General features: G+C 32.8%; 9 protein-coding genes across 9 annotated transcripts; 3 read left to right on the top strand and 6 right to left on the bottom strand.

Annotated features, from left to right (window-relative positions):
* Positions 1-7,825: 7,825 nt before the first annotated feature.
* LOC146957654 (uncharacterized) lies at positions 7,826-10,702 on the top strand. Its single transcript, XM_085737877.1, has 3 exons — positions 7,826-9,540; positions 9,738-10,134; positions 10,216-10,702. The coding sequence occupies exons 1-3, from the start codon at positions 8,123-8,125 to the stop codon at positions 10,594-10,596; spliced, it is 2,196 nt and encodes a 731-aa protein (XP_085594003.1). The 5' UTR covers positions 7,826-8,122; the 3' UTR covers positions 10,597-10,702.
* A 760-nt stretch (positions 10,703-11,462) lies between these two features.
* On the bottom strand, positions 11,463-12,149 carry LOC146957653 (glutaredoxin-C11-like). The gene has a single exon (XM_085737893.1). The coding sequence runs from the start codon at positions 12,064-12,066 to the stop codon at positions 11,758-11,760; it is 309 nt and encodes a 102-aa protein (XP_085594019.1). The 5' UTR covers positions 12,067-12,149; the 3' UTR covers positions 11,463-11,757.
* A 19,194-nt stretch (positions 12,150-31,343) lies between these two features.
* On the top strand, positions 31,344-31,884 carry LOC146957652 (monothiol glutaredoxin-S6-like). The gene has a single exon (XM_085726847.1). It carries the CDS (start codon positions 31,402-31,404, stop codon positions 31,708-31,710), a length of 309 nt encoding a protein of 102 aa, XP_085582973.1. The 5' UTR covers positions 31,344-31,401; the 3' UTR covers positions 31,711-31,884.
* Positions 31,885-41,859: 9,975 nt separating this feature from the next.
* Positions 41,860-43,165, bottom strand: LOC146957651 (uncharacterized). Its single transcript, XM_085750971.1, has 2 exons — positions 43,091-43,165; positions 41,860-42,564 (listed from the first exon to the last, which is right to left on the bottom strand). The coding sequence occupies exons 1-2, from the start codon at positions 43,163-43,165 to the stop codon at positions 41,860-41,862; spliced, it is 780 nt and encodes a 259-aa protein (XP_085607097.1).
* Positions 43,166-53,882: 10,717 nt separating this feature from the next.
* On the top strand, positions 53,883-55,073 carry LOC146957650 (monothiol glutaredoxin-S6-like). Its single transcript, XM_085726764.1, has one exon. The coding sequence runs from the start codon at positions 53,941-53,943 to the stop codon at positions 54,247-54,249; it is 309 nt and encodes a 102-aa protein (XP_085582890.1). The 5' UTR covers positions 53,883-53,940; the 3' UTR covers positions 54,250-55,073.
* A 7,563-nt stretch (positions 55,074-62,636) lies between these two features.
* Positions 62,637-64,159, bottom strand: LOC146957649 (uncharacterized). Its single transcript, XM_085750967.1, has 2 exons — positions 64,141-64,159; positions 62,637-63,034 (listed from the first exon to the last, which is right to left on the bottom strand). Exons 1-2 carry the CDS (start codon positions 64,157-64,159, stop codon positions 62,637-62,639), a joined length of 417 nt encoding a protein of 138 aa, XP_085607093.1.
* Positions 64,160-64,487: 328 nt separating this feature from the next.
* On the bottom strand, positions 64,488-66,010 carry LOC146957648 (uncharacterized). The gene is made up of 2 exons (XM_085750959.1): positions 65,992-66,010; positions 64,488-64,885 (listed from the first exon to the last, which is right to left on the bottom strand). Exons 1-2 carry the CDS (start codon positions 66,008-66,010, stop codon positions 64,488-64,490), a joined length of 417 nt encoding a protein of 138 aa, XP_085607085.1.
* A 329-nt stretch (positions 66,011-66,339) lies between these two features.
* LOC146957647 (uncharacterized) lies at positions 66,340-67,862 on the bottom strand. Its single transcript, XM_085750953.1, has 2 exons — positions 67,844-67,862; positions 66,340-66,737 (listed from the first exon to the last, which is right to left on the bottom strand). Exons 1-2 carry the CDS (start codon positions 67,860-67,862, stop codon positions 66,340-66,342), a joined length of 417 nt encoding a protein of 138 aa, XP_085607079.1.
* A 2,178-nt stretch (positions 67,863-70,040) lies between these two features.
* LOC146957646 (uncharacterized) lies at positions 70,041-71,564 on the bottom strand. Its single transcript, XM_085750935.1, has 2 exons — positions 71,546-71,564; positions 70,041-70,438 (listed from the first exon to the last, which is right to left on the bottom strand). The coding sequence occupies exons 1-2, from the start codon at positions 71,562-71,564 to the stop codon at positions 70,041-70,043; spliced, it is 417 nt and encodes a 138-aa protein (XP_085607061.1).
* Positions 71,565-72,089: the final 525 nt, after the last annotated feature.

The following is a 72,089-nucleotide window of genomic DNA, read 5'->3' as shown; positions in this document are numbered from 1 at the left end:
AATTATATCTCGTCCTACTTAGTGGCTTAATTGTGGACTGACAAGTTGGCAAGTCTGTATGTCAAACAAAACCAATATATTTTTTTATGCATTTTTTGACATTTTGTTGTTACAAAGTATAACGTTATTTAAAAAAATGGTAGCAAATTAAATTGTGATAAAAACAAGCTTATGAGACAAATTCAACATCATCAACATAATTAAGAAATACAACATCACAATTAATAGCAGCAATGTCATCATTATAAATTAAACGACATTAAACAAGTCTCAACATAAAACAAATCTCAAAATTAATCCAACAGCCAAGGGGATGGAGCAGCAGCAACAACTAACCCTAGAAAGCACAACGGTAACCGTGCACTCTTCTCTGTCTCAATAATAGAGTTTTTTTCTCAGTGTCTCAACTCTCTCGATAGATATATTATTGTTAAAAAATCCTAAATTTAATTAAGTAATAGTTATTTTTTATCGCATTGGATTATGATGGGTTATTGGGTCACTCCACTTTAACTTTTGTCTAACTCATTGCATAAAAAAAAATTGCAGAGTGAGCCAACCAGAAGAAACGAGTTAGAAACTTTGACACAACCTTCCAAAAATAGCAGCCTAAATGGATCGGGGCAACAAGATGTTCATAGGATTCTCATTAAAAGAAATAAAGATTATATTGAAAAGAGCATTTCTACATTTTAAACGATTGTAAAAAAATAAAAAAATTAATTGCACAAGTTTTTTTTTGTCTAGTAGCCTAGTGGTTAGAGCTCACACGATTAAATGTGGAGAAGTGGGATGTCCGGGGTTCGAACCCCGGCCCCTGCATAAATTATGCAATGTCCCTACCAACTGAGCTATGCTCACGGGGACAACTGCACGAGTTTTAATGATTGCAAAAAAAAAAATCAACTACACAAGTTTTAATATGATTTTACTTTATTTGATTTCTTAACAAATGTCACAGAAACACTTGTTAACATTTTCTTAAAATTTTTTACCCTTTGATATCGTAAGATAAAAATTGAACATATCTACCCTAAGGTAAATTCTATGGTACACCCAAAATATTTGAGTGTACCAATACACTAAATTTTTAAATTAATAGTTAAATGTTTTTTTTTGAAGAAAAATATTATTTTTTTTATCAATTATAATTATGATAACTAAATTTTATTCACCAGAAGCGTCAACGAACTAAAATTAAATTTTTCTAAATTTTTATTACTTATAATAGAGAACACTGATTATTTTTTACGATAATATGTAAATAATTTACTAAGATTCTTTTAAACAATAAAATGATGTTTTCTAAAATATAAATGTCGACAAACAGTTCTTTATTTCATAAAAATGATAGTTAATTTATAGATTTAAAAATCAAAAGTACTGGTATACTTCAATTTACGAGTGCACCGTATAAGTTTCCCGATTCTTTAAAAAAAAAAAAAAGTTTCACGATATAATGACTACAAATATCTCTGTCCATTCTAACATGTAAAATTGAGAACCCTTGGAGCTGACACGTGTAATATTGATAGAGTGAAAAACCTTTTCCCTTTGAGAAGGAAGATGGAATATTAAAATCCTTTAACAAGCCAAGTAGCCAACAAAATTAATGACACTCAAAGCAAGCAAGAGGGAATATTGAATTCCCATCCCTTAGCAAACCAAGTAGCACACAAACAAAATTCCATCTTTCATTCATGGCCACTGTAATTAGCTGCACATACCATACAACAGTACCAAATAATGTCGATCGCATATATATGTCTCTAAAAAGAAAAGGAGAAATGATATTTGTACAACCACTTTGTGACAACCTTTTGACAATTTTCTTTCTCATACTCACATTATTTTCTTATTCTCTCTCTTCCTTTTTCTCTCTCCATTGTCACATAAGTTGTTTAAAATGAGTTGTTCAAATATCACTACTCAAAGAAAAAACTTAACATCATCTAGTATATATACCGACGAATATTATTATATTTTAATTTTATGAGTATAGTGTATTTCTTTTTTTTTTTTTTACAGAGTGAATAAATTGGTCGATCGCTATAAATATGCAAAAATTGTTATATAAAGTTTGAGGCCAAGATTAATATTTACCATGCTAATGCAGATGAGTTGGTAATATTACAATACAACACCATATTTTTTAGATGAAACAACTCTTAATCAATTTTATACTTAACTACGATCGAACTTCAGATTATCAGAATTATTCTCTTGAAAACAAGAAGGTTAAAAAAAAAAAAATACAGCGCAGAGCAAAGAAAAATTATCACGCTTTGTGGATTTGGAGGAATAATAGGGAGACATAACCAGTGCTAGTAAACGCCATGCACAATAGGTCTAGGTGACCAAATTGAGTGGTTAGGAATAAGCACCCAATTATCTTTTTATAAACACTTGGAATAATTGTGATCATGATATATTATCCCTGTATATTAATTGGGGATTATTCCTTTACATTAAGTGGGTAGTGTTTATTTTTTATGTGACAAATAAAGTTTAGGATGCAGACAGATGCTCTGTTTCGAAGTTATGCAAACCATTAATTGTTTACAAATCATAAGATCAACGAAATGAAGATTAATAATGAAGATTGATCTGAGAAATAAGTTTGAGAGTTTTGATACAAAAGAGAAAGAAAATAGAATTCATATTGATTTTTTTTTAAAAACAAGCCAAAATGAATTATATAAACCACGAAATAAGTTTTGATTTTTTTTTTTTTTGCATATCTTGTGCTAAGGGGAATTCATATTGATCTGAGAAATAAGTTTGAGAGTTTTGATAAAAAAGCAAATGAAAATAGTTTTGATTTTTTTGGCATATCTTTAAAGTGATTCCCCTTAGCACAAGATATGCAAAAAAAAAAAAAAACAAAGAGTTTTACAAACTTTCACAAACAAAAGAAACCCAAGGAAACTTCACAATTATGTTGTAACCATTAAATGGTAAGTACATGAAAAACTAGAAAGTCATCGCAACGACATCATATCCTGGGTTACTTGGCTAAGTGAAGATAAACGGATGGTTTTGCCGAGTTGGTTGATAGTGTGTTGAGCAAGTTTGGACAAGATGATATAGGTAATGGACCAGAGTATTTTTTAAGAAAAAGACAAAAAGATGGGGCCTAACGTCAAACAATGCCTTAGTAAGGTTGCATTTTTACATTTTGTTGCACTTTTTTACAAATCAAGTCAATTTATGTTCTTTATCTATTTACCTTCAGTGAATTATATGAGGTGTAATACTTGAGATTTAATCCCCTATATATATAATATATTTTGTCATTAAAAAAAAATATTGTCTTTAACCTTCATGTGCTCAGTTTTTGGTCCTTTGTTTGTTCTTTAATATTCACCACCAAACTCACACTTTTTGAACCACCAAAAACACCTCATAAAAATGCTCACACATGCACGTAAAGTCACACAGGTTACCAATTAACCCGTCCAAGATTCTATGATTGCACTTATTAAACATTTGTTATCGATTTGGTACACTTCATAATCAACCAAAAATCACCATAAACAACCTAGAATGCCCGGTGGGACGGGTTAGTGTAACTTACATGTGTAAATTATTTCTCCCCATGTGGTAACACACAACACAATCATTGATAGTTTATGCAAAGATAAATTTGTAATTGATGTATGTGAGTAATGTTCTGTAATTGTTGCAAAGAAAATTTATCTCAATGTTGTCCCTTTCAATGCTTTAATTTTTGGATTTTGCATTGTTGATCCATTGAAAGAAGTTTAGTTTGATCCATCAAAAATTGTATTGAAAAACATCAACGGTGTTTATATTCTTACTATATTGGTCGATGCTATTTGTAATGAAAGAAAGTTGAAAAAATCTATGGATGTGTTGGCTGTGATGAAAGGTGTAAAACAAGGTGCTGTTACTTATAATGAGGCTTTAATAGATGGAAATTGATTAGTTATTCAAGTGAACAAAGCCCTAGATATATTCTATACTCCGGCTCTCGAAGGAGAGTGATTCCTAAATGTTCGTTCGTATAATACCATGATGAATGACTTATATAAGAGTAAAATGGTGGACGAAGTCAACAATCTCTTCAAAGAAATGCATAGCAACAATATTATTCATCCATGATATCATAACTTACAATTCCCTTGCGGATAGTTTTTGCAAAATGGGAAGAACCTCTTATGCTTGTGAGCTTATTTATGAGATGCATGGTAAATGTCAATATGTTTATGCGATAATTTACAATTCACTATTACACATTGGTTCATAGTAGACTTTGGATTGACCCAAACCTAACACCACTTCCTTCACGCTATATAAGCCTCACACTGTCACCTATCAAGACATGTCTCATCCTAATTCTCTCATCCACCTCAATTATATGGTGACTTGATCGTCTGAGTATTTGCAGATACACTTTTACTGTAGGGCAGGATTTCCTCTGTGGATTTTGGCCAAAACCCTCGTCAACAAAGCATATCTTCCATCAAACTACCATCATTTTAAGATATGTTACCTTTTCTTGTATAGGAATTATTATTAGAAGCTGCGTCTTCATGGATGTGTAATAAATTTGTTTCTTTAGAAGCCTATTCTGTAAGTTGGGCACATAACTTAGTTTCTAGCTATTTAAGAATGTGCTTAGTATTAAATTTATGGCTTAATTACACTTTTGGCCCCCTAAGAACCTCAAAGTTGTGATTTTGGTTCCCTAAAAAAAATAACTCTTTCCAGGCCCCCTAAGTTTACTTTATGTTGCAATTTTGGCCCCCTAGCCCAATTTTGACCTAGTCAATGCTGACGTGGATGCATTTTTGTATATATTTAAAGAAAGTTTCGAAATTTCGAAAAATACTAATGAAAATTTCAAAAATTTCATTATTTTAAAAATGATTAATCTTTTTAATTTTTTTTAAATATTTTCAGAATTTTTATTTTTCATTAAAATTTTAATTAGAATTTTTCCAGAATTTTAATTAAAATTTCGAAAATTTCATTTTTCCAGAATTTTAATTTTTTTAGAAAATTTCGAAATTTTATTTTTTTCAGAATTTTTTAGATTATTTTATTTTTTTAATCATTTTTTTTATTAATTTTTCAATTTTCCAGAAATTTTTTATATTTTTTTCAATTTTTTATTAATTTTTCAATTTTCCAGAATTTTATAATATTTTTTTATTAATTTTTCAATTTTCCATAATTTTTTAATATTTTCAGAATTTTTTTTCAATTTTTTTATTAATTTTCAGATTTTTTTTTCAAATTTTTTTGTAATTAAAAAAAACATTTTTATTTTTGTAATAAAAAAAACATTTTTTTAATTACAATTTTTTTTTTATTTTTTATAAATTAAAAAAAAAAAAAAATTTACACACGTGGCGCCCACTTGTCTGTTGACTGGGTCAAAATTGGCGTGGGGGGCCAAAATTGCAACAGAAAGTAAACTTAAGGGACCTGAAAAGAGTTATTTTTTTTAGGGGGCCAAAATCACAACTTTGAGAAACTTAGGGGGGCAAAAGTGTAATTAAGCCTAAATTTATATACCTATCTATAAATATGAATTCACACACTCTATAAATAGTTTTTTATGATAATTGATGTTTACAAGTTTTCATATTTTATGTAGAGAAATTCTCTTCAAAGGTTCTTTTGAACTATTGTCGATTTTATCTTTTTCGTGAATGTGTGATCATTGTTCTCCATGATTATATTCTAGTCTATTCCATTTTGTAAGTTACAATTCTTCTTGTTCTTGATTGTTTTTATTGTATCCTAGGAATATAAGCTTAGAAAAATCGAAGGGTAGAGTTGAAACTTTAAAATTATGTAGGGGTGGAGGATCAGGTTTGGGGTAGATATAAATCACTCAAGGCAAATATGATGCAAAGAATACTACAATAGAAAGTGGCCCAAAACGTGTTGAAACAATATCTTCAGCCCTGAAACGACGTCAAATTATGCAAAACTATTAATGTCCGGTTATTTAGAATTCCGCTCTTCTCTCAACAGAAAACGCTTGCGCCCAACTGACTTCCCAAAATATCCATGCGTGATTTGTCCCTTTATTTTCAGATAGTACAAATGAGTGAAACTAAAAAGTTAAAAGTAAAAGAGTATATCAAAGTCTATAAATATTTATAGGTATCAAAGTCTATGGTCAACACTTCAATAGATTGTCCAAATTTTGTTAATTCATTTTAATTTTAATTTAGCATATTCAACGGTTAACGAGAATGTTGACATGTTTCGCTTACATGCATGCGTTGGTGACCAGAAGACACAGTTTGATGACATGTTAGCTGCTGTGTTTTTTGAAGAAAAAAGTTGTGCTTGATTAAACTTTTGGTTCCTCTAATAAATGTACTGTCCTAACATAAGTTTCCTCAACATAAGAAACTGACTGTTGTTAATGACTATGATTATGAAATGTATTGACAAACCACTGATGAGCAACACTTGCTTGAGTACTCAATTAATTATTAAAAGAATTTACATTATTTAGCCATTCTTCTCTTAATTTTGTCACTTTTGTGTGTGCTCAAATCATTTTGATTTGGGGTTGTGTTTAAACACGTTTTGCTCACCGAAAACATATTGATTTTTGAAAAGCATATGTCAAGTGTCAAACAAGGTACCATAAGGTTGAGAAGATATCTTCCAAACCAAGTGACCTCTCGTGGAAGTGGCACCGAAGATGTATTGATGATAAGTTATGAAATACAAATACGTTGATATGATGGGGTTTGGTCCGAACTCAAAGATTCATCACTTTTTCACATTTAAGGTGTGTGAATCTTGATTCGTGACATACACTACTTAAAAAAAAAAAAACAAATTAAACAAGTTTTAACTCCATGTAATGGTAATCATGTACATCTTCAACTATATCTCACAACCTTGTCTTACCTTTCCTATATTCTTCCTCTTTCATAGAATGCATATATGCCTGTGTCTTTGACACATCTCATTCATAAGCAGTATAATATTTTAAAATATATATAAATTAAAAGAAATTATATTTGTACAATTTTTTTAACAACTTTTGTGATAACTTTCTCTTTCATACTTATATTATATTTTTACTTTTTCTCACTATTGTTTTGGTTTTTGTGTCAATGTTTCCTTTTCTTTATAAATCCAAAGATGTCTCATAAATTATCATATAAATGATTATTCAAATAACACAACTCAAAGTAAACTTAATTTGGATACTTTTAAGATACATATCCGCATAGTATCAACATCTAATATGTTCAATAAAGACAGTTCTTTAATTTTTGAGTATCTCAATCACATAGATTAACACACATATATATCATTTTTGACCCCCTAACTTTTCACTAATTGCAATTTTGGCCTCTATTAAAAAAACACATTACAGCCCCCTAAGTTTCTCCCTTTTTGCAACTTTCAATTTTGATCATTTAAAGTTAATCATTCAAGAGAGTAAAAACAAGTGGGGTGTTTTGTTGAGCAAGTTTCATATTTATAGGGAAAAGAATATGGTTTGGGACTGGTTTCTTGATCTTTTACTATCTTGAGCATGGTTGTCAAAATCGCGATCTAACACCCAAGATCGTACGATTTTGCGATTCCGACAGCCATCACCGATCTGGAGCGGTTAAGAGATCGGAAACGACGGCGGAGCGGCCGGCGCGCCGAGGAAAAGCGAAAGATCGCAGAATCGGCGCTTTTCTGCGTTTTCTGCAATTGATTTTGACCCGGTTCAAAGGTTGATGACCCGACCCGACCCGGGTTTGACCCGGCACCGTCCAGCATGGAATCGACCCGTTTCGGTTCAATTTCGACCCGTTTTCACTTGATAAGGTCAGAATATACCATTAATTTCGTTTTTTGGGAGTTGTTGATGTTTTATTGAATCATTAGGTTAGGGAATTGGGTATTTCTCTAAAATTGTGAATTTTTCTCCTCTTTTTCTCTGAAATAGTAATTGATTCAATTATTCATTCAATGAATCCATTCCCTCTCATCCTTCATTTGTTCTATAAATTTCGACCCATTCTCTCTCAGTTCTCATATCACAGTTTGCTCATCAAAACAAAAAAAAGGAAAAAAGCAAAACAACCCAGTTTCACGTTTATTTTTTTTCCCTAACCCAAATATGTCTTCATCAATACCTGTTGTTGGTGCTTCCTCATCTGCTCCCCCTAGAGTTCAAAAAAATTCCAGAAATGATATTGGTTGGAAGCATGGAGTTTCTGTGGATGGAGGAACAAGAAAGATCAAATGCAATTACTGTGGAAAAATAGTAATTGGAGGAGTGTACAGGCTCAAACATCATTTGGCTTGTACACAGTTAAATGTTGAAGGCTGCAAGTCTGTACCTGATGAAGTGAAGGTGCAGATGTGGGAGATTGTTAAAACCTTGCAAGCCAATCTGCTAAAAAAATTAGAAGCAGATGATACTGATGGTGAAAAAGTAAGAGGAAAAAGGCCTGCGGAGGATGATGGAAATGATACACCTGCCAATCTTTTCAAGAAGAGAGGGGTGAGCAGTCAGGCCACCATCAACAGCATCTTCAAAAAGAATTTGAGGGAAGATGCTTGTTTAGAAATTGCTTCCTTTTTCTACAATAATGCCATTGCATTTAACGTAGCAAAGAGTGAAGAGTTCAGCAGAATGTTGGAAAAGGTTTCCAGGCATGGTCTTGGATTCAAACCACCGTCCTATGATGAAATTCGAACAAAGTATCTGAAACAAAAAATGGAGGAGACAGCAAATGCCATGGAAGAACACAAGATGATTTGGAAGAAAACAGGATGCACAATCATGAGTGATGGGTGGACGGACAAAAGAAGAAGGACGATATTGAACTTCTTAGTGAACAGCCCCAAAGGTACTGTATTTTTAAAGTCCATAGATGCATCACACATTACAAAAACTGCTGATAAAATTTTTAGCATGCTTGATCAAATAGTAGAGGAAGTAGGAGAAGAAAACGTAGTTCAGGTTGTAACTGACAATGCGGCAAATTATAAAGCTGCTGGGGCAATGTTAATGGAAAAAAGAAAGAAACTATATTGGACACCATGTGCAGCGCATTGCATCGATTTGATGTTGGAGGATTTTGAAAAAAAAACAACAATCCATCGTGAAACCATTTCTAAGGGTAAGAAGCTCACACAATATATTTACTCTAAAGCTTCCCTAATTTCTTTGTTGCAACATTTTACCAAGGGAAAAGATTTGGTGAGACCAGCGGTTACCCGATTTGCTACCTCTTATTTAACTTTAGGGTGTTTAAATGAAAACAAAGGGGCGTTGGTTAGGATGTTCACATCTAATGAGTGGATATCTAGTAAGTTTGCAAAAACAGAAGAAGGGAAAAAAATTGAAGAAGTGGTTATGGATAAGGACTTTTGGAAAGACATTGTTACTTGTTGTAAAGGTGCTTTTCCATTAATCAAAGTACTCCGTTTAGTGGATTCGGATGAACAACCAGCGATGGGATTGATTTATGAAGCAATGGATCAAGCAAAGGAGAAAATTCAATCCAACTTAAATGGGGTCCAAAGAAGGTAAATATGCAATTCTGCCATTATGTTCTATGTGTCCTATTTCTTTAACTTTTAAATTCCTATAATTCTGAAGTTCTGCCATTATGTTCTATTTCTGCAACTTTTACAGTTCATATTTCAGCATACATACGTATTATTTATTAATACCACAGTTCTGCCATTCATCTCATTTTTTTCATTTCTTTTATAATTTTTAGTTTCAAGCCTTTATGGGATATCATTGATGAGAGGTGGGATAGACAGCTGCATAGGCCTTTGCATGCTGCCGGTTATTACCTAAATCCTCAATTGCATTACGGTGTTGATTTTAAAGCCGACTTTGAAGTGAAACGTGGACTATATGATTGTTTGGAAAGGATGGTTGGAGATGTTCAAGAAATTAGTAAGATAGACTCCCAACTTGAAGATTTTAAGAGGAAAGAAAAGTTTTTTGGTAGTCCAATAGCAATGGCTGCTCTTAAAACCAAAACTCCGGCACAATGGTGGGAGTCATATGGAGATGAGCATCCGGAACTACAAAGATTTGCAATCCGTGTTCTAAGCTTAACTTGTAGCTCATCCGGATGTGAAAGGAATTGGAGTGCGTTTGAAATGGTGAGTTTCTTTCAAATTTAAGTTGTGATAATATTCTACCAAATTGGTATATAGTATTCTAATGTAGTTTGTGTCTATTAGGTGCATACAAAGAGAAGAAATAGGCTGAAGCAGAAAACCATGAACGATGTTGTGTTTGTGATGACCAATTCCAAATTGGCAAAGAAGAAGAAAGCTAGGAAGATGGTAGACTATAGCCTTGATGACATTGATTCCGATGATGAGTGGATTGTGAACAATGATGAATGTTCACTCGAAAATGAAATTTGGGATTTAACAATAGAAGGTGAAGATTTGGAGGGAGGAACCCCAAATGAAGAAGATAATGGAGTTGGAGCTGCTGCCTCTGCTTTAAATGACTTGGAGATCCACAACCTTGATGAAGAATTTGAAGGACTTGGAGATGAAGTTATGGAAGATGTTGGACTTGATCAAAATGTCTTGAATGACTTGTTGAACTAGTTTTTTTTTTCATGTTTAAGAAATTGATGTTTTGTTATTTTTATGAAGTTTCTAAATGATGCTCAAGTAATATGAGAATGCTGATTAATAAAAAGTTTTTTTTTTTTATGGAAGGTTATTTTTTTTTAGTATCTTTTATTATTATTTTGTCTATTAGGTGGGATCTTACGATCCTTGTTACGATCCTACGATCTACGCTCTTTCTATGCCCCAACGATCTTTAGTAGGATCCCGATTTTGACAACCATGATCTTGAGTAGTTGATTTTGAATGATTAAAATTGAAAGTTGCAAAAGGGGGGAAACTTAGGGGGTTGGAATGTGGTTTTTTTAATAAGAGGCTAAAATTGCAACAAGTGCAAAGTCGGGGGGTCAAAACTGCGTTTAGGTCAATATTATTCTGATTTTGTGGTCAAGTTCATATTTATGCTTTTGTTGATGCAACTCCAAAAACTGAGGTGAATTTTCCAAAACACTCTGAAAGGCAACATGCTTCACCTTGCAACCATTAGCATTGATGCAAATGGAGAATCAAACAAACCAAGTGGGTTGAGATTTTAATGGAAAAATTCTGTTACTATCAATACAATACGTGATACTCAGCTGAGACAATATTATTCTGTTGCAAAAATATGCTTCTAGTCGATTTAATTGAATATTTAGCATCCCATTAGAAGTAGGGGGAATTATGTCACAGCATAAGATAAAGAGTGAACTTGAAGCATGTTTTCTTGTAAAGATTTTTTTGGTCGGAATAATCTTTAACAAAATTTTACTTACCCTCTAGTCGAACTTCGGATTACTAACATCTCATTCCCTCGATGGGTTAAGAACAAAAAAAATATTAGTTAAAAAAATGACAAAATATTCCCAGAAAGTTTAAAGCTGCATTAACAAGAATAGAGAAGTTTTTTCTCTATTATCCAAGTTCGATAGAACTTTGATTTACATCAGCCATAGTAAGCTGGTATTTTGGAAAATTAAAAAGAAGAAAGAAAAAAAACAAGACTATGTTTACATACACTTAGTTTCAACTAAAGAGGACACTCAACAAAAAGAAGGGGTGTCCCTAACTTAGTCAAATTAGAGCTCCATCATATACACTATTAGATTTATAGTATATATGGGTCTAGCTCTTTGGAGTTTTATTAATTAGTTAGTACTAGAACCAAATGGCCCTAGCAGCCATGAGCATTTGTTTGAGTGAGCCATCAACATGAAGAGATATCACATCCTTTGATGACCCTACAAATTTTCCACCAATGAACACTGCTGGCACTGAAGGGTTACATCCAAGACTCCTCAAAGCCCTTTCCATTTCCCTACCATAGGGTTCATTGTCAAGCTCATGCACAGCAGGACTTGCTCCTAGCTCATAGAACAATTGTGTTATGCTGTGACACATGTAGCATGAACTCTTTGTGAATATAACTGCAGCTTTCTTTGATGCCAAATCCTTCACTCTATCCATTACTTGAAAAATTAACTTCCTTGATAAAATGTCACAAAAGTAGGAAAGCTTTGTGTAATTAGTTGTTTTTTGTTTTCCTTGGTGGAATTTGAGATTTCATCAACTCTTATTTATAGTGGTTGGTGAAGATATTGGATTGCATTATATTGTATATTCTAGAAAAAAGTAGAAAAAAATAAATTATACTTTTTTTTTGAAAGAAAAAAAAAGTTACATAAGATATTTGTTTGGATAAGGGAAATTCAAATTCCCTTGATCCTTTGATGACTCTGAATTACATGAACAAGCATCTAGAATCACAATCACACTGTTTAAGTGATATAATTGAAATCACTAGGAGTGGGCATGAGAGAGCAATCAGCGAAAGGAATAAGAACAATATATTGTGTATATATTAATTTATTAATTAATCTTTCGGCCTTGGTTCGCAGTATCAATCAAATTTTTATTCTAGCTAATGTTGATTTATGCAAACTTCTTCTCTAAGGCAGATGGCACAAAACATGGTTGCGTTGTCGATTCAAGATGTCAAAAGAATGGAATCTTATATCCAATTAGAATTAGCTTTGTTATTGATGCAAAAGTCAGAGGCCATGAATGAGTTACAAGTGGCATATATGTCTGGTTATTCACAACGCAACCATACATCCAAGGCATGGCAAAGCTCACCATGAACTAGAGTAGTCAACTCGGCATGGCATAGGTGGGGAGTATCAAGATATAAATGTTTTTTTTTTTAAGAAATCAAGATATAAATGTCAACTCAGCATGGCATTTGGAATGACGCTCATCATACTTCAACGAACATTGGGACGATAACACTAGATGTATGGCAGCAATGGCAAGAGGTTCATAAAATGCTCTCACCATCGATTGTGCAACGCGGGCAGAATAGAGTGCAAGATAACAACTCAGTTTGGGAGAAACCGAGCGATACGTGGTTGAAGTGCAATGTGGATGTCGCGTTCCACGACCGTAACCATATTATATCTTTTGCATATTGTGTTAGAGACTCCCGCGGGCAATTTATTCGGGCTCAAACAAAATGATAGTGGGCAAATATGACAATTTTGGAGGGTGAGGCAGTAGCCTTACTCGAGGCCCTTCACTTTGCTGATGCGAACAGATGGGACCGGGTTGTCTTCGAGTCCGACTCATGCAAACTATATCATCTTCGAGCTATGGTGATTCAGAATTCTATGTTATTGTTTCTAGTATTATTTATCAGTTATCTTTACCTTTCAACTTCAAGGTGAAGTTTGTTAGGAGACAAGCGAACATGGTTGCTCATACTTTAGCTGGGGCAACTTGTTCTTCTAGTCGCTGTATTTTTTATTTTATCCTTCTTGTATTAAATATTAGTTGATTAATGATAATAGTTAACTTTGGGTTCGGTCAAAAAAAGATATAAATGTTTGTTTTTTGTTCTTCTCATTGGCTATCTATATAAGTTTAGTGCATCCCATGTAATTCAATTCACTTTCACTTGTGATTTTCTCATATTCAAATATTATTTTTATTTTCTCTACTTTTCTCTTATCAATGACTTTTATTGAGAATAGTAATAAGTATTCCTCTATATACTCTTCATCATCACATTTCAAAATGTTAGCATTCTCTCTCTTTTGGCCATCACCCCTCATGTCATCGTTCCCGCGGGAAAAATAACCCTACATGCGGGGCCAAAATAAGGCAGTCTGTGTGGGATCCTCACTTGCGTTTTCGGAAAATTGTCATCCCTATCTTAAACATATTAATTTTATCTAAAAAGAAAGATAAGAAGAAATGAAAAATGCTAAAAAAAAAAAAAAAAAAAAGAAGAAAATCAAGATTAATTGATTCCACTCTCCTATAGAGGTGATGTGTCGTTATCATCTCTAATTACCTTCTTATGTAATATGATGTGTTTTAGTCTCTTTGATTCTAAGCTGTGAGGATGATGTGGAGAAAGATAAGTGTCTATCCAATTCCTTTCCACTTTCTCACGTTGGTCCTAGAATCAGATTCATGGGAATAAAAAACAGTGTCAAGGTCGACAATCCTATATGTGTATACATGCCCCCTTGGGGTATAGAAGGGATCCTTAACTACAACCCTAGGCACAAGGCTTTTGAAAAAAAAGTTCCATAATAGAGATCTAGGCCACAATATCAATATGAACCCGCAACTATGGATCACTATTATGATCACAACTGAAACTTTGGTTACCACCATTAAAGATGAATTCACTTAACAGAGATTAAAGATTATCTTCACAAAAAACCGTCCAACTGAAAATACAAGTCACACACTTTTTAAAGTCATAACCGTACAATTTTCAATGCAAAAATTGCTACTTTTAGATGATTAAACAATGCCCTTAGGACACTTGTTAGCATTTTCCTTATAATATATAGGAATATTATCTTCACATTTTAACGATTTTTTTGCCTATAAAATGTTTATTTTAATGGATTTCAGGATCTCGTCATTATTATTATATAAGAAAAGGGGGTCTCATCAAAATCCCAACCCTATTTAAAATGTTCGATTTAATCAATAATTTCAACTTCTAGGGGTATAAATTCCTTGGCTGACTGTTCCCGTTGAATGTTGATCATGTTTACTTCTATTCTAGAGAATCCTTCTTCCATATTCAATAAAATTAGAATTCTACCTGATCAGTATTCACTTCTGACACCTTGCTAATTCAAGTTGATTTTGGTGATATATGATAAAATTCTCCCAATATTCTTTCTACCATTTACCATAGACATTATTTGTTAATAGTAAAGGCGTGTTTGCTTCATAAGTTGTGGACTCATATTGACGAGAAATTTTGAAATCAGACTTTTTTCTACTCATCAGATTAGGAATATGACACTTGATACTTTCATATTTAGTGTGTTAAAACTTTCCAAAGATACGTATGGACAGTGTTATTTCTTCTTCTTCTGGTAATCTACGTATCGACAACGTAAATTTTTAATATAAAAAGGATATGCAATATCAATAATATAAACAAGCAGATGCAGTTGCTTATGCGCTTGCAGGAGAGACTACATTTCTAGTTAGTTTTGTCATTTATTTCTTATCCCATTTTGTATTGAATATATTATTATTAATGAAATGCAATGAAAATTGTTTTATGTATGATCAGGGTTGCTGGACTCAAAACTATCAAATTAGGGCTGACGAAAGAAATTAATCTATATGCATAGACGGTATATTTTTCTTTCATATGCATCCAATCAAATCACATAATAATATCACTTTATTATATTAGTTTCTAAAATATTTCCACAAATATTTATATTGTATGATTTGATTGGATATATGTGTAAAAAAAAATAGAGTATCCTTTTATACAAATTAATACATCTGTATTGCATACAATTTTAATGGTGATGATCAAATTATGCACATATGTACAAATATTATGTATAACTTAATAAGAAGATGTGTGTGTGTCACGTCAAAAAAAAATAAAAAACAAGAAGAAGATGTGTGTAGGATTGCATTATATATGTAGGGATCAGGAATTCAACTCCGAATTCCCCACTTATTCTTTTTAAGAGGTAAATTTCTAACTACTAGACTACTTGATAAAAAAATGTGTATTGAGGGGGTAGGGATGTACAAAACCCAGTGTTTTCAAACCGTCTCGACCCGAACGCAATAGGTTGGGTTTGACCCGATCAAAAGATAAAAAGGGACAAAATGAGAGAAGTCAACCACTACAAAAGAGTTGAAAGGATATCTAAATTGTTGTGAAGTTCAATTGTAAACTGAAATTTGATCTCAATTGGAAAGGAATTATTTGATTTTTTTTCTTTTCATCTCTAGAGGACTTGGCACAATTTAGTCGGTTGGTGCGTAGAATCTCAAAATTTGAAGAATTTTGCTCTCCACCCAGCAACTTTTACTCGCACCCTGCACTGCTTCCAAATATACCCTTGCGTTAGTTAAGTCACGCAGCGTGACTTAACTAACGCACGTTGTAAGCCATGCGCGACTTAAGTCACACAAGTTGTAAGCAATGCGTGACTTAAGTCACGCACCAGGCCTATGCGCGAGTTAACTCACGCACGTTGGCCGGTGGTCAGAACTGAAGAACAAACGTTTTTTTGGTCTGTGGTCAATGTTTCAACATTCAATCCACAAGTTTTCTACCAAATTTTACACGTTTTTTGACCACATTAATGATATTTACCACCTATACTACCATTCCCACCTATAAATACCCCTCCATACTTCCCTAATTCCTCACACCATACTACTTTCTCCCCCTCATCACTCTCTCCCTCTATTTCTCTTCTTTCTTTTTTTTCTTTTCAATATTCTCTTTGGGGTAAAAGGTGATCAATTTTCGTCGGGGTAAAGTAGTGAGTAGCAGACTTGGGGAAATGATCGACCCTTGGGATAATTTTAAACCTGTTTTTTTAACCGCAGAAACTTTTTACCGTGGGTAAAAAGAACTTCGTGTGGTAAAAAAAACAGTTTTAAATTTAGCCCAAGGGTTGATGATGTATTTTCCCCAAGAAGGCTGCTCACTATTTTACCCCACGAAGATTGATTACTTTTTACCCCAAGGAGAAAATAAGTAGATTTAGTGAATAAGTAGATTACTTTTTATCATATGAATTATTGTAATGTAATTTATGAATTATTAATAAAATGAGAGATTATTTATGCCTCAATTTTGTTCCTTTGTTTTATATTTGTTGTATTTAACTTTATTTATATTTGTATTGTATTTACTTTTATTTATATTTGTATTAATTTAAAGAATAATATCGAATTAATAATTTAGAATAAAATTAAGAAAATAATTTAGATTAATGTAAACAAAATAATTTCAAAATAAAGTTAATAAAATAATTTTGAATAAAGTTAAGAAAAAAACATAATTTGAATGAAGTTAATATAAACAAAATAATTTTGAATAAGTTAATAAAAATAATTTGAAAAAGTATCGTTGCGCCACTTAACTTGCGCCACGTGAGTTAACTTGTGCAGTAACTTACACTTGCGCAAGTTAACTAACGCATGAACATTTTCGGCATGGCTGCAGGGTGCGAGTAAAAGTTGCTGGGTGGAGAGCAAACATCAAATTTGAATCATGTGTTTGTCTAAATGGGTCTAGACTTTTGTGTTGGTGTCTAGAAACAAACAAATGATCAAGTATGGATATGTCTTACCCGTCTTACCAATCTTCCTTGAGATATTTGAGACCTAAAATATTATTTGAGATTGCTTGTGGTATTGGAATGTCTATCTCTTTATAATACAACTAGAAACGGAATGTTAGGTGAATTTGCAAGAATTCATGTAGATGTTGATCTATTGAAAAGGCTACACGGTTATGTTAAGTTGAGAGGAAAAGTTATTCTTTTCATGTTGGAATAGTTTATGAAAAAATAGCTCATGATTTTGAAACCACCATCAAACCATTAGGCACGATGTTTCTAATTGTTGTTAAAAGTTCAAAGATTATATCACTTCTGTCTTTTTTACAAGAAAATAACACTTCTAATCACAGGTCCCGAAGAAGTAGTCTTAGGGTTGTTTGTTTTAAGTTTACCAATTTTATTCTTAGGAATAACATTCTTTGGAATATAAAGATGAGAATTTTATTCCAAAGTATTTAGAAAAAATATGTTTGGTTAACCTTATAATATTCCTAAGAACCATAAAAATAGGAATTATAATATGTAACTACATATGAAATTATTCTCATCTCCATGGGAACTTCTTTATTCTCACCAATTTCTTTGAGAAAAATTTTCTATTCCCAAAAACATTTTATACCGGAGAATAAAATTTAGTAAACTTGTAACAAACATAAATATATATATTTCTATCATTTTATTCCTAAGAATCAACAAATATAACTTGAAACAAACACACCATTATAGTATGAATAAGAACTCCCACAAATATATTGTGTAAGAGGCAGGGGCGGATCCAGACATTTCATATTAGTGTGGCAAAATTTTCAAAGAAACTATAATACAAATTATACTAAAAATAATATATAACATTGTTTGATAATAAGAAAATATAATAGAGTAAATAAATAGTATTCATTCTTCACACTATTGAAAATTAAACTTCACTCAAAATTTAAGAAATCATATAAAACTAAAAATAATAATGGCAAATATATAAAAATATACTTACTAAAAATTAAATATATTTGAATTAATAAGTATAATGTTTAGTTTCTATCTACCTATCCTTTTATAAAACCTTACTAAGAAGTATGATATAGCAATAAGCATGTAGGATAAACAATAAGTGTCGTGGGCATTTGGGCCGTAATAATATACACTAGGTCCAATCTTAAATATAACCCTAATCCTTTAAGAATTTTGCTCTCCACCCAGCACATTTTGCTCGCACCCTGCAGCCCTTCCATATTTACCGTTGCGCATGTTAACTAACGCAAGTGTAAATGTATGCGTTAGTTAACATACGTTGCGCAACTTAAGTAACGCAAGTGTTAAACACTGCGTCAGTTAACTTGCGCAGCCAGTAGCACATGCGTTAACACTGCGTGAGTTAACTCACGCAGCCATTAGCACATGCGTGAACACTGCGTGAGTTAACTCACGCAGCCAGTAGCACATGCGTGACTTAACTCACGCACACTCTGTGCATACAACCAGAAGAGGCAGAAACCTCTATTTTCCTTATTTTTTTCAATCCTTCTTTCATACATTCATTCAAGAACAGAATTTCCATCATTCATTCAAGCATTCATTCAATCAAGCATTAACTCATAATTATATTACGAAAAAATAACATAATAAAACAACGGAATAAAATAACGCATAATGTCATAAAAACGCTAAAAAGCGCAAGTGTGATAGGATTACACCCAAATCCAACAAAATGTCAAACAAAAAAAAAACTACACAAGTCATAAAAGCTACACAAGTCATGCTGGTCCATCCCGTGGGCTCCTACTCTTCCTCCGCGGAGTCGGCACCTACTCCAGCATGATCCACTCAGACTGTTTGCCCTACATGATGCGAAGAACCTCTGGATTACCAAACACATCTGGATGCCCAATTGCATTGTCCACTCTAGCTCTGATGTTGCTGATGATCTGGTATGGGTCGGGAGGATGTCTGGCCCATTGCTGCTCAACAAGAACCTCCTCATAAGGAGGGACAGGACGAGGAGGGGCATCAACTACGTAGTCATGAATGGCCGCAGGGGGGTTCACAATAGGATGTGATACTCTAACGAACCATCTCATTTACCCCTTAGTATGAGCCCACGGTTGGTTATCCGGAACCGGATCACGCCTATGTTGATGGCCGAGGACATGTAGAGCAAACTCCGTGAAGGCCTGGGCCACGTCATCTGCCGCAAGAAGCTCAATGTCTGTAGGAGGCCTGGGAATTCTCTGGACATACCCGTACTGTCTAAGAACCTGCTCTGGCAAGTGACGGACCATCCTGTCGCTGCCGACCATGATCCATCCGGAGTCCCAGCATATATCCTGAAAGGGCGCGATGTGTCGTCGTCTCTCGTACGGCCTCCAGGTGACATGAGAAAGGTCCATCGAATCGATGGCAGCTCGGTAGTGCCCCGGATCAGTAAAGCCCCTGGGAGGTTTCCATTTACTCACAAGCGGGGAAACTAGGGATGTCAATGGGTACCCGCGGGTACGGGTAGTATGATATCCGTCCCCGCCCCGTTGGATAAATATGGTACCCGTACCCGTCCCCATACCCGTACGGGTATCTCTATACGGGTAATCCACGGGTATTTAGATACAAACGGATATCCGCGGGTACCCATGAATTTTTGATTTTTTTTTCCAGAAAATTTCAACTTTTAATTATCTACTAATTCAACTTTTTTTTCAATTTCATTAGGAGTTGAATTAGTTTCTGCATTTGGAAGAATCGGAACATTTGAAGCAACAACATTAGACCCATCCACGAGCACCGGATGCGCTTGTGCATCTGTCACTACCATAGGAGGACTAGGACTGAAGGTTCCTTGACTTTCTTCAAAAGACATTCTACAAAGGAATAACAGGAATAATTAGAAACTTAAAACAAAAAATATAATCAATCTTCTTGTTATGCTAAAACCAACAAACTTATAGTAGTACATTATATAATTAAAAACACTAAAAAAAAACCATTAAAATACAGCCACCGAAATAGACAAAAAATTCAAATAATCATACAAACATTTTTACCAAGAATGATATGTGGTTCTAAGTAGTGGCCAGATAAAAAAGAAACAAAAAATTATGCAAAATTTGAGACAGAATCGTAAACAAGTAAAAAGATGATTAAGGTCATTAGTTGTATACACCAGTCAAAATAGAAAGCCCTAAATTAGTTTATTACTCTCAAATTAGAAAGCCCTAAATTCTAAAATCATAAACAAGTAATCATGCTAAGGAGAAGAAGGAAGAAAAAAAAGAAAAGAGATGAAGGAGAAGAAGCAAACCTGGCCGCAAAGGTAGAGGAGATGAATGATTTTTGAGAGAAAGAACAGAGAAAGAATGTTGAGCGCCGCACATAAACTAGGGTTTTTTATCTTTGACACCAAAGTCCAAACTCTTATATATATATACACATGGGCATTTTAGTAATTTACTTAATATACTAACGGGTACGGATACCCGCGGGCACGGGTATCATCAAATCCGTGTCCGTGCCCATAAAGTAACGGGTGGTAAAATATCCGTTTATTTTACCCGCGGGTACCCGTTTAGCTACCCGCCCCGTGCCCATGACGGATTTTATCCGCGGATACCCGCGGGCACGGATTTTTTTGCCACCCCTAGGGGAAACAGTAGGGTCGTAGGCATCATCATCAATCCTCGGAATGATGTTCGAGAAGTGCGCCAAAATCCATCCCTGCAAACACAAAGAAACAAATATTTATATCACCACAAGAATTATACAAACAACTAAACATTTACGATCCAATAAGTAAAAAAGAAGAAAAACAAATATTACCACAAGCAATGTCATGTAACCACCAATGGAGGCCACAGATGAGTCGGAGGTAAGAGATAGTTGCTCATATAGGAAAGCAAGTCTCATCCCACCCCATGACCAGCTGTCTAACTCGTTCATATCTTGCAGCGCAAGCAGCCAAAGAAGATTAATGTTTTTGATGTTCTTGGCCGAAAAAATGGTCCAGCCAAGCAAGAGCAATAGAAACGCCTTAACGCAGGCCAACCTAACTACAGCTCGCTCGTTTTGCTCTTCAACTGTGTCAATCTCAAGAAGCTGATTACACATATTCAAGAGCTCCTCGTATCGCCTCTTCAGTACACTAAAACTGATGTGAGAACCACCCTGTTTTGTCAGCTCCTTAGCGGCATCCTCCTCTGTAAACAGTAGGTCCGCCTGCATCATCTCTAGCCCCTCCTCATGGGTTAACTCTCTATCAGGAAGGAGTCTCCCAGTGATGGTCATCTCTCCAACAGGTAGATGGAAGCTGCTGGTCTCCTCATGCCATCTCTCTGTCATCGCACAAACGAACCCGTGAGATATGTTCTCGTACCCACTAGTCAGGAGGGGAGTCAGACCGGACATATTCACTTCATTCCAAAACCACTCATTTTGTTCCCCTGGAATAAGCAATGCCAAATTTTTAACGCTCAGCTTCTTCCCGTGCATATTCCTTTCACCCTATGTTTTCTTCGAAACTGAAATACAAAAACAAAACACAACAAACAACACCGTTAAATAAATAACAAGTAAAACAAACATTAAATATATGCTAACATAAATGTTAAGTCTAACATTAAATAAGTAAAATAATAATTAGAATAAGTTGTATAAATAGTAAAAGAAGTAAAATAAACACTGAGTAAGAATAGCAGACATTTAACAACAACATTAATTACTTTAATTGAATTTCAAAACAAAAAAGAAGTAAAATAAACATTAAATTATACTTACATCGGCATCAACCCATATCCTGCATGCTATATGTCCACCAAAGTTAGGTAAAAGCGTGAGATCAGAAGGTCCCCCTGCATAGCCGTCCGGGCCGGCCTCGTACACCACCCTCGGCACCCCCTGAAAACGAGGCGCAGGCCGCTCATGCTGCTCAGGCTGCTCAGGCTCATCATTCTGCCGAGGCTCCTCAATAACGTGCGGCTCCTCAACAGCAGGCTCCTCAATAACAAACTGATACTAGTGAGGCTGAGGCTCCTGAAAATGATAGGCCTGATCATGCGCCTGCTTATACACCTGATAATCCTTGTGATACTGTGTCGGGTTCACCATCTGGGATGGACCCGTCTGCGACGTTGACCCCCCTGCAGCATCAACTCTAGCAAGTCTTGTTCCCTCACCTCTCCCTCGACCAGTCATAGGAGGGCGTAATGCTTCTTTCTCCCTCCGTGCACTACCAGTAGGGGCCATCCTCCCTGCCCTAAGTCTATCACTCCTATCCTGAGGCGGCTCAGGCGGTCTCTGAGACGTATTCCTCCGAGGCATATCTGCACAACATTTAACAAAACACAAATTCAATATACATTTTCACACGCACATTGTGTCATTTCCAACAATTCAACAACAACACTAAAATTCCAACAATGACATTTGAATCCGTAAACTACCACATTGCAGTCAAACATGTTATAATCAAAATTAACAAACCATATGCTAACTAATTTGATAAGTCACAATCCAAAAAAACAAAATAATTACCATTGAGACATTTTACCAAACACATGGTGTGCAATTTTTAAACAACTACCTTAATCTAACAATTTGTAGACCCTAAACTACCACATTCTACTCTAAACAACTTCTAAACAACAATTCCTAAGTTAATTCGTCACTAATAATCATCAAAACTAACATGCAAGCCAAATTTATAAAAACCTAAAAATATCATATTTCTTCAAAAAAAAACTAAAATTTCTACAAGTTAAATGCAATTAAGTAGGGTAATCATCACTTACTTGATAATGTAGGAGAAATTGGCTTTGAATGGCGCAAGAATGATGAAAATCGGATATCGGGGGAAAATTTCGAAGTTGGGAAGTTGGAGAAATGAGGGAAATGTGTTTCTGTGTTGCTGATATATGACTTAACTAACGCTGCGCATGTTAACTCACGCAGCGCATGTTAAGTCACGCATAATATATAACTTGCGCTAGTTAAGGTGCGCAGCGTGACTTAACTTGCGCAGGGGTAAAAATGACAACGCTGCAGGGTGCGAGTGATTTGTGTTGGGTGGATAGCAAAAATCATCCTTTAATATAGAGTGTTGACACTTGACCATCTCATCAGTGTATGCGCCGTCGACTCTCTCATCTTCCTCATCTCTTCTTTCAGTTATGTTTGTGCTGCATCTTCTTCTAAATTGATCTTCCATCAACATATTTGTAAAGAATAAGAAGAAAATGATAATTTATTGCTTATTTCGCTGCTACTGTATAACATCAATGTCGTTTTCCTCCTTTCAGATGTGTTATGCGTAATATTAAAAAAAAAGTTGTGATCTGGGTGTGGCAACTGCCACACCATGCCTCATGGTGGATCTGCCCCTGGTAAGAGGTTTTGGGTTAGAGTCATTCTACTAATATTTTTCCTTCTCTTTACAAATTAACCATTAGGATATTCGTGTTACAGTTTGGTTCGGTTTTTAGATTAAAAGTCATATGAATCGCAATCTGAATCGCAAGATAAACAACATACGGTTTGGTTTGGTTCTGTTTACTTTTAAAATAAAACCCAAACTAAACCAATGCGGTTTGGGTTAGATAGGTTGGTGCGGTTTTTTCAAGACAATATAATTTTTTGTTTCTAACATTAAAATCGAGTTAAAAACCTAAAACATAACATATTTCCACCAAAGAAACAATGTTTTAAATTTCATCCGACATTACAATTTCATTTTCACCAAATAACACAAACCAAATTAAAAACATGGAGAAAAGGTAATTTTATTATGTAAGAAATGTAAAAGACTAAGATGTTATGATTCTCTAAATGAGTATTGGTCTATATGACATAGGTTTGATTAAAATTTTCTTATGTTGCGGTTTGATTTGGTTTGGTTGGTAAAATAAATACCACAAATTGAACCAAACCATCCAGTTGAGTAGAAAAATGATTCAAATACATTCAAACCAAATGCGGTTTTTTGTGGTTTTAGTTTAGGTTAGTTCGGTTTGCAATTTTTCTATTAGATTGGTTCGGTTTTGAACACCTCTACTGACCACTAGCATTTTTGTTTATAAAAAAATTTCTAATGACAATATTTAACGTAATCATATTCTTTAAAAATTAACCATTAGGATGTTCGTGGTACAGTTTGGTTCGGTTTTTAGATTAAAAGTCATCTGAATCGCAATCTGAATCGCAAGATAAACAACATACGGTTTGGTTTGGTTCTGTTTACTTTTAAAATAAAACCCAAACTAAACCAATGCGGTTTGGGTTAGATAGGTTGGTGCGGTTTTTTCAAGACAATATAATTTTTTGTTTCTAACATTAAAATCGAGTTAAAAAACTAAAACATAACATATTTCCACCAAAGTGACAATGTTTTAAATTTCATCCGACATTACAATTTCATTTTCACCAAATAACACAAACCAAATTAAAAACATGGAGAAAAGGTAATTTTATTATGTAAGAAATGTAAAAGACTAAGATTTTATGATTCTCTAAATGAGTATTGGTCTATATGACATAGGTTTGATTAAAGTTTTCTTATGTTGCGGTTTGATTTGGTTTGGTTGGTAAAATAAATACCACAAATTGAACCAAACCATCCAGTTGAGTAGAAAAATGATTCAAATACATTCAAACCAAATGCGGTTTTTTTGTGGTTTTAGTTTAAGTTAGTTCGGTTTGCAATTTTTCTATTAGATTGGTTCGGTTTTGAACACCTCTATTGACCACTAGCATTTTTATTTATTAAAAAAAAATTTCTAATCACAATATTTAACGTAATCATATTCTTTAAAAATTAACCATTAGGATGTTCGTGGTACAGTTTGGTTCGGTTTTTAGATTAAAAGTCATCTGAATCGTAATCTGAATCGCAAGATAAACAACATACGGTTTGGTTTGGTTCTGTTTACTTTTAAAATAAAACCCAAACTAAACCAATGCGGTTTGGGTTAGATAGGTTGGTGCGGTTTTTTCAAGACAATATAATTTTTTGTTTCTAACATTAAAATCGAGTTAAAAAACTAAAACATAACATATTTTCACCAAACTGAGAATGTTTTAAATTTCATTCGACATTACAATTTCATTTTCACCAAATAACACAAACCAAATTAAAAACATAAGATTTTATTCTCTAAATGAGTATTGGTCTATATGACATAGGTTTGATTAAAGTTTTCTTATGTTGCGGTTTGATTTGGTTTGGTTGGTAAAATAAATACCACAAATTGAACCAAACCATCCAGTTGAGTAGAAAAATGATTCAAATACATTCAAACCAAATGCGGTTTTTTGTGGTTTTAGTTTAGGTTAGTTCGGTTTGCAATTTTTCTATTAGATTGGTTCGGTTTTGAACACCTCTACTGACCACTAGCATTTTTGTTTATAAAAAAAATTTCTAATCACAATATTTAACGTAATCATATTCTTTAAAACAATTGTATTCCAAAAGGAATAAAATGACAACTTGAAAGAAAGAATCCATAGAATGTTACGTTTTAAGAATATGGTAAGATTAAATGGACCCGTTTTCAATGTTTAGTTAGTTGAGTGAAATGGGAATAAACTATCATTCACAATAGGTATAGGGATTCTATGATGAAAGTTATGGAATTTCTCCTGCATCTAACTAAGGTCTGTTTATTAAAAGATTAAAATAAAAAGTCTATTATTTTTAGAGATTTTTAAGAGAAATATTATTTTTAGAGATGTTTATTTTTATTTTTTTAAAGAAAGAATTTTTGGAGATGTTTATGTGAAGTAGAAGTTAATTTTTATTTATTTATTTGGAACGGTGAAAAATCACTCTTTGGTTTTCGCTTTCATGTAGCACACACACAATATTTTTATTTTAGAAACTACTAAAATAGTATCTCAAATTTTTTTTTTTTAAATAAAAAATTGATTCTCATAGTTCAAGTTGTAAGTTCCACCACAAGGTTAGTTAAATGAAGAGTTGTAGTTCATATTGCCTTGCCATTCGAAATCAAGGCTAGATTTATTATTGGTTATATGTAACTTAAGTTATTTTTCTCTTCATATTTCCATTAATTTGATGCTAGTTACCGGAAATACAATGTGTGTGGTTACAGTTTGCAAAACTATAAATGTAATTTAGATTTGTGTCAGAATTCTATATTATTTTGTTATTTTAAGGCCCAATACTATGTAAATAATATCTATATTAAATATTGTTTTCAACATATATCAGTAATTAAAGTAATTTAAAAAAAAAAACAAGTTCTTGCACTAATGGAGTTAAGTCTGGCCGACGAGATCAGATTCTGACAATGTGAAGAACTAAAATTAAAGAGATATTCATATTTATATTTGGCTCACCTCGAATAAAATTACTTTCAATCGAAAAAACCTATAAAAAAATCTTAATTTTTATATTAGTCTCTCTTAATATAACCTAAATTTAAAACTCGTTTTAAGCCCACAAATGTATTGGGCCGACCCTGACACAACTACCTAGCTATTTCATCTATGAAAAATAAAAAATAACAATCTTATAGTCGAAATTCAAATGTGGGTCGCATTATTTATATAGGATAGTCTTTAGAAATATTCTAGTTCATATAAAACTATTTTGACTAACAATTGAAAATTTTGAATTCCTTCAAAAGAAAAATTTGAAGAACATTTTAAAATCGAGAAATGATCATCTCTATTTGTCAAAATAAATGGAGTATGTCCTCGTGAGCTTAGCTTAGCTGGTATGGACAATGCATAAAATATGCAAGGTCCGGGGTTCGAATCCCGGCCGCCGCCAAAAAATTTGGAGTAAGATAGCCACAAAAAATAGATAGTGGATCCTACCATTAAGTCTCACCATCATTAATTATTTTATGCTTTCTTCAAATTTTTTTGTCTTTTAAATAGATAGTGGATCCTACCATTAAGTCTCACCATCATTAATTATTTTATGCTTTCTTCAAATTTTTTTGTCTTTTAAATGGAAGAAATGGAGAGGAATATAAATGTAGAGGATCCTAACCCATTAAAATCATTCATTACATAGAGATAAAATAAACTTCAGTGTTTATTCTCAAGACTAGTTTAAGCTTTTAAATGAAATATTAAAATCTTACTATAAATTGAGTGAAAATAGTCTATCATTTTGACATAGTAGAAAATAAAGAAAGGAAAAAGAGGGTATGATGTCAAAGTGTAGAGATTCAAGAGAGCAAATAGAGTGAGATAAAGCTTGAGAGAATTTGAAAGAGAGCGAGCATTACATGATTTCTTTTTATTGGACACAAGGATACATTTTATTTAGTATATAAGTCAAAATATTATATATGTGGAGCAATTCTTACTTTTTCTTTTTTAATGAAATGAAGCAATTCTTATATAGTCACAACCCTAAAACAAAAATATTTAGACAACATACAAATGAAGAAAAAAAATATTAGTCGTATATTTTTTACTTCTATCTTTAACTGTTTCTTATCTATGTGTATATAACTAACTAGTTTTTATTTATCTTTGTGCCAAACTAAGACTGATTTTCATTGCTTAAATCACCATATATATAATATTTTGATTTGAGTTGGACTTCTCATATCTGAAATCTGCTCGGGTCGTTCTGTTTGTTTTTCTATTTGTGTTTTTGTTTTGTTTAAAGATTGGTCGGTATTTGTGCGATGGTTGGAATCATAAAGCCGAAAGGGTTTGGTTCTATAACTTGAAAGGGTGGTTTGGTTACTAACGTGTTAAACTAATCCTCAAGATGAGTTCAAACGTGTTTGGTTCTGATAATTCGAAAGGGATTGGTCACTAACGTACTTGATTCATCCATCGGTCTGAATTTTTACGCGTCTGTTTGAAACATGTTGAGTTTGGTGGCCTGACTTCTTCGACTCTCTGATGTTTCTATATCTGTTGAGATCTGCAGGTTTCAAGACGTCTTGTCTGCCTACACTCTGGTGTTTCATGCTCGAAAGAGATTTTGTGCTTGATGATTTGTTCAGGAAATTGTTGGCACTTGGATTTTGCTACCATGTTGGTGGTCGATCCATTCGCCGAGTTTAAATCCTAATTGTTCTTCGCAGATGTTCATTTTTCATATTTTTTGTAATCTGGTTTCACGCTTGTACATAGGTTCTCTAGGTTGCGCCCGTGATTAGTGAATCTTTGTTAGAGTAGGTTAGGGATGGTCCACTTGATCTAAGTTATCATAATGTATTCCCATTTAGGTTGTACCTGGGTCAGGTCTAATGTTCCCCTAGCATTTGTATCTCTTTATTTTTATTGATTTTTCCTTTTGACTACAAAAATCTTATATATGTCAGTGCATGTGTGTAAGGGTGACAAAGAGCTAGTACAAAATATTTGGCATTGAATTAATTGTGTTAATACTTACGCCTCAGAGGAGAGAGACTAATATAAAAAAAAAAAAGTTCATTAGTTGAGAGAATTTTATGTCCAAAAGTTTTACATTGAACACTTTTATCCATTCAATGTGAAACTTCTAACATCGATGTTCTTAAAAGATGGCATCCACAACGATTTTTCTATTGACATTGATTTAATAGGAGTATTTTTCTTTGACGACTTCACTCATCGGCGATTTTTTTATCGTGTAATTCAGAAGAATTCAGGAGACTTACAGGCTTTAGTAGCCCAATGAATACAAAGTTCAAAGCCCGGCCCAATACTAAATCTGATATTCTATCATCTATTGGAAGTCATGTCATGGGTAAAGGAATATTTACTCTTACTCCTTAATTTGTACTCCTACCCCATTTTGTTTTTTAAATTCTTGTTTTTCCCTTTTCGTTTTAAAAAAAAAAAAATTTGTTTGAAAAATTAAAAAATCCATAACATTAATTATGCTAATGCCCATATAGATTGTTGCTTAATTTGCTCTTGAAATTAACTGATCATTGATTTCTATTTTGGATAATAACTCTTTTTTACATATAATTTTTTGGAATGATCGATTGTAATGCTATAATATGTCGTGTATCCACGTGAGCTTATCTCAGTTGATAGAAATAATGCATAATATATGCAAGGTCCAGATTCAAATCTCGACCATCCAAAAAAAAATATATGTCCGTGTATTTTCTTAAGATTTATCCTACTTGTATCCAAGGCTTCAGCAATCGAAAATTAATAATGCTCAATAATCAATGACATTTTGAAAGCAATATATAGTTTTTTTTTTACTTTAAGTTGAAGAACTTATAAAGAAATATAACTGATTGTCAGATTCAGCACTGAGATTTTAACTTGAACTTTTCACGTACATGAAGATTAAATTCTGAGATTCCACTTCTCACAAAATCCACTGACATATTTTGATTTAAAAGTGTGTATCGAGTACCGACCATAATCTAATTAAGTTGTGACTGACAGCCAGATATATTTCCACATGTTTAAACGTAAATGTTAAGCCAATGTAAGTCATAATACGTTGATCTGGAAATTAAGGCATAATCTAAATCGCAAATCATGTTGTCTTTAGCTTCTGATTAGTATTGTCCTTGACAGTTGACACGCTCTTCTTGTTCTAGTACTTTTTCCGTATATATATTCCCATTATTTTCTTTTCTTTTTCTTTTTCTATCTCTTCCTTACTGCTTTAATTTTAGCATATGCTCTTATCAAATAATCATAGTAGGGCCGCCCAATATATTGCACTTTAATAATGTATGAAATGATTTTAGTTTTGTTTTAAAATTTATATAGCGGATCCGTATGATATAAACGTTATTAAGCTGTGTAACATTTATGTAACTTTAAATTTGGTGTATTTTGATATCTCCTCTCTTTAAATATGACAAATACATCAATGTTAGAAAGGGGCGTTTGTAGAACACCAAATATACTTCTTTTGTGAATCGGTATCATCTGCGCGTAATTGCAGAGATTAATCCTTCGAGGTAGGTAAGATCGCAATAGATGACATTTTTTTGTGTGAATTAGTATCATCTGCAACAGAGACTAATCCTTCGAGATTGATAGGATCGCAATGGATGGCAAATGATTTAACATCATTGCATTCCCAAAACTGGATTTGAACCCAAAACCTCTGGTTAACACCAAATACACTTAATTAATCTCAAGTGTCTATGCTACATATAAACAATTAAGAAGTTCGTTGACCTTCATCCAAGGAAGTGTCTCAAGCCTTAAGATATGATTTTGTTTCTTAATTTAAATTTGTCATGTTATCAAATACAACTGCATAAAAATGGAATGTGGTAACATTCATGTGGAGTTGAAAAACATTTAGACCTGCGGAGCTTTATGCCTACTCTGTAATTTGCATGCAATATACTCCTTCCGGTTCTATTTACAAGAGAAAGTTGACTTTTTAGATACATTGAATAATGTATGTATCTAGTCAAGAACCTAAACCAAATACATAAATTATTTAATGTATCTAAAAAGTAAATTGTCTCTTGTAAATAGGACCGGAGGGAGTATAATATAACTGCTAAGTAGTACTCCTTCCGTCCTTTTTCTGAAGGATACTCCTTCCGTCGTAATCTTTTTTTTAAAAATATTGTTTTAAAATAACAGATCAATTTCACTTTTCAATCCAATATTAATTTTTTTCTTTCAATTATAACTTTAATTAATATCACTTTCATCATTCCCAATTCAATATATTTCACTCTGCATTTATGATAATGGAAAATGTACCAATAGTTGACAAGAACGCTTAAAAGCATTTTTCTTTTTCCTTCACTTATACATTTTTCTTAATAAGTGTGAAATGAACAAATGATTCACTAAATATGTAGTGTTTCAAACCATATTATGGTGATAATATGTATGTAGTTAATTAGATTGCCGGATATATGGATAAAAAAAATGCCTTATGTACGAGCAAGAATCTTATATCTTCAAGAAAATCTTGGATTCATTATATTTACCTCCACATGTATAAGAATAATTATGCAATTTGTTATGAATAGAAACACACATGCAGAACAGAAACAATCTCGGGAATCCTCTAAAATTTTCTCTTAAGATCTTATTCTTTTACTATATTGACATCTCATGCAAACAATATGCAATCTTCACCACCATGAATCAACCTATATATATCCCTTAACGGAGCTTAGTTTCTACATATAGCAAATTAGCTCAAAAATCTTCCAATACATAGCATTACTTCATCAACATTAATCAAAAATAATTCTAGCTAATCATGGACATGATTACAAGGATAGTGAGTGATAAACCTGTGGTGATATTCAGCAAAAGCACATGTTGTTTGAGCCACTCCATCATGACATTGATACGAAGCTTTGGTGCAAACCCAATTGTTTATGAGCTTGATGAGATAACAAATGGGACACAGATAGAAAGAGCACTGATTCAACTAGGGTGCCAACCAAGTGTACCAGTTGTGTTTATTGGCCAACAATTCATTGGTGGCTCTAAAAGAATCATGACCCTTCATCTTCGGAATGAGCTAGTACCTATGCTCATGAATGCCGGAGCTATATGGATTTAATTTGAAGCAAATTAAAGTTAGTTGTTTGTTACTGATTTCTACATGCACTTATAGTTAAATGTCAAAGCTAGCTTATATATCTGGTTATAGATAAGGTATGTCATGTGAGCACTTCTGCCATATAGTTTTGTAATAAAATAATATACACAATGAAAAAATTACGCCTTATAGTTATTGCTTTGGTTACATATTAAAAGTTTTATTAATTTATTCATTTCTTCCATATCACAAAAAACACATCACTATATGTCCAAGTATTCACTTATGTAATAAGGAGGTTCGATTTACGTATTAGACTGACATGGATAGACCATTTCGTTTGACTGTTTAAGTCAGGTCAGCTCAGCTCGTCTTCAGTCAACACTGGTTTGATTGTTCAGGTCAAGTCAGTCAGCTGAGCTCATCTTCACTTAATACCATGTGTCATGTACTAATAATAGCATTCCAAATCAAGGTTGACTCAACTAATAATGAGTTGACTCATTCTTATGATTCAATCCCCGCTACTAGCGTAATAATCTCTTTGACAGGGGATCTCTTGGTAACTTTGTAAGTGTTCATTGAGTCATTAGACATGTACTGGCCTTGATGTGTTCTCCAGAGTCTAACTCACCTAAATATTTTATGATAAAAAAAAAACACAATTTTGTTTAAATTGTAAATTGTAGATTCCGATAGTAGTCGTTCAAAAGCCTCAATATTTTTATGAAAAATTAAAGTATGTTGGGCGTATTCTAAATGATCTTTTTTTAAAAGAAATAACAATAACAAACACAATATAAAAGGATAATTGAATGATATCCAAAATTAAATTTTAGCTATAATTCAGTGATTTTTCAAATCCAATTTTACAAATTTTCAACAATGTTTATCTTATTTTTTTTTAAAAATTATGTCATGTCTTTCTATAACAAATGCACGCAAATGTGTTTTAATACAAAAAAAACTATTTAATACATTTACGGCTAATTTTAAAAAAAATTGTATACGAGATATCACTAATGATCATTGCACCATAATGATTCTTGGGGTATAACATTTATGGTGAGAGAGTGTTCATTTTGTCCAATGTAGGAAAGACCTTAGACCATCCACATGGAGCACCTATTTTAGGTGCTTAAGTGGATCATATATATACACATCATCAATTTTACAATTTTTAAGTATTAAAACTGAATAAGCACTCAATCTCGCCAACCGAGCACCTCACAAAAAAATGACCAAATTAGTCCCACCAATAACTCTAAATCGTTAAATTTCAACAATTTTTTTATACAATTTATTTAGGTAGGGCCTCAAAAAAGTGAAGAGAGAGAGGGTGCTTCCATAGCCACCCTTCTCTACAAGCATCATATTTATTTGCTCCATAATTTGGTGCTTATTTAGTATGGTGCTAAATAGATGAAATACCCACCATTGTGGATAGTCTTAGAGATAAAAGAGCACTCAAAAATATATTTACCTATCTCCAAGGATACTAACTGAGCTCGAAACTCTGAATCTCGAAATTCAAAGTTTGTCCTTCTACTGCTAGGTTAAACCCTTAAGTTGGAAAATTGCCGTGAACTTGAAAATGAATTTTTATTTCAAATTAATCATGAAAAATGAAATATCCCTTATACTTAAACCATCTCTAATCTTGATTTTTTTTACTGAAAGAATGTGTTGGTTTAATCATTCATGCTAATTGGGATTGCTCGGTCAAACATATTGTCCGAAAGTTGTTGGTAATTTTATGGTTTTTTTTAAGGAGTTAAAAAAATGACACCACATAATGAACCAAAATCTAAGCGTGTTTGTTTCAAGGTAAGAAATTACATTCCTTGAAATGATATTCATAGGAATGATATTTCTAGGAATAGCATTCCAACTCATGTGTTTGTTAAAAATTTAGATTTCATGGAAATGTTTTAGAAATTATTTAGTTAAAAAGATAAAAATGAAAATAAATGTGAGTGGTAGTGGGAAGTTATGGCAAGCTGAGTTCTATTCTCATGAGAATGTTAGATTCTCATCCTTTAAGCATGGGAATAACAATAGAAGAAATTATGTGCAAATAACATTCCTGGGAACAAATTTTCAAAACTTGAAACAAACATGGGAATGTTGCATTTCAAATGTCACATTCCCGGGAATCATATTACAAACCTTGAAACAAACACACCGTAAGTCATCAGGTATTTTGGTCATCTCACTTATATGTTGTTTAAAATCTACTTTTGCATCCAATGTGGAAATTTAACTCACATTTGATATATCAACATCTCTCCCTTAACTGTGAGACTCTTTGCGACCCTGACATAGAGACTTAACAATATAATGTTAGACGGATGCACGGCATGCTAAAAAAGGTAGGTTGATGGCGGTTTCATGCAAATGGTTTTTTTCCCTTTCTTTCATGGGAAACAAATGATTAAGCAAATGAAATCCAAAAAGGAAGAAAACAGTTCATCATAGTGTAACGAATTTCGCGGGAGCGTAAACTGAGTTGCATAATCACATTAGACTAAGAGAAACTACTCAAGCGAGATTAACATCACATCTTCATTCAAATCCTAAAGGCATTGGATTTATGGATCATCTCACTTATATGTTTGTCACTATATTCTCTTGCATCCAATCTGAAAGTTTAACTCATATAAGACATATTAACATCTTTCCCTCTAAGTGTGAGACTCTTCCCTTATGTGATTTGGTAACAAAGCGAAATAAAATTAGATGAAGACATATCATGGTAAAGAAGGTGGGTTGGTGGTGATTTAATGGAGTTTATGTTCCTTTCTTTCATGAGAAGTTATGAAATAAATTAGAAAAGGAGAGAAGATAAAAAAATAATTTGAACATGAGAGAAATGATAAGGAAAATAAGGAGTGTGTGCTTTTCTATGAGTGTGTAAGGAAAAGAGTGAATTGCCTATAATTTTACTGGTTTGATTAAGGAGTTGGAGATTTTTGAGTAGATATTTAACCAAAAAATTATACTAACTAAAAAAATGCAACATTATTTTAAAATTTCTAATAAGCATTTATTTTGTCAATTAACAACACACGTATGCTTATTTCCTTTGTCAAATTTCACCAAAGAATAAAAGTGAAGGAATTTGAAGTAGTTGAGGTTGAATAAAAAAATATAGCATGAAAGAGAATAACATCTAATAACTAAATTTTAAGATAATAAAAAATAAACAATTGACAACCGAAAACTAACAAAATAAATTATCATAATGTTGGGATTTCCAAGTGATTTTTTACTGGGTTGGATGATCGTATTAGGTCAATAGCAACCATACAAATGAGACTGACACCACAACTTTACATGAAACCTCAAGACATTAGGTATTTTGGTCATCTGACTTATATGTTGCTGAAAATCTACTCTTCCATCCAATGTATAACGTTAATTCACATTTGACACATTAACATATCCTAATCAATTGTGCATCTATCTACGTCCATAATTATGTTATGTAGTCAAACAAGGTCAAAATTAGACACAACATGTTCAAACAAGTTGAATGATGGTGATTTCATGAAGGAAGGTTTATATTCCTTTCATCTACTAGAATAGAGAAAGGAAACTAGAAAGAAAAATAAAACAAATATCAAGAGAAAAAAAATAACATGAGAGAAAAATTAAGGTGAAAAATATGTACTGTGTGTTTTATCCGTGAGAGTACATAAAATAGATTGAATTATCGGTAATTATGTGATTTTGTTGAAGGAGTTGAAAATTTTTGGGTAATTATTACCAAAAAATTAGACTTAATTAAAAAAACGTTGTGTCATTTTAAAATTTCAAATAAATATGTATTTTGTAAACTCATCATAACACATGTGCATTTTCCATTGTCACACCCCATCATAGACCATATGTGAAGGAGTTTGAAAAAATAGAGGTTGAATAGAAGAATAGAATGAAAGCGATTGACATCCACAAATGAAGTTTTACCCAAAAAAACGGTTACTTAAGTAAATGTTTCCTATAAATATAAAGATTTTTTTTTAGTTTCTTGAAAAAAAATTGCATTATTTTAATCTTTGTAGCATTTTTATTTGGCATTTTTAGGGACCAAAAACACGGACTGAAAATTTTACAGGGACTAAGAATGCTGATAAAAAAACTTGACAAAGACTAAAACTGCTGATGAATTTTTTTACAATAACAAAAAAGTGCGATTTATTTTTGCATGGACTAAAAATGAAATTCTGGATATTTATAGGGACCATTTACTTAATTAACTCTAAAAAAGAATAACAAATGAAATCAAAACACCAATAAATTAGTTCGTCATAATGTTGGGACTACAGAGGAAACCTACATTGAGTCGGAACATCATATTATGGTAAGAGCAATGACACAAGTGAGATTGACACCACATCTTCACCTGAAATGTCTAATAAGCATGTATTTTGCCAACTTAGCATAACACATCTACATTTTTCCATTTTCAGATCACACCGAAGACCAAAAGTGAAGTAATTTAAAATAATAAAGGTTGACTAAAAAAATTGCGTACAACCAAATGACATTCAAAAACTAAAATTTTAACATGATAAAAAATTAAACAAATGACATCTAAAACTAACAAAACAGTTCATCGTAATGTTGTGACTTCCAGGGGGAGCCTAAACTGAGGTGGATAATCACATCTGGGTAAAAGCACCCATAAAAGTGAAACTAACACCACATCCTCATCCAAAATTTTAAGGCATTAATTATTTGTGTCATCCCACTTATATTTTTTTTGACCACCTACTCTTGCATCCAATATGAAACTTTAACTCACATACGACAAATTAACTTCTCTCTCCTAAATGTGAGACTTTCTACATTTGTAATCTGGTGACATAACCAAATAAAGTAATATTGAGACACAACATGGTAGAAAAGGTTGGTTGATGGGGGTTTCAAGAAGAGATGGTTATATTCATTTATTTCATGAGTATAGAGAAAATGAATGAGAAAAAGAAATAAATAAAAAAGGAATTTTAACATGAGGGAAATGATAAGGAAAAAAATGAGTGTGTGCTTTTACCATGAGAGTATATGGAATAATGTGAGTTATTGGTAATTTTGCGGGATTGTTGAAGAATTAGGAGTTTTGGAGTAATTATTTTACGACAAATTAGACTCAATTAAAGAATCGCAACATCAATTTAATTTTTTAATAAGTAATGTTTTGTCAACTCAGTGGAACACATGCATTTTTCCATTGTTAGATTCTACAAAAGACCAAAAGTGAAGGAATTTGAAATAAGGGAGGTTGAATAAAAAAAATAGCATGGAAGCGAATGTTCCATAATGTTCAGAGTTCAGTAACAAAAAAAAAGGTCCAGAGTTCTGATGGTGACTACAATGAGTTGGATCATCACATTAGGTTAAGGTTGACCATACAATTGACAGCACACCATCATCCAAAATCTTAGTGTATGAGGTATATCGAGCATCTCACTTATATGTTTCTTAACATTTACTTTTGCATCTAATGTGGGACTTTAAGTCAAAATGGACACATTAACATATCTTCTTTAAGTGTAAGACTCTTTGTGTTTGTGATATGGTGACATATTAAAGTAAGATCACACGTAGGCACAATATTGTAGAAAAGGTGGGTTGATCATGGTTTCATGGATGAAGATTTATTATGTTCCCATGTTTCATTAAGTGAGAGAAAGAAAAGTAGATTTTTTTTTTTTTGAACATGAGACAAATGATACGAGAAAAAAGTAGCGTGTTTTGTCCATGGTAATATTAGAAATAGAGCTAATGGTAATTTTTTGGGTTATTTGAAGGAGTTAGAGTTCACATTAATTTAAAATATCTAATAAACATGTACTACAACTAAACATAACACATATGTATTTTTCATTGTCAGATCGCGCTAAAAACCAGAAGTGAAAGTACTTGAAATGTAGAGGTTGGATAAAAAAAATTGCATGAAAGGGAACAGCATCCAAAAACTTATATTTAATATAAAAAATTAATCAATTAAAAACTAAAAAAAGTTCATTATAATGTTCAAAGTTCTGAGGGAGCCTATAATGGGTTTGAGCAACATATTTGACTATGAAAAAAATCCTACAAGTTAGATTGACACCATATCTTTACCTTAAAAGCTTAAGACATTAGATGTATTAGTCTTTCCACTTATATGTTGTTCAATATATACTATTTCATTCAATATATAATTTTAACTCACACATGGTACATTAACATCTCTTCCTTAAATGTAAGACTCTCTGTATATCTGATCTGGTGTGATAGTCAAATGAGGTTGGATGCACAGCATGGTAAAAATGTGGGTTGGTGGCGGTTACATATATGAATGTTTTTGTTTGTTTTTTTCATGAGAAGATATAAAGTAAATTAGAAAAAGAAATAATATGAAAAAGGAATTTGACCATGAGAGAAAAGATAAGTGAAAAAACTAAGGAGTGCGTGTTTTATCTGTGATGGTATAGAAAATAGAGTGAGTTGCATGTAATTATATAGATTTGTAAAAGGTGTTAGAGATTACTGAGTAATTATGTTACCAAAGTATTAGTCTCATTAAAAAACATCAATTTAAAATGTCTAATAAACATGTATTTTGTAAACTCAGCATAACACATCTATATTTTTCCATTGTCATATCCCACCAAAAACCTAAAGTGAAGGAATTAGAAATAACAGAGGTTGAATAAAAAAAACTGGCATGAAAGTGAATGACGAACTAAAATTCAAACCAAAAGAATTCAATGACACTCAGAAACTAACAAAATAAATCATCATAATATTAGGACTTATGCGGGAGTCTACGATTGATTGTATCATCACATTGGGCTAAGACTAACTACACAACTGAAATTGACATCACATCTTCTCCTGAAGTCTTAAAACATTAGATATATGGGTTACCTCACTTATATGTTTCTTAACATAAACTATTTCATACAAAGTGAAATTTTTACTAACACTTGACACAATATTTGTGTTCCACCACCAAGAACTTCTCCCCCGCAATGTTAAACATAAATAACATACCATCGTTGGACTTTCTGGAGGAGCCAGCACCGGTCGATCGACACATTTGAGATGGAACAACCACATAAGTGAGAATGATACTGCATCTTCATCCAAAAATTTCATGGTTAAGTATTAGTTTTTTTTTCCTCTTATTAGTTAATAAACTTCCGTTGTTTTATTCCATGTTTGAATTTAACTGACACTAGATACATCATGATATTGTCACCCGCAACTATGACGAAATTCTAGCCCGTGCTTGGCACGGGTGTCCATACTAGTTTAACATAAACAATAAATATTGAAATAAATATATGCAAAAGAGAAAGCATTTATGTCCTTGCTCTATCTTCTTTCAAAAAAAAAAATGTCCTTGTCTCGATCACATGACCGCTTCACATAGCAGAGCTTTGTGGATACTATTAGCCTCAATCGACATCTCACAACTTATCTTTCTTGTCTCCCTTGTCTTCATTGCTTCCATTGTTGTTGTCTTCAAATTTACCAAATAGAGACTCCATACAACCACTACTCCATACTTCTCATATTGCAGCAAGTTTCAATTCATTATAAGTATTTGCTGCGAGATATAAAATGGCGGCTGAGTTTTGCTGCACCGACGTTGAGTCACGTAATTGTAGTGCAAACGAATCTAGGGTTAAACTGGACTTTTTGTATGAAATAGAATTTAAGAGATGGTCTCATCAAGATGCCACATAGTTCGCGGGATATGCACGACAATTGTGTCGTACTATTCATCATTTTCCTTATTTTAGAGCCGTTTATCACATTTTGGAACTTGATAAGCCATAATTTGGGACAAGAATTTCTTTTTCAAGCTGCAACCACGTGGAAAAAAAATTTACTAGACGAATATGAATATATAACATTGTCTGCATATTATAATGTGATAGAAATTCACATTTTTAAGATCAATAAGTCGGATGTTTGCGGTTTGAACCTTGACCCCTACATATATTATGAGATATCTTTATCAATTGAGTTAAATTTACGGAGACATTACAATGTGATTTTATTGTTATTTGGTAATGGAATGATTAAGAAAGGAAATTACTATCTGATTTGTTGCAAATCTAAATCGAGATGATATATATTTCATCCGTCTCTAAATATAAGTCTCATCGTAATTTCGTGTTTACTATTAAAAGTATGTATTGTAGTTAATGTGTCAATTTTATCTACAAATATTACTCTCTTTATTTTAAAATGCGTGTCAAGTTAGAAAAAAAAAATTGTTTCAAAATGAATGTCATTTTCAATTTTCAAGGCATATTCACCATTTCTTTCCAATTGTACCCTCCAATTAATAATATGTACACTTCTCTCACTACATAACTTTTACTTGAGTGGAAAGCTAGCCAATAGTTAATAAGGATAATTTGGTAATATAATTAGTTTCTTTCATCTAATCAGTGTATTTCTTAATATGTGTGTAAAAACTTTAAACGACATGAAATGGAGGGAGTATTAATTTGTCTTTTGTGCATAATGTATTCAATATTTTTCATATTTCCAATACAAATTAGTGATACTCCCTCCGTCCCTTAATGTAGACACCCATTGCCTTTTTCACATTTCTTAAAAAAAGTTGTCAGTGTAGTTAATGTGTCTGTTTTGTGTGTTAATATTACTAAATTGTCCTTTGTTTGTATGTGTATAAAATTTGACTTTTCATATTTCAAGATAAGTTAGTAGTATTAATTAGGGACATGTTCAGGAAAAAATCATAAATGTATCTAGTAATTTGAAAAGGGGTTTATATTTAGGGACAAAAATAAAGTCAAATGGGTGCTTAGATATAGGGACGGAGGGAGTACTCCCTCCGGTCCTATTTATAAGAGAAATTTTGGTCAACAAAAGTTAATGTATTTGGTTAAAAAATTGGACCAAATACATCCACTTTTGTTGACCTAAATTTCTCTTATAAATAGGACCGGAGGGAGTATTAAATAGGATTGTGTTCATTAAAAAAATTAATAAGTGCGTCTAAAGAGTTGAAAGGGGACTTATATTTAAGGATAACTTTTTGGATTATGCTAACAAGTGTCATAAGGGCATCACAAAAAGAAATTTTTTCCTAAAAATATAAATCAAACACATGTAAAATCATAATTAAACATTTTCTATGTAAAAGTTACTATTTTTTTATTGCTTAAACAATACACTATATGGTCGGATTAAAGCTATGAAGCCCGAGTACTCCAAGTACGGGGATGTATCCGTATCAGATATCGATACTCACGGATACGTACTCACAATTCATGAAGTATCGGAACTAATTATTTTAAATTTTAAAAAATATTTTATCGGATACTTATAGAATACTCCATACACACACAAGGATATTTATAATTCAGTGGAGATGTATATGATTCAATTTTGGATAAGAAATTTTAGAATTGTTTTTGATGGACCGCTTAAAATTAAATTTTTTGTGCATGATGGTAACGAGAGAAGAGATTCAATTAATCAACAGTTGAGAACCTTTTTTTTTTGGAAATAACATTTGAGTACTTTTAATGATGTTTATGTTGATATCCTAACATATGAATAAAAATAAAATATGTTTTATACGAAAACTTTACATTTTTTATTTTATTTTGATCACATGTATTATTTTCAAAATTTGTGAATTTTATAATATTATAATAATAAAGAATAACCAATGCTTATTTTCTTCAAGTATTTTACATGCATATATGTTTAGTATAACAATTTTGTTAATATATCTTACCCGTATCGTATCCTAAATTTTTAAAAAAATTGCGTATTGACGTAACTATATCGTATCCGCACATGTATCATGCATCCGAGCTTCATAGTATTGAGGTGTGTAGGAAATGGCTTAACACACTAAAGACAATAATATGGCAAGAACATAGACATATGTTATAGTTTGTGCCTCCACTAAGGTTTTGATTTTTTTTATAAAAAATACGTGAGATGTTAGTTATGATAGTATTTAAATATATTAAAATTATAAAAATAAATTTAAATGTGTATTTATTTCGTTAATCAATTTAGTTCTTAAATATATTTTTCGTTAGTCAATTTAGTTTTTTTTTTTTTTGGTAATAAAGCTAACAAAAGAGAACAGAAAAAGGAGGACAGAAACAGAAAAACAAATCAAGCTCTAGGGAATAAAGTTCCCATGGCATCCATCCTAATCTTATCGAGAAGATCCTGAGGAGCAGACAAGTGAACAAAGAATTCAGTATATGAAGAAGCTCCTAACTTGGCCATGTAATCAGCACATTGGTTGCCCTCTCGGAGAGTGTGATGAATAGTGAAGTTACGGGAAGCTATAATTTCTTTGATATCCTGAACCAGTACCGCATAGGCGTGGTACTTAGAAACAGCACCTGTGATGAGATTAACGGAGAGTTGAGAGTCCGAGTAACAAACCAAATCATCCAGCCCCATATCCAAAGCTAACCGTAAACCTTTGTGAATTGCTGTAAGTTCAGCAAGAAGAATACACTGAGAGTCAGGAAGGAACCCGGAGAAGCTTGAAAGAAAGAAACCTGCGTTGTTGCGGATTAAACCGCGAAAACCTGCTCGGATGGGGGAACCCAGGCAGCTACCGTCGACATTCAGGACATGACCGAGGTGATTGTTGTTATTCCATCTTACCAAACGGTCCGAAGTTGCCAAATCGCTATCTGATTGGAAACTCTTCTTGATTGTGTCAGCAGAATTTTGAATGTTAAAGCAAAGCCGAGTGGTGGACCATGTTTCATTGTTGAAGCATGTTTGATTACGGTGCCTCCATAACCACCAGAGAGCTGCGAGAAAAATCATTGAACGAGGGTCCTTGGAGCCTGTTTTTATCTAGTCATGTGCACAATTGGAAGATAGGAAATCATGGTTAGGGAACCCGAAATTGTGCCAAATGATAGAAGAAAATCTGCAGTCACGAACACAGTGCATGAAAGTTTCCTCCTCCTCTCCGCATCTCCTACAAATAGCGGAAGTGGCGATGTGTCTATTATGAAGTAGAGATAAAGTTGGGACAACTTCATGACAGGCAAGCCAAATAAAAAATTTAAATTTTTTCGGCACCTGCAAATTCCAAATCCAAGACCAAGATTGGTGTGGGGGTGTAACGATGGCTGTTCCATGAGGGAGAGAAGCCAAGAGTAACCACTTTTTGTGGAGTAAACACCATTTTTGTTATGGCTCCAAATAAAAGTATCTTCAACTGCGACATTAAAATTAGTATGGAAATTATTTACGGTGTCTGCGACTTGTTGCGGTAGGGTAGTGTAGAGAGCTTGAGTGTGTTGACCATTAAAGGATATCACATCTTTGACAGAGAGATAAATGTCATGGATGTCTATATTAGGAACCAAAGAACCATGGAAACCATGGGAACACCAGTCGTTGAACCAAAAGGAGGAGGAACCGGAACCAGCACGCCAAGAATATCCATTTTTGAGGATGTCTTTGGCGCGGATGATAGATGACCAAGAAGGGGAACTACTGCTGGTTGCGTTGGAATGAAGGAAGCTGGGCCCCGTTGCATATTTGGAAGAGAGGAGATTTACCCATAATTTATTTGTGGACTGGACCATATCCCAAACTAACTTTCCAAGGAGACAAGTATTAGCATTTCTAGCAGTTCTGATACCCAACCCGCGAGCCGTTGATAAGTGCTCAAAAGTAATATATTTCATGTGTTAAAAGAGGCATTTTTAGTGACTTGTTATGCAAGTTATCTACGGAAAAGCAACCAATTGTTGTAATTATACCATTTGTGCTTTATATGCCTAATTCTACCCAATTTATGCAGGAAATGACAAGCAAGGACCAAAACTCAAGTTGTGTGAACCAAGCAAATCTCGCTTACGCGAGGTCATCTCGCTTAAGCGAGATTCTTCCAGGGAGAAGCTCAACCTTCGCTTGCATCTCGCTTCCAGGGTCGCTTGTGGATTTTGGCATCTCGCTTACGCGAGATCATCTCGCTTACGCGAGATTTCTCCAGGGAACAATTGTAAATCTCGCTCCCATCTCGCTTCCCAGTCGCTCAAGCAGGATTCCAAGGCGGTTTAAGTCTCAAGCAACCTCGCTTACGCGAGGTCTAACTCGCTTGAGCGAGATGCAACTTCATCAAGGAGCAGGGCTACGTGGCAGGATCTCATTGGCCATGGTTGGATATTTAGGATTCTCGCTTGAGCGAGATGTATCTCGCTTGAGCGAGATTACACGTTTTCAGCCCATTTAAATACAAGTTTAACCTCTCTCTAGAACTATTCACTATTCCATTGAAACATTTTATACAATTCTAGAGAGAGGTTAGAGCTATTTCATAAGAGAGAAACACAAAGCAAGTGATTAAGGAGTAGATTCAACCCTAGATTCATTGAGACATCAAGGATCTTGGCATGGAATCTTCATCTTTCCTTCCTTCCTTGCATTAGTTTACATGTCTATATGTAACTATCACCTTCTTTGTAGTATTGAGGTAACAATCAAGCTATTATGTAATCTTTTGATCTTTTAATATATAAGGTTCTAGCTTAATGATTCAATATTGTTGTTATTCTTGCTTTTAATGCTTTCAAAGAGATTCAAGATGATTTGGACACAAACTCTTGAATCTAGAACTAGAATAACAATCTATCTTATGTTATATCACTCTTGACAAGTTTGTAAACCTTTGATAATTACTTTTAATCAAGATTTTAATGCTTTCGGATACTTAATCAGGCTGGACACGGTCGATTAAGTCATCCGATCGACTTTGTTATCGTTTAAGGAATTTGGACACGAATGTTTAAAAGATAACCTAGAAATAACGATGTCGCTTTGGACACGAAGGATATTGTAGAAATGATTGTGATAATATTGGTTATAAAGCTAGAGTCTGTTAATCGATCGAGAGATTGCTGCTGTTATGCTTGCTCGTTATCTTATACCGCAAGCGAAATAGTTCGATCCCCTCTCGTTTTTACTTTAGTGTCAAATATGGATATAGTGTTACAAACAAACAAATTATATCCAAACCCTTAATGTGAACGATTGTGTAAATGCTTATGATTAAACGTAACTCCCTGTGGAAACGATCCTATATATACTCAACAATGGTTTGAAAAATAAGGGTTTTGATTGAATGTGAATATAAGTCTTGATTTTGGTTCCTTTTCATGAATTGGTTTGGATAGAAGTGGATTGAGGTTGATTTCTGTTGAAAATTTTGTGTTTTTGGTTGTGTTATGCTGGAAATGGGTCATTTTTCGCAGGTGCAGAACAATCTCGCTCAAGCGAGATTCTTTACCAAAAATCTCGCGTAAGCGAGTATTCATGTGAAATCTGGAAAAATCTCGCTTGCAACTCGCTCAAGCGAGGCACAAGCGAGATAGTTCTGTACCTCTTTTTTTTTTTTTTTTTAAAAGTTTATCTGCTTTAACCTTTTTGATTCCATACATGTGCTGATTATTGTTCTATACTGTATATGGTTTTGCTGGTTGTTTTGCAGATGGCACCCAAAAATCAACCAACCAAGAAACGAAAAACCACTGCTTCCTCATCCGGTGTTGTAAACCGTCCTGCACCCTTACCTAGAAACCCGGACCGTACCATTTACACTTCCAACAAAACCTATGCCAGGTTTCTCGAGCTGAAAAAAGAGAAAACCTGGCATGATAAAATTTTCCGGATTAACCCTGAGGGTGACTATGCTGACATTGCAGCTGTTTTCACGGAGAGAAAATGGGAGAAACTCCTTAACCCATACCCCAAAATCAACCTGGACCTTCTGTGTGAGTTTTATGCAAATGCCTTACCAGATTGTGATGCTAAGGAAATGCAAGCTGCATTTTCCTATACCACCATGGTGAGAGGAAAAACCATCCGCTTCGATAGGGATGCTATTAATGATTACCTAGGCAAACCTTACACCCTACCTAAGCCCGAGGACCCTGACACACCTGCCTTGTGTCCTTATGCGGAAAGAGAAGAGGCTGCTGATTGGAACCTTGGTAAGATTGAGAGAGAGATTCTCCTACCAGGAAGGACATACACCGAGTCCAAAGCGGGTAACCGCAATTTGGCAGCTTTCTCTGATATGAGGCCTAAAGCTGGTATTATTTTTAAGTTCTTGGTTCATAATGTCTGGCCAAAAAGTCATGTCACCACAACTCCAAAGAAAGTGATGCCTCCTCTGATCTGGCATATTTGCAAAGGAAGGGCAGTGGATGTGGCTGCAATTATTTCAAGAGAGCTGAAGCATGTAGCTCTCGGTGGTGTAGCAGGACCAGAGACCAGACTCGCTTTTCCGGGCTTTATTATGGGTTTACTTAGGCATCATCAGGTACCCGTCACCGAGCCTTTTTCAGAAGAGCTTGTATCTCCCATTGATGACAAGTACATTCGGGGTTACATTTCTAGAGCACTTTCTAAGGGTGCTGCTTCTTCTTCTCAAGTACCCCAACCTGAGGATGTACCCCAACCTGAGGACTTTCCAGAGCATGAAGATCCTCACCAGACTATGCCACCACCTCAGCAGCCCGGCACTTTTGATTTTTCTTCTTTTCAGGCATACATGGCTCAGTATGAGCAGCGAGCAGTTGAGAGAGCTCAGGCACAGCAGCAGCAAGCCTTTCAATTGGCTCAAGCACAGGAGCAGAGAGAGAATCACATAATGGATCAGCAGGCTGCTATCTTCCGCAGCAACCAGGGCATCTACTCGCATCTTTACGATGCTCACATGGATCCCAGGTGTTTTATGTTCACTCCTGCACAGTACTATGATTCTTGCATGTGGCCTGGGGACAGGCCAATCTACCCAGGAGGGGGCAGTGGTGCAGCATTTGGTGGAGCAGCTGATGACTTTACTAGGACAGCCAGTGTCCACATTGGTGGTGATGCGGTGAGGACAGCTAGTGTGCATGGGACAGCTAGTGTGCATGGGACAGCTAGTGTGCATGGGACAGCTAGTGTGCATGGTGTCGATGATGATCCAGAGAGGACAGCCAGTGTCCATTTATCTCAGCAGGATGATATGGATGATGATGCGGCACACTGACCGCATTCTTTTGATGTTTTTAGTGATGCTTATTTTACTTTGACTTCTGCTTTGACTTTTTAGTTTTTGTTTTTATTTTTATGCTGGAACAATTTTATCGCTTTTGAACTTATACTTTTTGAGCACGGTTTTGGGTGTTCTATACTTTGGTTTAATTTTAATTTCATTTTGGGATAAATAGCTTAGCTTGTTGTTGGTTTTTAACTTAGTGCTTTGGATGAAATTTTTTGATTAATCTTGCTTGTGTTTCGTCAAAAGAAAAAAATTGCTTATGAACATCAAAGTTTAAAGTGCTCTAAGGAGCCAATTATTGAGCAAAAGCAGGTGAGTGATAATGATATGAATTGTGAGAAAGCGCAATGCCAAGGTATTGGTTTCCTGTTATTCTAGGTGTTACTATGAATGTGAAATCTGTACTTTGCACAAAATATATATCATTTAAGTCTTTTCATAAACATAAATATCTTTGAACCACTTAGTACTTAACCTAAATGTGAGGTAACTTCAAACTGTTGTATATATATGCTGGAGACCGATAATCACCGTCTAACTTGTTTTAGTTATGTTAAATCTGATAATTATTTTAAACTGTTTGAAAGCATGGAAAGGATCAAGGCACTTTTTGAATCGAGAGTAACCTACTTGACCACATAAAGCCTACCTGTGAGAAGAGTGAGTATCTGATACCCCAATCTGAGCTAAATGAATCAAGTCCTCAAACATGAACTGTCAATATTCATAAGCACAATGCTTGTTGAATTTGCCTGAAATTTTTCAAAAATCCAGTTCATGGTTGAATCTTATAGGACTTTGATAATGTTACTTTGTTGAACCCTTAACCTTTTTGTACTTTGTCCCTTGCCTTAGGATAGGGGAACATTCAATTAGAGTTTTGTTGTATTCAAGTTGGGGAGAAAAAGGAGGCATTATATGTTAAGTTCTGGTGAAGTTGTAAAATAACCTGACAACATTGAATCAAGGAAAAAGTTGTACATTTGAAAAAGAAAAGAAAAGAAAAGAAAAAGAAGAAAAAGAAAAGAAAAAAAAAATCAAAAATAGAATAAGTTGTCAAGGTTATTGGTTTGATTGTTAATCATCAAAGGTTGTAATTTTTGGTAGGGAAGATTTTAAATTTCAAGTTGAATTACAAAGAATGTTCCTCTTTGATAGGCTTTCTGATCAATTGCCCCACATATGACATTTCTTTTGTAGCCCGGCCAAGTTATAACCCTTGCAAGACCTTTTGATCCATGCTTTTATGCTTTTTGAGACGATATTTGGATGAACACCTAACTTAAATAGGATGTTAGCATGATTGTTGGATGTGTGTTCATTACCTTGCTCATTGTTATCTTGGTATTCCATTTACTTTTAAAGAAGTGTGTTAGGTGTGGTTCATAGATAGATATGTTTATACTTTGAAGTTTATGATGCGTATTTTGTGCTTAGGACTTGTTTCACATTTATAGCTGTGCTAGGAATAATGGAGAACTTCATGCTTGCCGGTGCTTTCACATTTGAATCACCACTTGAAAATTTTTATTTGATTTGAATTGTTTGGTATTGTGCTAGAAAGCTTGTCCAAAGCCTTGTTAGTTTCCTTTTTATTCTTTTGTTTGAGGACAAACAAAAAGCTAAGTTGGGGAGAGTTTGATAAGTGCTCAAAAGTAATATATTTCATGTGTTAAAAGAGGCATTTTTAGTGACTTGTTATGCAAGTTATCTACGGAAAAGCAACCAATTGTTGTAATTATACCATTTGTGCTTTATATGCCTAATTCTACCCAATTTATGCAGGAAATGACAAGCAAGGACCAAAACTCAAGTTGTGTGAACCAAGCAAATCTCGCTTACGCGAGGTCATCTCGCTTAAGCGAGATTCTTCCAGGGAGAAGCTCAACCTTCGCTTGCATCTCGCTTCCAGGGTCGCTTGTGGATTTTGGCATCTCGCTTACGCGAGATCATCTCGCTTACGCGAGATTTCTCCAGGGAACAATTGTAAATCTCGCTCCCATCTCGCTTCCCAGTCGCTCAAGCAGGATTCCAAGGCGGTTTAAGTCTCAAGCAACCTCGCTTACGCGAGGTCTAACTCGCTTGAGCGAGATGCAACTTCATCAAGGAGCAGGGCTACGTGGCAGGATCTCATTGGCCATGGTTGGATATTTAGGATTCTCGCTTGAGCGAGATGTATCTCGCTTGAGCGAGATTACACGTTTTCAGCCCATTTAAATACAAGTTTAACCTCTCTCTAGAACTATTCACTATTCCATTGAAACATTTTATACAATTCTAGAGAGAGGTTAGAGCTATTTCATAAGAGAGAAACACAAAGCAAGTGATTAAGGAGTAGATTCAACCCTAGATTCATTGAGACATCAAGGATCTTGGCATGGAATCTTCATCTTTCCTTCCTTCCTTGCATTAGTTTACATGTCTATATGTAACTATCACCTTCTTTGTAGTATTGAGGTAACAATCAAGCTATTATGTAATCTTTTGATCTTTTAATATATAAGGTTCTAGCTTAATGATTCAATATTGTTGTTATTCTTGCTTTTAATGCTTTCAAAGAGATTCAAGATGATTTGGACACAAACTCTTGAATCTAGAACTAGAATAACAATCTATCTTATGTTATATCACTCTTGACAAGTTTGTAAACCTTTGATAATTACTTTTAATCAAGATTTTAATGCTTTCGGATACTTAATCAGGCTGGACACGGTCGATTAAGTCATCCGATCGACTTTGTTATCGTTTAAGGAATTTGGACACGAATGTTTAAACGATAACCTAGAAATAACGATGTCGCTTTGGACACGAAGGATATTGTAGAAATGATTGTGATAATATTGGTTATAAAGCTAGAGTCTGTTAATCGATCGAGAGATTGCTGCTGTTATGCTTGCTCGTTATCTTATACCGCAAGCGAAATAGTTCGATCCCCTCTCGTTTTTACTTTAGTGTCAAATATGGATATAGTGTTACAAACAAACAAATTATATCCAAACCCTTAATGTGAACGATTGTGTAAATGCTTATGATTAAACGTAACTCCCTGTGGAAACGATCCTATATATACTCACGTGTACATAGTTATATGACGTGTAGGAAAAATCTTACATCAGCCGTTTAGGAGTAGTGATATCCTTAATTATTTTATGCTTTCTTCAAATTTTTTTGTCTTTTAAATGGAAGAAATGGAGAGGAATATAAATGTAGAGGATCCTAACCCATTAAAATCATTCATTACATAGAGATAAAATAAACTTCAGTGTTTATTCTCAAGACTAGTTTAAGCTTTTAAATGAAATATTAAAATCTTACTATAAATTGAGTGAAAATAGTCTATCATTTTGACATAGTAGAAAATAAAGAAAGGAAAAAGAGGGTATGATGTCAAAGTGTAGAGATTCAAGAGAGCAAATAGAGTGAGATAAAGCTTGAGAGAATTTGAAAGAGAGCGAGCATTACATGATTTCTTTTTATTGGACACAAGGATACATTTTATTTAGTATATAAGTCAAAATATTATATATGTGGAGCAATTCTTACTTTTTTTTTTTTAATGAAATGAAGCAATTCTTATATAGTCACAACCCTAAAACAAAAATATTTAGACAACATACAAATGAAGAAAAAAAATATTAGTCGTATATTTTTTACTTCTATCTTTAACTGTTTCTTATCTATGTGTATATAACTAACTAATTTTTATTTATCTTTGTGCCAAACTAAGACTGATTTTCATTGCTTAAATCACCATATATATAATATTTTGATTTGAGTTGGACTTCTCATATCTGAAATCTGTTCGGGTCGTTCTGTTTGTTTTTCTATTTGTGTTTTTGTTTTGTTTAAAGATTGGTCGGTATTTGTGCGGTGGTTGGAATCATAAAGCCAAAAGGGTTTGGTTCTATAACTTGAAAGGGTGGTTTGGTTACTAACGTGTTAAACTAATCCTCAAGATGAGTTCAAACGTGTTTGGTTCTGATAATTCGAAAGGGATTGGTCACTAACGTACTTGATTCATCCATCGGTCTGAATTTTTACGCGTCTGTTTGAAACATGTTGAGTTTGGTGGCCTGACTTCTTCGACTCTCTGATGTTTCTATATCTGTTGAGATCTGCAGGTTTCAAGACGTCTTGTCTGCCTACGCTCTGGTGTTTCATGCTCGAAAGAGATTTTGTGCTTGCTACTTTGTTCAGGAAATTGTTGGCACTTGGATTTTGCTACCATGTTGGTGGTCGATCCATTCGCCGAGTTTAAATCCTAATTGTTCTTCGCAGATGTTCATTTTTCATATTTTTTTGTAACCTGGTTTCACGCTTGTACATAGGTTCTCTAGGTTGCGCCCGTGATTAGTGAATCTTTGTTAGAGTAGGTTAGGGATGGTCCACTTGATCTGAGTTATCATAATGTATTCCCATTTAGGTTGTACCTGGGTCAGGTCTAATGTTCCCCTAGCATTTGTATCTCTTTATTTTTATTGATTTTTCCTTTTGACTACAAAAATCTTATATATGTCAGTGCATGTGTGTAAGGGTGACAAAGAGCTAGTACAAAATATTTGGCATTGAATTAATTGTGTTAATACTTACGCCTCAGAGGAGAGAGACTAATATAAAAAAAAAAAAAGTTCATTAGTTGAGAGAATTTTATGTCCAAAAGTTTTACATTGAACACTTTTATCCATTCAATGTGAAACTTCTAACATCGATGTTCTTAAAAGATGGCATCCACAACGATTTTTCTATTGACATTGATTTAATAGGAGTATTTTTCTTTGACGACTTCACTCATCGGCGATTTTTTTATCGTGTAATTCAGAAGAATTCAGGAGACTTACAGGCTTTAGTAGCCCAATGAATACAAAGTTCAAAGCCCGGCCCAATACTAAATCTGATATTCTATCATCTATTGGAAGTCATGTCATGGGTAAAGGAATATTTACTCTTACTCCTTAATTTGTACTCCTACCCCATTTTGTTTTTTAAATTCTTGTTTTTCCCTTTTCGTTTTAAAAAAAAAAATTTTGTTTGAAAAATTAAAAAATCCATAACATTAATTATGCTAATGCCCATATAGATTGTTGCTTAATTTGCTCTTGAAATTAACTGATCATTGATTTCTATTTTGGATAATAACTCTTTTTTACATATAATTTTTTGGAATGATCGATTGTAATGCTATAATATGTCGTGTATCCACGTGAGCTTATCTCAGTTGGTAGAAATAATACATAATATATGCAAGGTCCAGATTCAAATCTCGACCATCCAAAAAAAAATATATGTCCGTGTATTTTCTTAAGATTTATCCTACTTGTATCCAAGGCTTCAGCAATCGAAAATTAATAATGCTCAATAATCAATGGCATTTTGAAAGCAATATATAGTTTTTTTTTTTACTTTAAGTTGAAGAACTTATAAAGAAATATAACTGATTGTCAGATTCAGCACTGAGATTTTAACTTGAACTTTTCACGTACATGAAGATTAAATTCTGAGATTCCACTTCTCACAAAATCCACTGACATATTTTGATTTAAAAGTGTGTATCGAGTACCGACCATAATCTAATTAAGTTGTGACTGACAGCCAGATATATTTCCACATGTTTAAACGTAAATGTTAAGCCAATGTAAGTCATAATACGTTGATCTGGAAATTAAGGCATAATCTAAATCGCAAATCATGTTGTCTTTAGCTTCTGATTAGTATTGTCCTTGACAGTTGACACGCTCTTCTTGTTCTAGTACTTTTTCCGTATATATATTCCCATTATTTTCTTTTCTTTTTCTATCTCTTCCTTACTGCTTTAATTTTAGCATATGCTCTTATCAAATAATCATAGTAGGGCCGCCCAATATATTGCACTTTAATAATGTATGAAATGATTTTAGTTTTGTTTTAAAATTTATATAGCGGATCCGTATGATATAAACGTTATTAAGCTGTGTAACATTTATGTAACTTTAAATTTGGTGTATTTTGATATCTCCTCTCTTTAAATATGACAAATACATCAATGTTAGAAAGGGGCGTTTGTAGAACACCAAATATACTTCTTTTGTGAATCGGTATCATCTGCGCGTAATTGCAGAGATTAATCCTTCGAGGTAGGTAAGATCGCAATAGATGACATTTTTTTGTGTGAATTAGTATCATCTGCAACAGAGACTAATCCTTCGAGATTGATAGGATCGCAATGGATGGCAAATGATTTAACATCATTGCATTCCCAAAACTGGATTTGAACCCAAAACCTCTGGTTAACACCAAATACACTTAATTAATCTCAAGTGTCTATGCTACATATAAACAATTAAGAAGTTCGTTGACCTTCATCCAAGGAAGTGTCTCAAGCCTTAAGATATGATTTTGTTTCTTAATTTAAATTTGTCATGTTATCAAATACAACTGCATAAAAATGGAATGTGGTAACATTCATGTGGAGTTGAAAAACATTTAGACCTGCGGAGCTTTATGCCTACTCTGTAATTTGCATGCAATATACTCCTTCCGGTTCTATTTACAAGAGAAAGTTGACTTTTTAGATACATTGAATAATGTATGTATCTAGTCAAGAACCTAAACCAAATACATAAATTATTTAATGTATCTAAAAAGTAAATTGTCTCTTGTAAATAGGACCGGAGGGAGTATAATATAACTGACAAGAACGCTTAAAAGCATTTTTCTTTTTCCTTCACTTATACATTTTTCTTAATAAGTGTGAAATGAACAAATGATTCACTAAATATGTAGTGTTTCAAACCATATTATGGTGATAATATGTATGTAGTTAATTAGATTGCCGGATATATGGATAAAAAAAATGCCTTATGTACGAGCAAGAATCTTATATCTTCAAGAAAATCTTGGATTCATTATATTTACCGCCACATGTATAAGAATAATTATGCAATTTGTTATGAATAGAAACACACATGCAGAACAGAAACAATCTCGGGAATCCTCTAAAATTTTCTCTTAAGATCTTATTCTTTTACTATATTGACATCTCATGCAAACAATATGCAATCTTCACCACCATGAATCAACCTATATATATCCCTTAACGGAGCTTAGTTTCTACATATAGCAAATTAGCTCAAAAATCTTCCAATACATAGCATTACTTCATCAACATTAATCAAAAATAATTCTAGCTAATCATGGACATGATTACAAGGATAGTGAGTGATAAACCTGTGGTGATATTCAGCAAAAGCACATGTTGTTTGAGCCACTCCATCATGACATTGATACGAAGCTTTGGTGCAAACCCAATTGTTTATGAGCTTGATGAGATAACAAATGGGACACAGATAGAAAGAGCACTGATTCAACTAGGGTGCCAACCAAGTGTACCAGTTGTGTTTATTGGCCAACAATTCATTGGTGGCTCTAAAAGAATCATGACCCTTCATCTTCGGAATGAGCTAGTACCTATGCTCATGAATGCCGGAGCTATATGGATTTAATTTGAAGCAAATTAAAGTTAGTTGTTTGTTACTGATTTCTACATGCACTTATAGTTAAATGTCAAAGCTAGCTTATATATCTGGTTATAGATAAGGTATGTCATGTGAGCACTTCTGCCATATAGTTTTGTAATAAAATAATATACACAATGAAAAAATTACGCCTTATAGTTATTGCTTTGGTTACATATTAAAAGTTTTATTAATTTATTCATTTCTTCCATATCACAAAAAACACATCACTATATGTCCAAGTATTCACTTATGTAATAAGGAGGTTCGATTTACGTATTAGACTGACATGGATAGACCATTTCGTTTGACTGTTTAAGTCAGGTCAGCTCAGCTCGTCTTCAGTCAACACTGGTTTGATTGTTCAGGTCAAGTCAGTCAGCTGAGCTCATCTTCACTTAATACCATGTGTCATGTACGGACGATCAACGCGCCTCCACTCCACGCGCCAGGTATGGATGAGTTGTACCCTAGACCACGCGCGGCCGTACTCAAAACAAACAACCAATGGGAGGCTATGGATCACAACTTAATGGGCTTTGAATGATCAGGAAAAGGCCCATTAAGACAACACTTTGATGGCTATAAAAGGGGGACACTTAGATGTTTGATGGGACATATCCAAAAATAGTGAAAACAATGTATTATTCATTTATTTCTTAAGAGTGCTCTTGAAACTCTACCTAGGACGTTTCACTAAGCATCTCACTTGTTGTAATTAACTTGTATTTACATACGTGAACATGTACCATAAGTTTGATAAACATATAGTTTTCCCTTTTTTTTTGGTCAAGATATAGTTTTCCCTTTTACCGTGATATATTTAGAAGCTGAAGCTGAAGCTGAATATGTATACTCTACCCCAATATCCCAATGTGATTTTGGTATTTTGAAAGGAAAATGCTGTAGCGAAAAATACAAGTCAAAGGTTAAAGCGGTTCTGGAAATGTAGGTAATTAATAGGTATAGGTATGACGAGAATGTGTTATGTGATGCATTTGAAAATTTTAGAGGACTAAAAATTTATTTAACCTTTTATATAATAGGACAGGCCTTTCTTTAGTTCAGTACACTTTCCATGCAAAATGGTTAAATTTTGGTTGCAACTTTTTATTTTCTTATCAACATTTAGCTGCAATTTTTAACCTTAAATCTTACATTTTTATTTCAGCAAGTGCTGAAGTGATTTTATTTTAAATTCTTTACCTCTTCGATTTTATTAAATAGGGGATAAGAGTATTTTTTATAAGTGGAGGATAAGCATAGTGCCATATATTTTTCAGTGAAGATTAAAACTTAAACTCTTGAATTACAATAAAGTCAAGCTGACACCAATTACTAGCACCTATGAGATGTTCATAGAATGAATTCCATTAAGCATATACTAACTTTTTTTCGTTATGCATATAATCCAATTATATTAAAGAAAATGATATATTAATGTGGCTTTTCCTACCCAACAGAAACCGACTCTCATTTTAATTTTCACTCTATACACAATTTATTCTGTATTGCCAAATTGTCATGCATGGGATAAAAAAATTCAAAAGAAAAGAAAGATAACGTCTTGATTTGATGCTTGTGCACTCTATAGACACATACGGGTATGTTTGCTTTTTTTACGTACCGGTGCTTCAGGTCGCTATTGCATGTTGAAATGACAACAATATTATCAGGATTAAGCGCATTATTTTAGGAGAAATGCTATATCGTGCGACATGAGACACCCACGGATTGCACGACACGCACTGTAACACGTGCACTTTCCATTTTATTGGTTATTTTTTAATTTTGTTTTTACTCAACCTGGTTATTTAACATAAACAATAAATATTGAAATAAATATATGCAAAAGAGAAAGCATTTATGTCCTTTGCTCTATCTTCTTTCAAAAAAAAAAATGTCCTTGTCTCGATCACATGACCGCTTCACATAGCAGAGCTTTGTGGATACTATTAGCCTCAATCGACATCTCACAACTTATCTTTCTTGTCTCCCTTGTCTTCATTGCTTCCATTGTTGCTGTCTTCAAAGTTACCAAATAGAGACTCCATACAACCACTACTCCATACTTCTCATATTGCAGCAAGTTTCAATTCATTATAAGTATTTGCTGCGAGATATAAAATGGCGGCTGATTTTTGCTGCACCGACGTTGAGTCACGTAATTGTAGTGCAAACGAATCTAGGGTTAAACTGGACTTTTTGTATGAAATAGAATTTAAGAGATGGTCTCATCAAAATGCCACATAGTTCGCGGGATATGCACGACAATTGTGTCGTACTATTCATCATTTTCCTTATTTTAGAGCCGTTTATCACATTTTGGAACTTGATAAGCCATAATTTGGGACAAGAATTTCTTTTTCAAGCTGCAACCACGTGGAAAAAAAATTTACTGGACGAATATGAATATATAACATTGTCTGCACATTATAATGTGATAGAAATTCACATTTTTAAGATCAATAAGTCGGATGTTTGCGGTTTGAACCTTGACCCCTACATATATTATGAGATATCTTTATCAATTGAGTTAAATTCACGGAGACATTACAATGTGATTTTATTGTTATTTGGTAATGGAATGATTAAGAAAGGAAATTACTATCTGATTTGTTGCAAATCTAAATCGAGATGATATATATTTCATCCGTCTCTAAATATAAGTCTCATCGTAATTTCGTGTTTACTATTAAAAGTATGTATTGTAGTTAATGTGTCAAATTTATCTACAAATATTACTCTCTTTATTTTAAAATGCGTGTCAAGTTAGAAAAAAAAATTGTTTCAAAATGAATGCCATTTTCAATTTTCAAGGCATATTCACCATTTCTTTCCAATTGTACCCTCCAATTAATAATATGTACACTTCTCTCACTACATAACTTTTACTTGAGTGGAAAACTAGCCAATAGTTAATAAGGATAATTTGGTAATATAATTAGTTTCTTTCATCTAATCAGTGTATTTCTTAATATGTGTGTAAAAACTTTAAACGACATGAAATGGAGGGAGTATTAATTTGTCTTTTGTGCATAATGTATTCAATATTTTTCATATTTCCAATACAAATTAGTGATACTCCCTCCGTCCCTTAATGTAGACACCCATTGCCTTTTTCACATTTCTTAAAAAAAGTTGTCAGTGTAGTTAATGTGTCTGTTTTGTGTGTTAATATTACTAAATTGTCCTTTGTTTGTATGTGTATAAAATTTGACTTTTCATATTTCAAGATAAGTTAGTAGTATTAATTAGGGACATGTTCAGGAAAAAATCATAAATGTATCTAGTAATTTGAAAAGGGGTTTATATTTAGGGACAAAAATAAAGTCAAATGGGTGCTTAGATATAGGGACGGAGGGAGTACTCCCTCCGGTCCTATTTATAAGAGAAATTTTGGTCAACAAAGTTAATGTATTTGGTTAAAAAATTGGACCAAATACATCCACTTTTGTTGACCTAAATTTCTCTTATAAATAGGGCCGGAGGGAGTATTAAATAGGATTGTGTTCATTAAAAAAATTAATAAGTGCGTCTAAAGAGTTGAAAGGGGACTTATATTTAAGGATAACTTTTTGGATTATGCTAACAAGTGTCATAAGGGCATCACAAAAAGAAATTTTTTCCTAAAAATATAAATCAAACACATGTAAAATCATAATTAAACACTTTCTATGTAAAAGTTACTATTTTTTTATTGCTTAAACAATACACTATATGGTCGGATTTAGGCTATGAAGCCCGAGTACTCCAAGTACGGGGATGTATCCGTATCAGATATCGATACTCACGGATACGTACTCACAATTCATGAAGTATCGGAACTAATTATTTTAAATTTTAAAAAATATTTTATCGGATACTTATAGAATACTCCATACACACACAAGGATATTTATAATTCAGTGGAGATGTATATGATTCAATTTTAGATAAGAAATTTTAGAATTGTTTTTGATGGACCACTTAAAATTAAATTTTTTGTGCATGATGGTAACGAGAGAAGAGATTCAATTAATCAACAGTTGAGAACCTTTTTTTTTTGGAAATAACATTTGAGTACTTTTAATGATGTTTATGTTGATATCCTAACATATGAATAAAAATAAAATATGTTTTATACGAAAACTTTACATTTTTTATTTTATTTTGATCACATGTATTATTTTCAAAATTTGTGAATTTTATAATATTATAATAATAAAGAATAACCAATGCTTATTTTCTTCAAGTATTTTACATGCATATATGTTTAGTATAACAATTTTGTTAATATATCTTACCCGTATCGTATCCTAAATTTTTAAAAAATTGCGTATTGACGTACCTATATCGTACCCGCACATGTATCATGCATCCGAGCTTCATAGTATTGAGGTGTGTAGGAAATGGCTTAACACACTAAAGACAATAATATGGCAAGAACATAGACATATGTTATAGATTGTGCCTCCACTAAGGTTTTGATTTTTTTTATAAAAAATACGTGAGATGTTAGTTATGATAGTATTTAAATATATTAAAATTATAAAAATAAATTTAAATGTGTATTTATTTCGTTAATCAATTTAGTTCTTAAATATATTTTTCGTTAGTCAATTTAGTTTTTTTTTTTTGGTAATAAAGCTAACAAAAGAGAACAGAAAAAGGAGGACAGAAACAGAAAAACAAATCAAGCTCTAGGGAATAAAGTTCCCATGGCATCCATCCTAATCTTATCGAGAAGATCCTGAGGAGCAGACGAGTGAACAAAGAATTCAGTATCTGAAGAAGCTCCTAACTTGGCCATGTAATCAGCACATTGGTTGCCCTCTCGGAGAGTGTGATGAATAGTGAATTGCGGGAAGCTATAATTTCTTTGATATCCTGAACCAGTACCGCATAGGCGTGGTACTTAGAAACAGCACCTGTGATGAGATTAACGGAGAGTTGAGAGTCCGAGTAACAAACCAAATCGTCCAGCCCCATATCCAAAGCTAACCGTAAACCTTTGTGAATTGCTGTAAGTTCAGCAAGAAGAATACACTGAGAGTCAGGAAGGAACCCGGAGAAGCCTGAAAGAAAGAAACCTGCGTTTCTAAATACATGTCCAAGTCAACCACTTCACATATGCCAATGCACAATTTTGACTATTAATATTTTTAATTATTTAAAGTAAAAAATTATAAAAATTTAATATTTTGAAAATATTTGTCGAGACAAATCAAACAACATCCTACATGCTAATATTTGTATTTATACATTAGTAAAAAAGTATGGTCAAAGTAAGTCAAGTGAATAGTGCACCTTGCAAAAATTGGACATGTATTTTGAAACAGAGGGAGTAGGACCGGAGGGAGTATTAAATAGGATTGTGTTCATTAAAAAAATTAATAAGTGCGTCTAAAGAGTTGAAAGGGGACTTATATTTAAGGATAACTTTTTGGATTATGCTAACAAGTGTCATAAGGGCATCACAAAAAGAAATTTTTTCCTAAAAATATAAATCAAACACATGTAAAATCATAATTAAACATTTTCTATGTAAAAGTTACTATTTTTTTATTGCTTAAACAATACACTATATGGTCGGATTTAGGCTATGAAGCCCGAGTACTCCAAGTACGGGGATGTATCCGTATCAGATATCGATACTCACGGATACGTACTCACAATTCATGAAGTATCGGAACTAATTATTTTAAATTTTAAAAAATATTTTATCGGATACTTATAGAATACTCCATACACACACAAGGATATTTATAATTCAGTGGAGATGTATATGATTCAATTTTAGATAAGAAATTTTAGAATTGTTTTTGATGGACCACTTAAAATTAAATTTTTTGTGCATGATGGTAACGAGAGAAGAGATTCAATTAATCAACAGTTGAGAACCTTTTTTTTTTTTGGAAATAACATTTGAGTACTTTTAATGATGTTTATGTTGATATCCTAACATATGAATAAAAATAAAATATGTTTTATACGAAAACTTTACATTTTTTATTTTATTTTGATCACATGTATTATTTTCAAAATTTGTGAATTTTATAATATTATAATAATAAAGAATAACCAATGCTTATTTTCTTCAAGTATTTTACATGCATATATGTTTAGTATAACAATTTTGTTAATATATCTTACCCGTATCGTATCCTAAATTTTTAAAAAATTGCGTATTGACGTACCTATATCGTACCCGCACATGTATCATGCATCCGAGCTTCATAGTATTGAGGTGTGTAGGAAATGGCTTAACACACTAAAGACAATAATATGGCAAGAACATAGACATATGTTATAGATTGTGCCTCCACTAAGGTTTTGATTTTTTTTATAAAAAATACGTGAGATGTTAGTTATGATAGTATCTAAATATATTAAAATTATAAAAATAAATTTAAATGTGTATTTATTTCGTCAATCAATTTAGTTCTTAAATATATTTTTCGTTAGTCAATTTAGTTTTTTTTTTTTTGGTAATAAAGCTAACAAAAGAGAACAGAAAAAGGAGGACAGAAACAGAAAAACAAATCAAGCTCTAGGGAATAAAGTTCCCATGGCATCCATCCTAATCTTATCGAGAAGATCCTGAGGAGCAGACGAGTGAACAAAGAATTCAGTATCTGAAGAAGCTCCTAACTTGGCCATGTAATCAGCACATTGGTTGCCCTCTCGGAGAGTGTGATGAATAGTGAATTGCGGGAAGCTATAATTTCTTTGATATCCTGAACCAGTACCGCATAGGCGTGGTACTTAGAAACAGCACCTGTGATGAGATTAACGGAGAGTTGAGAGTCCGAGTAACAAACCAAATCGTCCAGCCCCATATCCAAAGCTAACCGTAAACCTTTGTGAATTGCTGTAAGTTCAGCAAGAAGAATACACTGAGAGTCAGGAAGGAACCCGGAGAAGCCTGAAAGAAAGAAACCTGCGTTTCTAAATACATGTCCAAGTCAACCACTTCACATATGCCAATGCACAATTTTGACTATTAATATTTTTAATTATTTAAAGTAAAAAATTATAAAAATTTAATATTTTGAAAATATTTGTCGAGACAAATCAAACAACATCCTACATGCTAATATTTGTATTTATACATTAGTAAAAAAGTATGGTCAAAGTAAGTCAAGTGAATAGTGCACCTTGCAAAAATTGGACATGTATTTTGAAACAGAGGGAGTAGGACCGGAGGGAGTATTAAATAGGATTGTGTTCATTAAAAAAATTAATAAGTGCGTCTAAAGAGTTGAAAGGGGACTTATATTTAAGGATAACTTTTTGGATTATGCTAACAAGTGTCATAAGGGCATCACAAAAAGAAATTTTTTCCTAAAAATATAAATCAAACACATGTAAAATCATAATTAAACATTTTCTATGTAAAAGTTACTATTTTTTTATTGCTTAAACAATACACTATATGGTCGGATTTAGGCTATGAAGCCCGAGTACTCCAAGTACGGGGATGTATCCGTATCAGATATCGATACTCACGGATACGTACTCACAATTCATGAAGTATCGGAACTAATTATTTTAAATTTTAAAAAATATTTTATCGGATACTTATAGAATACTCCATACACACACAAGGATATTTATAATTCAGTGGAGATGTATATGATTCAATTTTAGATAAGAAATTTTAGAATTGTTTTTGATGGACCACTTAAAATTAAATTTTTTGTGCATGATGGTAACGAGAGAAGAGATTCAATTAATCAACAGTTGAGAACCTTTTTTTTTTTGGAAATAACATTTGAGTACTTTTAATGATGTTTATGTTGATATCCTAACATATGAATAAAAATAAAATATGTTTTATACGAAAACTTTACATTTTTTATTTTATTTTGATCACATGTATTATTTTCAAAATTTGTGAATTTTATAATATTATAATAATAAAGAATAACCAATGCTTATTTTCTTCAAGTATTTTACATGCATATATGTTTAGTATAACAATTTTGTTAATATATCTTACCCGTATCGTATCCTAAATTTTTAAAAAATTGCGTATTGACGTACCTATATCGTACCCGCACATGTATCATGCATCCGAGCTTCATAGTATTGAGGTGTGTAGGAAATGGCTTAACACACTAAAGACAATAATATGGCAAGAACATAGACATATGTTATAGATTGTGCCTCCACTAAGGTTTTGATTTTTTTTATAAAAAATACGTGAGATGTTAGTTATGATAGTATCTAAATATATTAAAATTATAAAAATAAATTTAAATGTGTATTTATTTCGTCAATCAATTTAGTTCTTAAATATATTTTTCGTTAGTCAATTTAGTTTTTTTTTTTTTTGGTAATAAAGCTAACAAAAGAGAACAGAAAAAGGAGGACAGAAACAGAAAAACAAATCAAGCTCTAGGGAATAAAGTTCCCATGGCATCCATCCTAATCTTATCGAGAAGATCCTGAGGAGCAGACGAGTGAACAAAGAATTCAGTATCTGAAGAAGCTCCTAACTTGGCCATGTAATCAGCACATTGGTTGCCCTCTCGGAGAGTGTGATGAATAGTGAAGTTACGGGAAGCTATAATTTCTTTGATATCCTGAACCAGTACCGCATAGGCGTGGTACTTAGAAACAGCACCTGTGATGAGATTAACGGAGAGTTGAGAGTCCGAGTAACAAACCAAATCGTCCAGCCCCATATCCAAAGCTAACCGTAAACCTTTGTGAATTGCTGTAAGTTCAGCAAGAAGAATACACTGAGAGTCAGGAAGGAACCCGGAGAAGCCTGAAAGAAAGAAACCTGCGTTTCAAAATACATGTCCAAGTCAACCACTTCACATATGCCAATGCACAATTTTGACTATTAATATTTTTAATTATTTAAAGTAAAAAATTATAAAAATTTAATATTTTGAAAATATTTGTCGAGACAAATCAAACAACATCCTACATGCTAATATTTGTATTTATACATTAGTAAAAAAGTATGGTCAAAGTAAGTCAAGTGAATAGTGCACCTTGCAAAAATTGGACATGTATTTTGAAACAGAGGGAGTAGGACCGAAGGGAGTATTAAATAGGACTGTGTTCATTAAAAAAATTAATAAGTGCGTCTAAAGAGTTGAAAGGGGACTTATATTTAAGGATAACTTTTTGGATTATGCTAACAAGTGTCATAACGGCATCACAAAAAGAAATTTTTTCCTAAAAATATAAATCAAACACATGTAAAATCATAATTAAACATTTTCTATGTAAAAGTTACTATTTTTTTATTGCTTAAACAATACACTATATGGTCGGATTTAGGCTATGAAGCCCGAGTACTCCAAGTACGGGGATGTATCCGTATCAGATATCGATACTCACGGATACGTACTCACAATTCATGAAGTATCGGAACTAATTATTTTAAATTTTAAAAAATATTTTATCGGATACTTATAGAATACTCCATACACACACAAGGATATTTATAATTCAGTGGAGATGTATATGATTCAATTTTAGATAAGAAATTTTAGAATTGTTTTTGATGGACCACTTAAAATTAAATTTTTTGTGCATGATGGTAACGAGAGAAGAGATTCAATTAATCAACAGTTGAGAACCTTTTTTTTTTTGGAAATAACATTTGAGTACTTTTAATGATGTTTATGTTGATATCCTAACATATGAATAAAAATAAAATATGTTTTATACGAAAACTTTACATTTTTTATTTTATTTTGATCACATGTATTATTTTCAAAATTTGTGAATTTTATAATATTATAATAATAAAGAATAACCAATGCTTATTTTCTTCAAGTATTTTACATGCATATATGTTTAGTATAACAATTTTGTTAATATATCTTACCCGTATCGTATCCTAAATTTTTAAAAAATTGCGTATTGACGTACCTATATCGTACCCGCACATGTATCATGCATCCGAGCTTCATAGTATTGAGGTGTGTAGGAAATGGCTTAACACACTAAAGACAATAATATGGCAAGAACATAGACATATGTTATAGATTGTGCCTCCACTAAGGTTTTGATTTTTTTTTATAAAAAATACGTGAGATGTTAGTTATGATAGTATCTAAATATATTAAAATTATAAAAATAAATTTAAATGTGTATTTATTTCGTCAATCAATTTAGTTCTTAAATATATTTTTCGTTAGTCAATTTAGTTTTTTTTTTTTTGGTAATAAAGCTAACAAAAGAGAACAGAAAAAGGAGGACAGAAACAGAAAAACAAATCAAGCTCTAGGGAATAAAGTTCCCATGGCATCCATCCTAATCTTATCGAGAAGATCCTGAGGAGCAGACGAGTGAACAAAGAATTCAGTATCTGAAGAAGCTCCTAACTTGGCCATGTAATCAGCACATTGGTTGCCCTCTCGGAGAGTGTGATGAATAGTGAAGTTACGGGAAGCTATAATTTCTTTGATATCCTGAACCAGTACCGCATAGGCGTGGTACTTAGAAACAGCACCTGTGATGAGATTAACGGAGAGTTGAGAGTCCGAGTAACAAACCAAATCGTCCAGCCCCATATCCAAAGCTAACCGTAAACCTTTGTGAATTGCTGTAAGTTCAGCAAGAAGAATACACTGAGAGTCAGGAAGGAACCCGGAGAAGCCTGAAAGAAAGAAACCTGCGTTTCAAAATACATGTCCAAGTCAACCACTTCACATATGCCAATGCACAATTTTGACTATTAATATTTTTAATTATTTAAAGTAAAAAATTATAAAAATTTAATATTTTGAAAATATTTGTCGAGACAAATCAAACAACATCCTACATGCTAATATTTGTATTTATACATTAGTAAAAAAGTATGGTCAAAGTAAGTCAAGTGAATAGTGCACCTTGCAAAAATTGGACATGTATTTTGAAACAGAGGGAGTAGGACCGAAGGGAGTATTAAATAGGACTGTGTTCATTAAAAAAATTAATAAGTGCGTCTAAAGAGTTGAAAGGGGACTTATATTTAAGGATAACTTTTTGGATTATGCTAACAAGTGTCATAACGGCATCACAAAAAGAAATTTTTTCCTAAAAATATAAATCAAACACATGTAAAATCATAATTAAACATTTTCTATGTAAAAGTTACTATTTTTTTATTGCTTAAACAATACACTATATGGTCGGATTTAGGCTATGAAGCCCGAGTACTCCAAGTACGGGGATGTATCCGTATCAGATATCGATACTCACGGATACGTACTCACAATTCATGAAGTATCGGAACTAATTATTTTAAATTTTAAAAAATATTTTATCGGATACTTATAGAATACTCCATACACACACAAGGATATTTATAATTCAGTGGAGATGTATATGATTCAATTTTAGATAAGAAATTTTAGAATTGTTTTTGATGGACCACTTAAAATTAAATTTTTTGTGCATGATGGTAACGAGAGAAGAGATTCAATTAATCAACAGTTGAGAACCTTTTTTTTTTTGGAAATAACATTTGAGTACTTTTAATGATGTTTATGTTGATATCCTAACATATGAATAAAAATAAAATATGTTTTATACGAAAACTTTACATTTTTTATTTTATTTTGATCACATGTATTATTTTCAAAATTTGTGAATTTTATAATATTATAATAATAAAGAATAACCAATGCTTATTTTCTTCAAGTATTTTACATGCATATATGTTTAGTATAACAATTTTGTTAATATATCTTACCCGTATCGTATCCTAAATTTTTAAAAAATTGCGTATTGACGTACCTATATCGTACCCGCACATGTATCATGCATCCGAGCTTCATAGTATTGAGGTGTGTAGGAAATGGCTTAACACACTAAAGACAATAATATGGCAAGAACATAGACATATGTTATAGATTGTGCCTCCACTAAGGTTTTGATTTTTTTTATAAAAAATACGTGAGATGTTAGTTATGATAGTATCTAAATATATTAAAATTATAAAAATAAATTTAAATGTGTATTTATTTCGTCAATCAATTTAGTTCTTAAATATATTTTTCGTTAGTCAATTTAGTTTTTTTTTTTTTTTGGTAATAAAGCTAACAAAAGAGAACAGAAAAAGGAGGACAGAAACAGAAAAACAAATCAAGCTCTAGGGAATAAAGTTCCCATGGCATCCATCCTAATCTTATCGAGAAGATCCTGAGGAGCAGACGAGTGAACAAAGAATTCAGTATCTGAAGAAGCTCCTAACTTGGCCATGTAATCAGCACATTGGTTGCCCTCTCGGAGAGTGTGATGAATAGTGAAGTTACGGGAAGCTATAATTTCTTTGATATCCTGAACCAGTACCGCATAGGCGTGGTACTTAGAAACAGCACCTGTGATGAGATTAACGGAGAGTTGAGAGTCCGAGTAACAAACCAAATCGTCCAGCCCCATATCCAAAGCTAACCGTAAACCTTTGTGAATTGCTGTAAGTTCAGCAAGAAGAATACACTGAGAGTCAGGAAGGAACCCGGAGAAGCCTGAAAGAAAGAAACCTGCGTTTCAAAATACATGTCCAAGTCAACCACTTCACATATGCCAATGCACAATTTTGACTATTAATATTTTTAATTATTTAAAGTAAAAAATTATAAAAATTTAATATTTTGAAAATATTTGTCGAGACAAATCAAACAACATCCTACATGCTAATATTTGTATTTATACATTAGTAAAAAAGTATGGTCAAAGTAAGTCAAGTGAATAGTGCACCTTGCAAAAATTGGACATGTATTTTGAAACAGAGGGAGTAGGACCGAAGGGAGTATTAAATAGGACTGTGTTCATTAAAAAAATTAATAAGTGCGTCTAAAGAGTTGAAAGGGGACTTATATTTAAGGATAACTTTTTGGATTATGCTAACAAGTGTCATAACGGCATCACAAAAAGAAATTTTTTCCTAAAAATATAAATCAAACACATGTAAAATCATAATTAAACATTTTCTATGTAAAAGTTACTATTTTTTTATTGCTTAAACAATACACTATATGGTCGGATTTAGGCTATGAAGCCCGAGTACTCCAAGTACGGGGATGTATCCGTATCAGATATCGATACTCACGGATACGTACTCACAATTCATGAAGTATCGGAACTAATTATTTTAAATTTTAAAAAATATTTTATCGGATACTTATAGAATACTCCATACACACACAAGGATATTTATAATTCAGTGGAGATGTATATGATTCAATTTTAGATAAGAAAATTTAGAATTGTTTTTGATGGACCACTTAAAATTAAATTTTTTGTGCATGATGGTAACGAGAGAAGAGATTCAATTAATCAACAGTTGAGAACCTTTTTTTTTTTGGAAATAACATTTGAGTACTTTTAATGATGTTTATGTTGATATCCTAACATATGAATAAAAATAAAATATGTTTTATACGAAAACTTTACATTTTTTATTTTATTTTGATCACATGTATTATTTTCAAAATTTGTGAATTTTATAATATTATAATAATAAAGAATAACCAATGCTTATTTTCTTCAAGTATTTTACATGCATATATGTTTAGTATAACAATTTTGTTAATATATCTTACCCGTATCGTATCCTAAATTTTTAAAAAATTGCGTATTGACGTACCTATATCGTACCCGCACATGTATCATGCATCCGAGCTTCATAGTATTGAGGTGTGTAGGAAATGGCTTAACACACTAAAGACAATAATATGGCAAGAACATAGACATATGTTATAGATTGTGCCTCCACTAAGGTTTTGATTTTTTTTATAAAAAATACGTGAGATGTTAGTTATGATAGTATCTAAATATATTAAAATTATAAAAATAAATTTAAATGTGTATTTATTTCGTTAATCAATTTAGTTCTTAAATATATTTTTCGTTAGTCAATTTAGTTTTTTTTTTTTTTGGTAATAAAGCTAACAAAAGAGAACAGAAAAAGGAGGACAGAAACAGAAAAACAAATCAAGCTCTAGGGAATAAAGTTCCCATGGCATCCATCCTAATCTTATCGAGAAGATCCTGAGGAGCAGACGAGTGAACAAAGAATTCAGTATCTGAAGAAGCTCCTAACTTGGCCATGTAATCAGCACATTGGTTGCCCTCTCGGAGAGTGTGATGAATAGTGAAGTTACGGGAAGCTATAATTTCTTTGATATCCTGAACCAGTACCGCATAGGCGTGGTACTTAGAAACAGCACCTGTGATGAGATTAACGGAGAGTTGAGAGTCCGAGTAACAAACCAAATCGTCCAGCCCCATATCCAAAGCTAACCGTAAACCTTTGTGAATTGCTGTAAGTTCAGCAAGAAGAATACACTGAGAGTCAGGAAGGAACCCGGAGAAGCCTGAAAGAAAGAAACCTGCGTTTCTAAATACATGTCCAAGTCAACCACTTCACATATGCCAATGCACAATTTTGACTATTAATATTTTTAATTATTTAAAGTAAAAAATTATAAAAATTTAATATTTTGAAAATATTTGTCGAGACAAATCAAACAACATCCTACATGCTAATATTTGTATTTATACATTAGTAAAAAAGTATGGTCAAAGTAAGTCAAGTGAATAGTGCACCTTGCAAAAATTGGACATGTATTTTGAAACAGAGGGAGTAGGACCGGAGGGAGTATTAAATAGGATTGTGTTCATTAAAAAAATTAATAAGTGCGTCTAAAGAGTTGAAAGGGGACTTATATTTAAGGATAACTTTTTGGATTATGCTAACAAGTGTCATAAGGGCATCACAAAAAGAAATTTTTTCCTAAAAATATAAATCAAACACATGTAAAATCATAATTAAACATTTTCTATGTAAAAGTTACTATTTTTTTATTGCTTAAACAATACACTATATGGTCGGATTTAGGCTATGAAGCCCGAGTACTCCAAGTACGGGGATGTATCCGTATCAGATATCGATACTCACGGATACGTACTCACAATTCATGAAGTATCGGAACTAATTATTTTAAATTTTAAAAAATATTTTATCGGATACTTATAGAATACTCCATACACACACAAGGATATTTATAATTCAGTGGAGATGTATATGATTCAATTTTAGATAAGAAAATTTAGAATTGTTTTTGATGGACCACTTAAAATTAAATTTTTTGTGCATGATGGTAACGAGAGAAGAGATTCAATTAATCAACAGTTGAGAACCTTTTTTTTTTTGGAAATAACATTTGAGTACTTTTAATGATGTTTATGTTGATATCCTAACATATGAATAAAAATAAAATATGTTTTATACGAAAACTTTACATTTTTTATTTTATTTTGATCACATGTATTATTTTCAAAATTTGTGAATTTTATAATATTATAATAATAAAGAATAACCAATGCTTATTTTCTTCAAGTATTTTACATGCATATATGTTTAGTATAACAATTTTGTTAATATATCTTACCCGTATCGTATCCTAAATTTTTAAAAAATTGCGTATTGACGTACCTATATCGTACCCGCACATGTATCATGCATCCGAGCTTCATAGTATTGAGGTGTGTAGGAAATGGCTTAACACACTAAAGACAATAATATGGCAAGAACATAGACATATGTTATAGATTGTGCCTCCACTAAGGTTTTGATTTTTTTTATAAAAAATACGTGAGATGTTAGTTATGATAGTATCTAAATATATTAAAATTATAAAAATAAATTTAAATGTGTATTTATTTCGTTAATCAATTTAGTTCTTAAATATATTTTTCGTTAGTCAATTTAGTTTTTTTTTTTTTGGTAATAAAGCTAACAAAAGAGAACAGAAAAAGGAGGACAGAAACAGAAAAACAAATCAAGCTCTAGGGAATAAAGTTCCCATGGCATCCATCCTAATCTTATCGAGAAGATCCTGAGGAGCAGACGAGTGAACAAAGAATTCAGTATCTGAAGAAGCTCCTAACTTGGCCATGTAATCAGCACATTGGTTGCCCTCTCGGAGAGTGTGATGAATAGTGAAGTTACGGGAAGCTATAATTTCTTTGATATCCTGAACCAGTACCGCATAGGCGTGGTACTTAGAAACAGCACCTGTGATGAGATTAACGGAGAGTTGAGAGTCCGAGTAACAAACCAAATCGTCCAGCCCCATATCCAAAGCTAACCGTAAACCTTTGTGAATTGCTGTAAGTTCAGCAAGAAGAATACACTGAGAGTCAGGAAGGAACCCGGAGAAGCCTGAAAGAAAGAAACCTGCGTTTCAAAATACATGTCCAAGTCAACCACTTCACATATGCCAATGCACAATTTTGACTATTAATATTTTTAATTATTTAAAGTAAAAAATTTTAAAAATTTAATATTTTGAAAATATTTGTCGAGACAAATCAAACAACATCCTACATGCTAATATTTGTATTTATACATTAGTAAAAAAGTATGGTCAAAGTAAGTCAAGTGAATAGTGCACCTTGCAAAAATTGGACATGTATTTTGAAACAGAGGGAGTAGGACCGAAGGGAGTATTAAATAGGACTGTGTTCATTAAAAAAATTAATAAGTGCGTCTAAAGAGTTGAAAGGGGACTTATATTTAAGGATAACTTTTTGGATTATGCTAACAAGTGTCATAAGGGCATCACAAAAAGAAATTTTTTCCTAAAAATATAAATCAAACACATGTAAAATCATAATTAAACATTTTCTATGTAAAAGTTACTATTTTTTTATTGCTTAAACAATACACTATATGGTCGGATTTAGGCTATGAAGCCCGAGTACTCCAAGTACGGGGATGTATCCGTATCAGATATCGATACTCACGGATACGTACTCACAATTCATGAAGTATCGGAACTAATTATTTTAAATTTTAAAAAATATTTTATCGGATACTTATAGAATACTCCATACACACACAAGGATATTTATAATTCAGTGGAGATGTATATGATTCAATTTTAGATAAGAAATTTTAGAATTGTTTTTGATGGACCACTTAAAATTAAATTTTTTGTGCATGATGGTAACGAGAGAAGAGATTCAATTAATCAACAGTTGAGAACCTTTTTTTTTTTTGGAAATAACATTTGAGTACTTTTAATGATGTTTATGTTGATATCCTAACATATGAATAAAAATAAAATATGTTTTATACGAAAACTTTACATTTTTTATTTTATTTTGATCACATGTATTATTTTCAAAATTTGTGAATTTTATAATATTATAATAATAAAGAATAACCAATGCTTATTTTCTTCAAGTATTTTACATGCATATATGTTTAGTATAACAATTTTGTTAATATATCTTACCCGTATCGTATCCTAAATTTTTAAAAAATTGCGTATTGACGTACCTATATCGTACCCGCACATGTATCATGCATCCGAGCTTCATAGTATTGAGGTGTGTAGGAAATGGCTTAACACACTAAAGACAATAATATGGCAAGAACATAGACATATGTTATAGATTGTGCCTCCACTAAGGTTTTGATTTTTTTTATAAAAAATACGTGAGATGTTAGTTATGATAGTATTTAAATATATTAAAATTATAAAAATAAATTTAAATGTGTATTTATTTCGTTAATCAATTTAGTTCTTAAATATATTTTTCGTTAGTCAATTTAGTTTTTTTTTTTTTGGTAATAAAGCTAACAAAAGAGAACAGAAAAAGGAGGACAGAAACAGAAAAACAAATCAAGCTCTAGGGAATAAAGTTCCCATGGCATCCATCCTAATCTTATCGAGAAGATCCTGAGGAGCAGACGAGTGAACAAAGAATTCAGTATCTGAAGAAGCTCCTAACTTGGCCATGTAATCAGCACATTGGTTGCCCTCTCGGAGAGTGTGATGAATAGTGAAGTTACGGGAAGCTATAATTTCTTTGATATCCTG

The sequence above is a fragment of the Medicago sativa genome, chromosome 1, assembly GCF_051527215.1.
Source record: "Medicago sativa cultivar Bolivia chromosome 1, Bolivia_mono, whole genome shotgun sequence".
NCBI classification, from domain to species: domain Eukaryota; kingdom Viridiplantae; phylum Streptophyta; class Magnoliopsida; order Fabales; family Fabaceae; genus Medicago; species Medicago sativa.
Note: the sequence above shows the minus strand (reverse complement) of the source record. Positions and strands in the feature narration are given on the sequence as shown.

Excerpts from the sequence above, each read along its gene's own strand:
- LOC146957654 (XM_085737877.1), top strand. The coding sequence starts at position 8,123 with ATGTCTTCATCAATACCTGTTGTTGGTGCTTCCTCATCTGCTCCCCCT. Across the intron at positions 9,541-9,737 it reads TTAAATGGGGTCCAAAGAAG|TTTCAAGCCTTTATGGGATA; the intron begins GTAAATATGCAA and ends TATAATTTTTAG. Across the intron at positions 10,135-10,215 it reads ATTGGAGTGCGTTTGAAATG|GTGCATACAAAGAGAAGAAA; the intron begins GTGAGTTTCTTT and ends TGTGTCTATTAG.
- LOC146957653 (XM_085737893.1), bottom strand. The coding sequence starts at position 12,066 with ATGGATAGAGTGAAGGATTTGGCATCAAAGAAAGCTGCAGTTATATTC.
- LOC146957652 (XM_085726847.1), top strand. The coding sequence starts at position 31,402 with ATGGACATGATTACAAGGATAGTGAGTGATAAACCTGTGGTGATATTC.
- LOC146957651 (XM_085750971.1), bottom strand. The coding sequence starts at position 43,165 with ATGGATATTCTTGGCGTGCTGGTTCCGGTTCCTCCTCCTTTTGGTTCA. Across the intron at positions 42,565-43,090 it reads GTGTTCCCATGGTTTCCATG|ATAAAAACAGGCTCCAAGGA; the intron begins GTTCTTTGGTTC and ends GCACATGACTAG.
- LOC146957650 (XM_085726764.1), top strand. The coding sequence starts at position 53,941 with ATGGACATGATTACAAGGATAGTGAGTGATAAACCTGTGGTGATATTC.